The sequence below is a fragment of the Balaenoptera ricei genome, chromosome 13 (assembly GCF_028023285.1).
Source record: "Balaenoptera ricei isolate mBalRic1 chromosome 13, mBalRic1.hap2, whole genome shotgun sequence".
Taxonomy (NCBI): Eukaryota; Metazoa; Chordata; class Mammalia; order Artiodactyla; family Balaenopteridae; genus Balaenoptera; species Balaenoptera ricei.
Window position 1 is genome coordinate 10,790,104 of NC_082651.1, and position 54,226 is coordinate 10,844,329.

At 46.1% G+C, this 54,226-nt stretch overlaps 1 protein-coding gene, 1 long non-coding RNA gene and 1 other non-coding gene across 3 annotated transcripts; 2 read left to right on the forward strand and 1 right to left on the reverse strand.

The window, feature by feature from the left end:
- Nucleotides 1-3,005: 3,005 nt before the first annotated feature.
- LOC132376687 (uncharacterized) lies at nt 3,006-10,904 on the reverse strand. The gene is made up of 2 exons (XR_009506407.1): nt 10,284-10,904; nt 3,006-3,743 (listed from the first exon to the last, which is right to left on the reverse strand). It is a non-coding gene; the product is annotated as an uncharacterized LOC132376687 (long non-coding RNA).
- STARD7 (StAR related lipid transfer domain containing 7) lies at nt 10,392-32,207 on the forward strand. The gene is made up of 8 exons (XM_059942480.1): nt 10,392-11,163; nt 21,353-21,561; nt 21,879-21,928; nt 23,171-23,281; nt 23,362-23,444; nt 23,874-23,973; nt 29,401-29,485; nt 30,287-32,207. The coding sequence occupies exons 1-8, from the start codon at nt 10,838-10,840 to the stop codon at nt 30,469-30,471; spliced, it is 1,149 nt and encodes a 382-aa protein (XP_059798463.1). The 5' UTR covers nt 10,392-10,837; the 3' UTR covers nt 30,472-32,207.
- Nucleotides 32,208-35,684: 3,477 nt separating this feature from the next.
- On the forward strand, nt 35,685-35,756 carry TRNAE-UUC (transfer RNA glutamic acid (anticodon UUC)). The gene has a single exon. It is a non-coding gene; the product is annotated as a tRNA-Glu (tRNA).
- Nucleotides 35,757-54,226: the final 18,470 nt, after the last annotated feature.

The window sequence follows — 54,226 nt, forward strand, 5'->3', positions numbered from 1 at the left end:
AAGAGGTGGTTGTGTCTTGGGGGAGAGCAGTTTTCTCAAGATCACTAGCGAATCTTTTCAGCTGACATCTCGCCCACAGCTGTCCACGCTCTCAGCCACTAAATTAATGGGTCACAAAGCTCTGTCCCCACAAAGGACCTTCCGATCCAGCTGTCAGGAAGGCAGAAACCTGACAAAGGGCACTTGATGCCCCTTGAGACTGTAGGCTCAGCCTTGAGACAGGAAGGCTTCATGGAGATGGAGACACGTAATACGGGCTTTGAAGAATGGCTTTCCTGAGAGAACGATGTTGTCAGTGGAAAGGGACGGGCTTTAGGCAACACCGAGCTGGTGTTCTGAGCAGTGATGACACCCACTGGAGGGGGGTGATTAGGTGGATGGACCCAGCCTATGTGGGTCTGGAATGTCAAAGTTATTGTCAGAACACAATTGCAAGGTACGGAACTCTTAACACAGAACCATCTTAATTAAATGGAATTTACTGGTTCCCATAACTGAAAAGATGACTTGGCTAGATCTTGGGACTCAAACAATGACGTGAAGGCGCGATTTCTCTCCGTCTCTCTGCTCTGCTCTTTGACTCAGGCAGTCTCTCTCCAAAGGTGGTGAAGATGGCCCCCGGCAGCCCCAGGCTGACACTAACCTCTTGTTTAAGGACCAGGATGAGTTTCTTTTGCCCAGCTGAGATCATGTCCCTTTCCCTAAACTGTGGCCAAGGACTTGGAGCTTCATCCTATCGCCGGGGATGTGGATGGTTACACATGGGGTCTTGGATTCAGAGATGGCGCCACCAGTGTTGGTTGGGATATGTGAGCAGGAGGGCGAGGCCTACACCAGTCAGAGATCCTTGCTGGCATGAGCCTACGAGATGGAGATGGGATGCCTGTAATCTCCCCCTCAGCCCTTCTCACTGTGGCAATAGGACATGTGGGCACCAACCAGCTCTGCTCTCTTGCAGAAGTTCCATGTGTCCTATCTTTCTTGGAACAGGACTGCGCCTTGAAATCAGGCTTGCCCACTTTCAAACAGGCAAACTGGGCCTTGATTACCCTGGCCCTGTCCTCAGGAATTGTGTCTCTTCCTTCTCTCTTACACTTGCCCCTTTCTTCCAGCTCCATTCCCGGGCCCACCCAGCTTCTGACTTTCCCGTCTTTGTTCTTTTCTACTTTGAGCTCAGTGCTTCTCTTGAGTAGTGCTTGGCACCCCTGAAGACACTGCCTCAGGCATCCTGGCTGTTTGGGGGAACCACCCAGCTAAACCCAGTCCCACCCCGATGTCTCCATCTGGAAGGCAGCCCAGTGGGATGGGGAGGGAGCAGGCCTCAGCGCACGAGCAGAAAGCAGCGGGGCTGATGCCACGTGCCAGCATTAGGGTACGTTTTTGCATTAATTCCTCAGAACTCCTGAAATTTCTTCTGATCTTGGAGTGATGCCTTCTTCACCACATGTTCAGTAGCTAACATACGTCTCTATGGTGGGTTTCCTTCCCCCAACCTTGGACCTACGTACTTCAGAAAGATGTTGAGAATTTGGAGAGAGTCCAGGTAAGCATTCTACGTGGATGAAAGATTGGGAGAAAAGTAAACAGCTCTAGAGAAAAGGATGGAATAGCAATCTGAAACGTGTGAGGAGATAGTTACCAACAAGATGTGTGACCTTTAAAAGGCACTGCTCTCTGGGACTCAGTTTCCTCATCTGTAAATGAGGGGCTGACCTGGATGACTTTAAAGTTCCTGCCATCCCTAATCTCCAACTACCTGAGAGGGGGATCCCACCCTCCAGATCCACTCTGAGGGATCAAGAAGGAATGACTTTGAATTTATTTTAAGCATTTAAAAAATATATCTATTTATTTATTTGGCTGCATCGGGTCTTAGTTGCGCCACGCAGGATCTTTCATTGCGGCACACAGGCTCAGTAGTTGAGGTGCATGGGCTCTCTTGTGGCGCGCGGGCTTAGTTGCCCTGCGGCATGTGGGATCTTAATTCCCCCGACCAGGGAGCGAACCCGCATGCCCTGTGTTGGAAGGCGGATTCTTAACCACTGGACCACCAGGGAAGTCCCTATTTTAAGCATTTAAAAAACAACTTTGTTTTGAAAAAAATTTGTACTTGCTAAAAAGTTGCAAGAATGGGACAATGAATTCCCATATACCTTTCAGCTAGATTTACCAACTGTTAACATTTTGTCACATTTATTTTTATTAAGATATAATTCACCTACCATGAAATGCACCCTTGTGAAGTATAATTCAGTGGTTTTTAATATATTCACAAGGTTGGGCAGCCATCACCACTAATTCCAGAACATCTTTCTCACCCCCCAGAGAAACCTGTGCCCCTCAGCAGTCACTCCCCATTCCTGCCCCTGCCCCAGCCCCTTACAGCCACTAATCTACCTTCTGTCTCAATTGATTTGCCTATTCTGGGCATTTCCTTTAAATGGACTATGTGGCATTTTGTATCTGGCTTCTATCACTTAGCAAAATGTTTTCAAGGCTCATCCATCTTGTAATATGTATCAGTCCTCCATTGATTTTTATGGCTAAAATTCCACAATAGGTATATACCACATTTTGTTTATCCATTCATCAGGTGATGGACACTTACATTGTTTCTGCTTTTTGGCTATTGTGAATAATTCTGCCATGAACATTTCTTTTTTTTTTTTTGGCTGCACCACATGGCATGCGGGATCTTAGTTCCCGAGCAGGAATCGAACCCGTGCCCCAGCAGTGGAAGCGCGGAGTCTTAACCACTGGACTGTCAGTGATGTCCCAGCCATGAACATTTCTGTCTTTGTGTGAACATATGTTTTCAGTCCTCCTGGGTATATGTCTAAGAGAGGAATTGCTGGGTCATGGTGACTCTAATTTTATGTTCCTATCAGCAATGTATGAGGTTTCCAATTTCTCCATATTCTCGCCAACACTTGTGTTCCTTCTTTATGTTGAAACCTCTTTTCTGATCTTACCTAAGTTGAAAAATGACTAAAAACACAAATTGGTCATGCAAGAAAGGAATTTACTGGCTTAGGACCAGATAAGTCATGTAATGCAGCGAATTCAGGAGCTCCACAGGTGCCCCCTGACCACTTCAGTCTTTCAGCTCCACTTCTGGAAGTTGGCTCCGTTTCCCAGCCAGGCTTTTCCCTAATGGTGATACTTAGCTTCAGGCTTTCCTCAGAGCACCAATTTCAACTGAAAACAGAGCAAGCTCTCTTTCCCTGCAGTTTACAAATGTCCCAGGGTTCACTCTGATTTGACCAACTTGGGACTGACCTTGTTCCTGAATGAGTCCCTGCAGTTAGAGGGACCGGATGCCCTGACTGGCTTGGTCTAGGGTCATTGTCAACCGCCCCCCCCCCCCCCGCCCCGCCATGCTGGGAATAGAATCACTTGGATGAGAGGAGGGAGTGGGTATGGGAGGTGTGGTTCCATGAAAAGGAAATCAAAGTACTTTCACTAAAAGAAGGGAAAACGGAGGCTGAGCAGCTGAGACAGTGTTTCCCAGAAATGGAGAGGATGCCGGGCTTGTGAAGCCCCACATGCTAAGCTTTCCCCTCCCCCGCAGGGTCGGGGTTCCCCTCGCTGGTGTCCCTGACAGAGCCTTGTCTAACACCCCCATTAGCACACTCATGACATGGCCTCGTCATTGTTTGTTTCCAGGTCTGTCTCCTCAAGTTACTCTCTTCTTTCTTCTCTGTCTCAGCTGATCTCCAGTGTCTTCTCTTTGATCTTCTCAGCTGGGAAGGGAAGGAAATAAGATAGTTACCCAAATAATGGAAGGTCACTCTAGAGATACGCCAAAAAGTGCAATGGGAATTCAGAGAAGGGCAAGATAGAAGGGGTCAGGAAAGCTGTTCTAAGGTCTCTTTAAGGGTCTGAGAAATAAAGGAGTTGCCACAGAAGCCAGAACATCCCCTTGATTATTGGTAGAGAGGCTGGGTTGGTGGACATAGTTTTAGGTCTGTTCGCTAAGTGGGCTGCTAATACAAATCCCATAGTGACGCCGATTAACCCACCCAGTCGTGGCAACACGAGACCAGAGAAAGCCTCCCCTGACCCTTGACCCCTGTGGAAGTAGAGCCCACCTCGGCAAGAACAGTGGGATTCTGTACCCTGCAGGCAGCTCAGTCCCAAGAGGACTGAGGGGTGGAGGGGTGGCATTGGCCTATGCATGACCATTCCCCCCCCCACCGCCACCAGAATGGTCATCTTTTACTTTCCTTGAGACAAAGTAAATAATGAGGGGTAGAGAGAGGACAGGAGTATTACACCTAGTGGAATTCCTTGCACGTGGAAGGAAACGGGTAAGGTTTCCAAAGGTGGAAATGGCCTTATGGAAGGTGGCCTTATGGAAGGTGGCATTTACCTGGGTCCCAAGCAGAAGGGACTGGAGAGGCTTCAGGCCAACACTCTTAGGTGCAGTTTCTAGTTGCCCCTTTGTCTCATGGCCCTAATGACTGCCCTCCTGCTTGCCTCCTGGCTGGGCTGCTCTAGTGCAGCATCTCTAGACCCTGGTACTTGGGTCTTGACTTGCTTGTACATGGTTGTGCGTCTCTGTACCCGAAGATCCTACCCCAGTCCTACACTGCAATGAGTGGTCCATTGCCAGGTGCACAGCCCCTGCTGTTGGGCTTCTTCCCACTGTGAACTGGGCCAGGCTGTAGATGAGAGTAACCTGAGCTGAGTCAGAAAAGCACTGATTGCAGGGAAGGAAGGAAGCAATAGGAGTCATGTGCCACTTCACCCCGTGGGCTCCGGGCCCTCCACTGTCCAGTTGGGAAAACAGGTGCAATTCTTGCCTACATGAGGCAGGGAAGCCTTGCTCCAGAAGCGGGGGTGGTGGAGGCTGCCTGAACGTGATTCTCACCCGGGCTTTTGATCTAGTTCTGGGAAGAGTTGATCTGAGGTGTCTTAGGTCTTGCGGTAACATATACAGCCCCATCCTTGAGGACAAAAACAGATGCTTCCATGAATTGTTTTTAGGTTATGAACTAGGAGGAAATTGCCTGCTATGAAGAGATTTCACATACTGATGAGTAAGTGGATGAATATTGTAAACACTTGCCATTCTGAATAATAGATGGATAGAGCTTTGGGTTTACACACCCTTGTGAAGGGACGAGAAGGCAATTACTGCTATCTTTGGTCCTGACAGTTGGAGCCCAGGGGTTGCGTCAGACTCAAGCAAATTACTTTCCAAGTTTTTGGGAAAAAGGGACTAAGGCCTAGGCATCAAAGCTGACCCTAATTCACTTACAATGGGTCCATTTAACCCTCTGGGGAATGCCTGTCCTCAGGTGTAATGCCTGAGAAATGGTTTCTATACATGCCATTGCTAAGCCAATAAATAGGTGCTTCGTATCTCTCTGCCAGATCCCGAAACTGGGAGAGATGATATCCAGTTCAGGACCTGGAACCTGCAGGCCCTAAGGAAGGGCAGAACAGAGGGGAAGGGCAGAACAGAGGGCAAGGGCATGTGCTAAGGGGCACCAGAGAAGGACAGCTGGAGGTGGGAGTGTGCAGTGCCCCTAGCACTTTCCAGGCAGAGAGCGGGCCCATGACCTAACTCCCAGTACCAGCTCTGTGGGCAGGCATACTCTATTGAGCTCGATGACGGAGCCTGATTCAGGCTGGGTTCCCTGGGCAGCAGACTTGGCCATGGAGCTGAGCATGTGGCACTGGGGGTGCTCTCAGGTTCCACACCTATGGAGGAAGGGAAGGAAGCAGGCTTGGTCAGATGGAGAAGGTGAGGTGCCAAGTAGTCTTGACAAAGGCCTCAGCTGACCCCACAGAGAGTTCTGAAGCTGGGACGGCCTTTTGACTTGTCCTGAGTCGGGGTGAGGGGACCAGGCCTTTATACCCCAGCTTCAGCCAGTCATCGCTTGCATGCTGTCCCCAGAGAAGAGGCTGTGACGTTGGGTGAGGAAGCTCAATTCCTGAAGAGGGCTGATAACTGAGGGCTGTCAGCCAGCAACACTCCCAGAAGCGAGGGGCAGAAGCCCTTCTGTCATGAAGGTCCACCTGGGTTGCATATCCTGGTGTCTGCTACTCCTTATGCCACTCAGATCCACTTCTTTGTATAAGTTCTGGGAGCAGCTCTACTTTTTCTGGGGGGGGGGGGACTGATGGTTAACGGGACGAACCATAGCCTCCACCACTGCAGCTGGTCTCGCGGCCCCAACTGATACTCATCACCTCCCTCCTCTCCTATCACCCGCAGGAAGCACCTCTGCAGAGCCCCTGGTCACCACGCCCCTTTTAGGTCATGGCTGCTGCACTCGTCTGTTTACCGTCAAAGTGAGCAAGGGTGTAACAAAGAGACAGCCAGCCGGATCATCTGCTTGCCAGACACCTTCCCTTTTGCTCCCATTGTGAAACTGCAGCCTGGCTCTTCCTGAGGATCAGGGCCACTTGTTGCTGCCAGGATGGTGACTCCTGCTTGCCTGCTGGTCCCTTGGCTCACAGTGCCTGGTGGCAACTGTGAATGAGTTCAGTGGGACTTGCGCTGCATCTCCGGATGGAAATATTTCCTCTTTGAGAACGAGGACCTCAAAAACCCTCAAAGCTCAGAGTTGTGGTGACATAAATACCCCAGTGGGATCACTGGGATTAATGGTAAATGGAGCCACTCCTACTTCCACCCCTTGGTTCCTGGACCTATTTATTCTTCCTTTTGGGACATAGCACCATATTGATTTTTTTTTTTTTTAAGATTTTTTTGATGTGGACCATTTTTAAAATCTTCATTGAATTTGTTACAATATTGCTTCTATTCTCTGTTTTGGTTTCTTTCTTTTTTGTTTTTGGCCATGAGGCATGTGGGATCTCAGCTCCCCGACCAGGGGTCAAACCCGCACCCACTGCATTGGAAGGTGAAGTCTTAACCCCTGGACTGTCAGGGAAGTCTCTTGATTGTTGATAGAGTATAAACTGTGTTCTGGAAGATGATGCCCATCCTTGGTTGGTAGCATCTCTGTGCTGGCACCTCAGCTGTGCCTTCATAGGCTACTCCTTCTCTCTGTTCAGGCTGGCATCTTTTGGATGGTACAGAATGTGGTAGGGCCAGTGGATTCCATGGTCATGTGCCACTGTCACACCTCCTTTGCTGTGCAATGGGTCCTTTGGTCCGATTCGATGTTATGTGGGACCCTGTGTCAATGTGTCAGACACTCAGTAAACACTCAAGATAGTGGTGCTGGCTGAGGCCCAGCAGGCAAAAAAGGCAAACCATATCCGGAACACAGCAACTCCAGTCAAAGTAAATTGCTGCCATTTCCAGGATGGAAGGTATCCGATGTAGTCAACTTGTCATCGAGTGGCTGGCTGTTGTCTATGAGGAATACTGCCATTTTGGGGGCTCAGCATTGGTTTCATTGCTGGCAGACCGGACATTCAGCAGTGGCAGTAGCTACATCACCCTCTGTGAATGGGAGCCCATGCTCTCGGGTCCATATGTTCTCATCCCTGCCACCGTGGCTACTCCATTCATGGCTAGTACTGAGGTGGCTCATAGCATCTGGCTGATATCAATGGGTGAGTCATTCTTCCTACTTGGTTGTTTAGTACCTCTTTCATGGTAGGTGCTCTCTGGTGGGCACCTGCACACTTCTTGCCCAAACACATAATCCATCCACATACCTCTATCCCAGACCTCCGTGTCCTTGATCTTCTTTCTCCTCCCAGGCTCCTGAGCAACCAGCCAAGCCATCTGCTAGTGCCCTGAGTCCATATATATTCCAACCTTGCCTACATTTCTGTTCACACAAAGTGTGAGAGGATTTATTCACTGGGAGAATTTCCCTTGCCACGGTCTTTCAAGATCACCCTAGGGTGGGGCGCTAGTGCAGCCGCAGTTCATTTTCAGCTTGCACCCACACACCACTTTGACCTATGAGCAAATCGAGCTTTGCTTTTTTTCCTCCTTTGTCCGCTGGTCATAAAGGGACTCCATCTCCTATGCAGCCATAGGTGTGAGCTGAGGGAGAGGCATCAGTGCATAAATGCTAGGTGACATGGATGTGTGGCTTACTGTGCCCCTGGCCCTGCTCATCCCAATTCTGGATGTACCACTTCTTACTATAGATTATTGTTGGGCCTACTCATCTTTATGTTTTGGTAGGTCTAATAGGCAGAACCCAACTTATATAAGATAAGCTCATGATGAAGAATTTTGGATCAACTCAAAAATATACAAAGAGAATAAAGTTTTTCAACATTGTTCTGGGGTTACACAAGCAAAACAAAGTTTGTTGATAATGGATTGGAAGAGAAGTTAGGCTAGAATGTACTGCTAGGGTGTGAACAACAAAGTGGTAGAGAGAATGGTGTAGAAGAAAGGGATTTTGAAAATTCTAAAGCGGAATTTATAGGTAGGTACAGAAATGGAGACAGCAAGCATGTTTGTCATCTTTTGAAAAACAAAATCATAGCTGTAAAAGGAAGGAGAAGGGGGTGGTAACTGGAAAGAGGAAGAGTTAAGGTCTCTTTTTTTCCCAAAGCTTTTTTGAGGATGAACTTGATTGTGTTTAGGTACTGAGGGGAAAGAAGCAATAGAGATGCAGAAAAATGGTGGGATTAGAGGGGCTCAGCTGGAGTACCTGAAAATTCATTTTGGTAAGCAGAACAAAACAAAACAAAAACAGAAAACAAAACAAAAAAGGAACAAAGGAAGCAGGACTGTAGGAAAATTCAAACTTTCCCCTGTGTTGGGCTGCACTCCGCAGGCCTACAAGGCCTTTGCTTGCCCAGCTTCAAGACCGAACAAAGAGCCTGGAGTCAGCAACAGAGACATCAGTGGTTTAATGGATGGGGGGACCTTACACGTCTGAAGCAAGGTCCTGGAGCGACACCCCACCATGTGCGGCACATATGGGCAGGACATGGTGGCAGTCTTTGCTCCCAAGGGGTAGGGGAGATTTCCAGTTATAGGGGAAATGATGTCAGGTTGTCTCATTAGTTACCAGGGAAACCAGCAGAGGGGCACGCCCCTCACCATCCTTTTGAAAAGCTATCATTAGCTGGGGCCTGGGGCAAGTAAGTAGGAAGGTCAATCAAGTCAGTAGGGTGTAGGTGAAGCAAGCACTGGTTGGGCAGGGGATGTACAGAAAGCAAGAGAACAGCCATCTTGAGTGGCCTGACCATACACCCTCACACCCCGTTCCGGCCATCCTACCATCATTGAGAAAAGCATCAAATACTATTTTCTGTTATATACATTTCTCCTTATTTCAAGGGAAAATAAACATCAATACCAATCCCAGAGTAAAATCAGACAGTCTGGAGAGATCTAAATATCAGTTCCCAGTACAGCATTTTTTTTCGGAAACATCTTTTATTAAGAACATATAAAATTGCTCAAACAGGTACATTAAGAGTAAAGTTTCTAAATGCACTGCCTTGGAATAAGCACAGGCTCTCACATGAAGACTTCCTTTTACAGTATTTTGTTCGTCTGTCAATAAGGCTCTTAATGTAAGTTTAAAAAAATTAAGGAAACAATTTCGTGTAAGGTCTTCCTAGTGGACCTCCAGGCATTCCATTTTAATGAGGTTGGGCACAGAATAGTAAGTTAATGCCCTTCAAGATCATTTGGCCAGGTTGTTCATGGGTGGTGCAAAGTAGGTTTTAGGAAACCTGTTTACCTTCTCAAGCTGCCACCTTTGGGTCAAAGAGAGAAGGACAGCTACTACACGACCAAGGGCATCTGCCCCAAGCAACTCCATTCTGCTGTCCCTTTAACCAAAGGGCTACCGCATTTCCAGACTGCGACGGGTCACCTGCCCACGTAGCTCCCTGGAAAGTGTCCTGGGCTCTAAGGATGCCACACCGGCCCACTCTCGCGTCGAGGCTTCACAGGGACAGGACGAGTGCTCAGGCTCCGAGCCTCGGAGGTGGTCTCGGCGCGCCGGGCGCTTGCGGGAGAGCCAGGTGGAGGCCGAGGAAGGTTTTGAGGGCAGCGGCCGCCAGGCCTCGGCAGGGTCTCCACTCACCAAAGGCGTCTACACCGTCCCGCCCCCGACTCCCCAAACTGGACACTCCCAGCGTCCCGCAGATGCAGTGCCGAGACCCCATCCCACCCTAGTCTCAAATCAGTGAACCAGACGACGGTCGCAGGCCTCTCAGAACAACTGAGCGAGCACCGCGCAGAGGTCTAACAGGCACCTGGCCGTGCCCCCTCACAGGGCGGGGTCGGGGGGCCGGAAGATGGCGGCGTCGGCTAGGTCCACCGTCCAATCTCCCAGGCGCCCTTGACTAGCTCTGGCCGCCGCGCCACCTACCTTGCTAGCTAGAGGTCCCGGCGCGCCGCGCGAAGGGGCGGTGACGGGCACTTGGCACCGCCAATCAGCACCGGGAGTCCGGGCCGCGCCCAATCAGGGCCGGGCGGCAGAGACCGGAGTAGGTTGCAAGCTGGCAGCGCATGTGGTGGACGCGGAACGCTGGGGACTTCGCCGCCAGCCTCGCCGCTTCCCGCGCGCTCTGTAGCAAGGCCCCTGGCGCCGGCCTGAGGACGCCGAGGAGGCAGGGGGCCGACGGGGCTGTCCGGCCGGAACCGCGGAGCACCTCCTGCAGCGGTCGCGGGCCCGCCCCCCGCGGCCGGTGCCATGTCCGACTCTCTTCCCTAAAGGAGACTTCCTCAGCGGTTGCTGCCGAGAGATGAAGGACCTGTTAGAGCGTCAGACGACTTCGGGGCCGGCCAACTAGGGGGGCTCGGCAGGAGGTCGCCTGCGCCCTCCCGGGCTCGTTCCTTTCGCCCCTTGAGCGAGGCCTCGCTCGCCTCCGGGCACGCGGCGGGCGCAGAGAGCACCTGGGCCCGGCGGGGCGTGCGGGCAGCATGTTCCCCCGGAGGCCGCCGGTTGGCCTGGCCGCCTGGCTGCTGGTGGGCGCGGCGGCGACCGGGCGCGCGGGGGCGCGGGGCGGGGGCCTCCTCGCCCTGCTGGCCAATCAGTGCCGCTTCGTGACGGGCCTGCGCGTGCGGCGGGCGCAGCAGATCGCGCAGCTCTACGGCCGCCTCTACTCGGAGAGCTCGCGCCGCATCCTCCTTGGTCGCCTCTGGCGCCGGCTGCGCGGACGCCCGGGCCATGCCTCTGCCTTGATGGCGGCCCTCGCCGGCGTGTTCGCGTGGGACGAGGAGAGGATCCAGGAGGAGGAGTTGCAGAGGTGGGCTCGGCGGCGAGGTCGCGCCTGTTCCCTGGGGTGGGGGCGGTGGGGTGGGGAGGTGGGAACGTTGAACCCTGGGGCCTGCCTTGGCCGTCAGTGTCTCCCGTTGACCCGGTGGTACTGGAAGTGACGATGCAAGTAGCTTGATCCTATCGTAGCAAAGCACGTTTCTTCATTGCATCTGTGTGTTAACTTGATTTGTCGAGTTAGAAATAAATGCGAGTGTAGGTTAGTGGAGGAGGGAGGCTTTGGGGCGCATGCCGCTAAAGAAATAGCACTGTGGAAAATGGGTATTGAAGTAGGCCATTGTTCACGTAATCTTTAACATATCCAGAAAGGTGCAAGTTCCAGACAGCTTTTAAACTTGATGTGAGGGTATACTTGTGCAATTTACAAAATCACTTCATTCCAAATGGGATTTCGTGAGAAATGCCAGGAGAGCTCTTGTCATTGTGACTCATGGCAGAATTAGGAGGCTGGAAGCGATTTTGCCCTCCTGGGACAAACCAGTAGCCCAGACATTTTAACCTGGAAGAATTAGGTCAGTTGTTTGGTACTTCCACTAGAACTCTGGGAGTACTGTTTTATTAGGTTCTGAAATCACGCTGTCATCATCAAAAACCTCTGTGTGAAAAAAGTGCTGTACCATTGATTGAATTTGTTAACCTGTGGTTCTAAACTGAGCCCTTACGGTTTTCATGTAATATCATGGGGAAACCTTGATTTGGGTCTTGCTTTACATTGTCGCTGTATTTTCTTTTTAGCAGATATTCTTAAACTGTGTTCTCTCTCCACACACATACTCTGCCCCCTAAACTCTGAAACTGATTGCAAGAACCTAGGATAGTCCCCTACACCAGATAAATTCCACACAAGTCTATTTGTTGTAGCTATTTCTTCTGTTATTCCACATTTTTGGTTAGGTTAAAAATGGAAGTATTTCAGTAAAGTTAGCACTGTGACCTGTATGGAAGTGTAGCACCCAGATGGCAGGCAGCTATTAGTGTAACATTGTGCGTTGTGGTTAAATGCAAGTGTATCTTAAGAGCTGGTAGTACTTTTTCTAACAGGAAAGATGACTGTTCTACAAATGCAATTTAAAATCATAACCATGAACAACCTTATTCACAAAAAAGTTAAGATATCAAAGCATGATAGGTGGTTTGCCTAGTTTCTGTTAGTGTTCTTTTGCTACTTTGTCCATTTGTTCTAATGGTGTCCTCAGGTGTGAGAAGTAAAAGAATGTATGGGAAGGAAACTTTTAAATTGAGAAATTACCAATTAACTGTTTGACTTTTCATTCTGTTTTTGACGATGAAATACCCATGTTCCACGATGGTGAAGTTTGAGGGGAAAATTCCCAGTTGGATCTGTTTGGGGAAGAGGAGAAAGACCAGGAAAGGGCCCCTGGGTGCCAAAGAGAGGGAAGATGTTTTGGGGGTGGGAGTTGAATAGCGTTGGGGCCTAGGTGACAGATGTCGTTCTTTGTCTTTCTCCATGTATTTTTATCGACCATATGCCCTAGAGCCTCTGTTTAGCAGGTCTCCCATTTGCAGGAGCTAGAGGGGGAAAAAACAATAGGAGATAGATGTGGTAAACACTTGAGTCCGTAGTCATTACCCACTGTGGCAGAAGGAAATTGGACAGTTGAAGCACTTGGTTCTAATCCAACTCCTAAAGAAGTAATCTGCGATAACCCATTTGGGAATTTCAGGAGCTTAGAGGAAGGCCAGTAAGGACACTTAAGGTGCCCTTTTTGACCCTCTCCAGAGTTGTTCCAGTAAAGGCCCTCATTTAACACCGCATGTCCAGTTCATGCTTGAATTCAGTCATATACTTAAAATTTGATCAAGTCCATTCTGAGGATTTTTTTAAATGTTATACTGATAGGGAGGCAAATAATATGCTGTCAACTGTATCTTGCTTGTACAGTGATTTCATAGGTCTGTTGTCATAGCTTGTCATGTTTATATTTTATTTTTAAGTAATTAATTTATTTTGGGGGTGGTGCGCACCGTCCGCGGCTTGCTGGATCTCAGTTTCCTGACCAGGGATCGAACCCGCGCCCTCGGCAGTGAAAGCATGGAGTCATAACCACTGGACGGCCAGGGAATTCCCAGTATTTTACTGAATAAGATATTCTGGGTTTAGGTTAACTTTTTTTGGCTTGGTGTTTAAGTATTCTGTTTGCTTTAAAGGGCGCTGAGGTTGTCGTAGCTAGTTTAGAGGATCTTAGATTTTGTTTGTTCTAGTGAGATGATTTTGGGTAGCTTCCATAATGGAGCACAGTTGAGTGTGCCTCGGGACATGTGCATTTCTTTCATTGTTAACGGAAGAAGAGCATGATTGTCCCATGGCCCCTAAATCACAGCCTTTGGCTCTTCTGTGCTGTTTCTGTACCAACTTGTCCTGGTACAGACTAATTCAGATATTGCTGTCTTGGTCAAACAGTGATGGGGTGTGAGGATGTCTCTTTGAATGTGTGCCTTAAAGTGGTGTGTGTTTTTTCTTATGTTAGTAGAGTTTCTGTTCAGAAGGACAAAGAAAAACCCTTGCTTTCTATTCTCTTATGCTTAAGAACATCTTAACAAGTAGGAATTCATTAATCGAGAATCAGCAAGAAAATTAGAGAAAAGAAGTAACTTGTACAAAGTGACTGACTCACTGATAGGCCAGGTGTAGAAATCAGGTCTTTTAATGCTTAATCTAGTGTTATTACCTGATAGGCTTTAATTAAATGATCAGGCAAAATAACTTTTAATCATTATTTTTGGTGCTAGCTGGCATTCTGTGAGCTCAGGTCAAATCTTATGGGAAAATACAGTAGTAAGTTTTTTAAAATAAATAAATAAATAATTAATTAATTATGTTTTGGGCTGCGTTGGGTCTTTGTTGCTGCACGTGGGCTTTCTAGTTGTGGCGAGCAGGGGGCTACTCTTCCTTGTGTGCGCAGCCTTCTCATTGTGGTGGCTTCTCTTGTTGTGGAGCATGGGCTCTAGGCACGTGGGCTTCAGTAGTTGTGGCACGTGGGCTCAGTAGTTGTGGCTCATGGGCTCTAGAGCGCAGGCTCGGTAGTTGTGGCACACGGGCTTAGTTGCTCCACGGCATGTGGGATCTTCCCGGACCAGGACTTGAACCCGTGTCCCCTGCATTGGCAGGCAGATTCTTAACCACTGTGCCACCAGGGAAGTCCCAGTAGTAAGTTTTTATTGCTTTGGAACATTAAGAAAAATTACAGGAACAAAAAGGAGAAGGAAGTTAAGAAATATGAAAGCCTAGGGGAAAATGCTCCATTAATCTCCCTCCTCTTTTTTAAAAAAGTTACAGTTCATTGCTCTAGAAATTTGAGTAAATAAGTGACAGTAAAGTTTCATAAAGAAAATTAGCCATTTTCCCATTTTGGTCTTTAACTTTTCAGTGTGCTGTTAATTAGATAAATGATCAACAAAAAGTCCTTTTGGCTTAAAGGAATTAAAAAAAAATTTTTTTTTGCCACTGTCACTTAAGGATGTTTTTGTTATACCTTCTTAGATAATCAGAACTACGCTCAGAATTGCAATGACCTAATTGATGTCTTTTAGGTATGTCCCATGACAGTTGTACTTCAAGGTCTCTAACTTTGACAATAATTGGGAATTTGAGAGGGGATCATTGAAACAAGACAGCGTCTTACTGAAATTACCAATTACAGGAATGGCTTCATTTGAGTCATTTTAGGAGCCTTATATCAAGCTCTCCACTTAGGTCAGGACCCCCTATAGATGAGCCAAATATGATTATACTTATATTTCTGTTTTCATGGTTTTATGCCCTCAATTTCCATGGCTCTCAGTCCAGCCTTTCTCAAATGTTGAAATGATTTTAGTTTTGAAGAAAGGAAAGCATTGACTTTCTTTCTTTGATCCTCTTACTAATCTGCTGGTTCTGTTACTATCTTGGGAATAATCTTTTTTGTCCTTCTTTCCTCCCTTCTTATTACTTAAGTCTCTTAGATACCAAGGTTTAGACACCCATCCCTTCCAAATAAGGTTTGGCACAACAGGCTAACGAGATAACACGGTGAGAGGTTTCTCCTTCCTCTACATCTATGATAGTGATTGTGCACCTGTGTGCTAATGATGTCTGTCATGTCAACAGTTAGAAGTTGAGACCCTTCTGAGATTCCCGAACCTGGGACATAACGATCATTGACATTTCCATGATACAGTCTTACTCTAGCATTCATGTTGTGCTATTCAAAGAATGAATGTCATACCTTCACAAGACATTGCTGTCCTCCCTAGGGACTTAGTCTCATGTTTAATCAAGGCCACCTAGTGACCTTTAATCCTATAGGAGAGGCTGATTAAGCAGTGGGTCAGAAGCTCTGTACCACCTTGAGTCTTAGAAGGCCGTTAAAAATATTGCCTGTAGTCATATAGTTTAATTTTCTTAGAACCATATTACTATATAATTTTATGAGCCTCTGATGTGTTTTTCATAAGACATTCCTATCCCTCTTCATTATGTGGTAAGGGCATTCAAAAGTCCAGCTTAATTTTTATTGAAGGGTGCTTTACTAGTCCTCAAAAGTGCCATGATTGGTTCCACGTGATGCCTGCATTGTTGTTCTCGGAGCAGAGCTGTGACGTGACTTTACTTTCTCCTCTGCAAGATCTTATTGCCTACTCTAAATTTCCTTCCCTATTTCTGTATGGTTTTTGCAATGGTAGCAGTCAATCCTGTTCTGCAATGTTAATTCAAATTGAAACTTCAAAAAAAAATGGTTAAAACATTTTTCATCAGAACATCAGTATAAATTGTACTGGGTAGGGTTATTGGTTGCAAACAAAGAAACTGATATTGGTTAACTTAAGCCAAAAAGGTGTTAGGTCATTCAGAGTGTTGACAAGAAGGCCCCAGTACAGGTTGGCCAAGAGAACAGCCGAGGCCTGCTACTGGTAACAGGAATGCTCTTCTTTGGGCAGTGTTGCTGGTATTGTTTCCTGTAGATCTGTTGCACTGCTGGATTCTCAACTGCCTCAAGATCACTGAGAAAATCTAAAAGGTCCTGTGCCTTGTATTATTTCCTCAAGATTCAAAGCCTCTACCAGAAGTCTCTGATTAACCTCACTTAAATTAGGAGCCATGTGCTAACTGCTAGGGGCTGAGATGGGGGCTGCATCTCACCTATTTGGGAATTCTCTTCAAATAGGAAAAGATTTCAGGCAGTGGAAACAGCAAATGTCCCTGTATATAAATATTTTCATTTAATTCTGAAGTTTAAAATTCAGAGAATTGGAATTTTAGAGCTAATAGAAACCGTCAAGAAATAATGTCCTCACTTTACAGGTGGAACAAGGGAGGCTTTGCAGTTAAAATGACTTGTGTAAGATCACACCGCTAGTTGGCAGAGCCAGGACTGGAACACAGATCTCTACACTCACCATTGCTTTAGATTGCTCTAAACTTTTAATCTTGGGTTGCTAGTATAACTTTGAATTTTTGGCTTTTAAAGCAATGTGTTAATCTTTTAATACAAATTTGAATTATTAAGGCCTACTTCCATATTTACTCAGTTTATACTGTGAACATTTGTTGAGCATGTAATGTTTACCAGGTACTTGCTAGGAGCTGGACATAAAAATATGAAAAAGACTGATTCTGGGCCTTTAGGGAATTCATAGTTTAGTAAGGGCGACAGATATAAAGATAGATTAATTATAATATTGTGTGATATGTTTCTATAGAGGAATAAAAGTAAATGTATATGGTTAACTGCCTGGGAGTTAACCTTGACCCTTGTGGGGTTTTTGAAGGTTAAAAAGGCATGAAAGGGCCTTTCAGACAGAATGTATCAGTAGGTGGTGTCTTCAGTCTTTTTTTTTTTTTTTTTAAAGGCAACATTGTTCAATTTGTGGCACTTCTTTCTCTTGAGGCTGTTTTTTTTTTAATTTTTATTTTTATTTATTTATGGCTGTTTTGGGTCTTCGTTTCTGTGCGAGGGCTTTCTCTAGTTGTGGCAAGCAGGGGCCACTCTTCATCGCGATGCGCGGGCCTCTCACTATCGCGGCCTCTCTTGTTGCGGAGCACAGGCTCCAGACGCGCAGGCTCAGTAATTGTGGCTCACGGGCCCAGCTGCTCCACGGCCTGTGGGATCTTCCCAGACCAGGGCTCGAACCCGTGTCCCCTGCATTGGCAGGCAGATTCTCAACCACTGCGCCACCAGGGAAGCCCGGTGTCTTCAGTCTTGAATTGCAGAAGTGACATAGTCAGCCAGCAATCTTGCTTTCCTAACTGCTATTTAAAGGTTAAGGGGAGGGACTTCCCTGGTGGCGCAGTGGTTAAGAATCCGCCTGCCAGTGCAGGGGACATGGGTTCGAGTCCTGGTCCGGGAGGATCCCACATGCTGCAAAGCAACTAAGCCCATGCACTACAACTACTGAGCCTGCGCTCTAGAGCCCGCAAGCCACAACTACTGAAGGCTGCTCTCCACAACTACCGAAGCCTGCGCACCTAGAGCCTGTGCTCTGCAACAAGAGAAGCCACTGCAATGAGAAGCCTGCACACCATGACGAAGAGTACCCCCACTCGCCACAACTAGAGAAAGCTCACGCACAGCAATGAAGACCCAATGCAGCCAAAAAAAAAAAAAAAAAAAGGTTATGGGGAAAACAAACCGTGTTTTTTTGGATTTTTGCTTTTTTAAAACATTTTTATTGGAGTATAGTTGATTTACAATGTTGTGTTAGTTTCTGCTGTATAGCAAAGTGAAATCAGTTATACATATACATATATCCACTCATTTTTTAGATTCTTTTCCCATATAAGTCATTACAGAGTATTGAGTAGAGTTCCCTGTGTTATACAGTAGGTTCTTATTAGTTATCTATTTTATATATAGTAGTGTGTATATGTCATTCCCAGTCTCCCAATTTATCCCTCCCTACCACCTTTCCCCCTTGGCAACCATAAGTTTGTTTTTTACATCTGTGACTCTATTTCTGTTTTGTAAATAAGTTCACTTGTACCATTTTTCTAGATTCCACATATAAGAGATATCATATTTATCTGTGTCTGACTTACTTCACTCAGTATGACAGTCTCTAGGTCCATCCATGTTGCTGCAGATGGCATTATTTCATCCTTTTTTATGGCTGAGTAATACTCCATTGTATATATGTACCACATCTTTTTTTTTTAATTTTTGAATTTTATTTTATTTATTTTTTATACAGCAGATTCTTATTAGTTATCTATTTTATACATATTAGTGTATATACGTCAATCCCAATCTCCCAATTCATCCTACCAGGTTAAGGGGAAAACAAACCATGTTTAAAAAAATTTTTTTTAAATGTTTCAGATATATAAAAAGGTTTAAAGAAAAACATGAATGTTACAGATACAGTTATATTTAAGAACTAAAATATTGTAAATACAATTAAAGCCTCCTCTGGACCCTTTTCCAATGGAAATATCCTCTGTCCCCGAGATTATCCCAATTTATTATATTTCATTACCAAATGTGTCTTTATACATATGTATACATCCCTATATGATATATAATGATACATAGTTTGACATATGGTATTGTTTTGAATGTTTCAAAGCTTTATGCCGTTCTGAACAAAATACTAACAAACTGAATTCAGCAACATATAAAAAGGATTATATACCGTAGGTCCTTGTTGTTTACCTGTTTTATATACAGTAGTGTGTTATTATTTTTCAGATTCTTTCCCATTACAGGTTATTACAAGATATTGAGTATAGTTCCTGGTGCTATACAGTAGGTCCTTGTTGTTTACCTAGGGATCAGCTGGTCAGTTTCCACAAAATAGCCTATGATTTTGATAGAAATTATGTTGAATTTATAGATCACTTTGGGTAGTTTTGCCATCTCAACAATATCAAGACCTTCAACCCATGAACACAGTATATCTTTCCATTTATGTCTTTTAAAATTCCTTTCAATGATCTTTTGGTAGTTTTTAGTGTGTCTTTCACTTCTTTTGTTAAATTTATTCCTTATTATTTTATTCTTTTTGATGCTATGGTAAATAGAATTGTTTTCTCAATTTTATTTTCAGATTGTTCATTGCTACTGTATAGAAATACAATTTTTGTAAATTGATCTTATATCCTGCAAGCTTGCTGAACTCTTTTATTAGCTCCAGTAAGTTCCTGTGGATTCATTAGGATACTTATATGGAAATGAAAGACCCAGAATAGTCAAAACAATCTTGAAAAAGAAGGACAGAGTTGAAGGACTCACCCTTCCCAATTTTAGAACTCACTACAAAGCTACAGTAATTAAGATGATAATGGTACTGGCATAAGGATAGATATATAAATTGTAGGAATAAAATTTAGAGTTTAGAAATAAACTCTTAGCTTTATGGTCAGTTTGATTTTCAACAAAAGTGGCAACACAATTCAATGGGGAAAGAATAGTCTTCAGCAAATGGTGCTGGGACAACTGGAGGTGCATATGCAAAATAGTGAATTTACACCCTTACCTCAAACCATACACAAAAGTTAAAATGGACCAAAGACCTAAATGTAACCTAAAACTCTTAAAAGAAGGCATAGGCATAAGTTCTTATGATACTGGATTAGGCACTGGTTTCTTAGATATAACACCAAAAAATTGAACAATCAAAGAAAAAATAGATTAACTTCATCAAAATTGAAAACTTACGGGGACTTCGCTGGTGGTCCAGTGGTTAAGACTCTGTGCTTCCAGTGCAGGGGATGCAGGTCCGATCCCTGGTCGGGGAACTAAGATCCCACATGCTGCGTGGCGCGGCCAGAATAAAAAATTGAATACTTCTGTGCATCAAAGGTTACTATCAAGAAAGTGGAAGGACGACCCACAGAGTCAGAGAAAATATTTATAAATTGTGTATTTGATAAGAGACTAGTATTCAGAATATATAAAGAACTCTTAAAATTTGACAGCAAAAAGGCAACCCAATTTAAAACAAAGATTTCAGTAGATCTTTCTCCAAAGAAGATACACAAATGGCCCATAAGCACATAAAAATATGCTCAATGTCAATAGTCATTATTAGGGGAATACAAATGGAAGAACACAATGAGATACCACTTCACACCCACTAGGATTGCTGGAATCAAAAAGATGGGACGATTACAAGTGTTGGCAAGGATGTGAAGCAGTTGGAACCCTCACACATTGTTGGTGTGAATATAGAAATGGAACAGCTGCTTCGGAAAATAATTTGGCACTTCCTTAAAAAGTTAAACAGAGTTTCCATGACTCAGCAAGTCCACTCCTAGGAATCTACCCAAGAAAACTGAAAGCTTATGTCTATACAAAAGTTGTATGCAAATATTAATAGCAGTGTTATTCATAATAGCCATAAAGTAGAAACCACCTAAATGTCCATCACCTGATGAATGGACAGACAAAATGTGATATATCCATACAATGGAATATTACTCAGTCATAAAAGGAACAAAGTACAGCGTGAATGAACCTTGTAAATATGCTAAGTGAAAAAAGCCAGATCCAAGAGACCATATTTTGTAAGATTCCATTTATGTGAAATTTCCAGATAGGCAAGCTCATAGAGACAGAAAGTAGATTGGTAGTTGTCAGGGGCTATGAGGAGTTAACTGCTGATGAGTATAGGTTTCTTTTGGAGTTGATGACAATGCTCTGGAATTAGTGGTGATGGTTGTACAACCTTGGGACTATACGAAAAAGCACTGATTTGTATACAGTAAAAGGATGGCTCTTATGTGAACTATCTCTTTAAAAGAAGGAGGAAAAATATATAAGTACTCTTATAATGTGATAGGAAGACAACCCAATAAAAAACGGACAAAAGGTATCAAATGACATTTCATAGTCATAAATTATAATAGTTAACATTTGAGGGCTAATTATATGCCTGGTGTTAAGCGCTTTACAGGTAAATTTATTTAATTTTTATAATCAACCTTGGATGTAGTACTATTATTATCCCCATTTTACAGATTAAGAAATAGGGATTGGTTAAGTTGTTTAATATTCTAGTTGATGAATACTGGACTGGGATTCAAACTCAGGAACTCGTATTTTTATTCCCTACACTTTATACTGTTTTAAAGCCACACCGTTCTGTACAAGTCTTTGTGTGGCCATTGCATTTCACAGGGCAGACTCCAACCGTTGCACCATGCCTGTTGTTTTTCTCTCCAGATCCATCGATGAGATGAAACGGTTGGAGGAAATGTCAAGTATGTTTCGGGGCTCTGGAGTTGACCACCACCCTCCAGAACCAAAATCCCAAACAGAAAGAGATGAAGATTCAGGAGGCAGAGAGCAACCGTGGGAAATGGTGATGGATAAGAAACACTTCAAGCTGTGGCGGCGCCCCATTACAGGCACCCCCCTTTACCAGTACAGAGGTGAGCCCAGCTTGGCTGCTGGCAAGGGTGTTCGTGCCGGCAGGTGCACAGCACTGTGTTCCTGTGCTCTCTAAACTCTTCCGTTCTGGTGGTTTCTTGGGAAAATTGCCCTGTTTGTTGGTTTTCCTCTCCCAGATGACAAGAGTCTCCATGTCTTTGCTACACTTTGCTATAGGTTGCCTTTGTCTTTGCCGCCCCAATATGACTTCTAGTTTCTGAATCTGCCTTTAAGATGTGTCAGTCAGTACTCTACAACTGAAATGCAGTTAAGTGACCGGAGTGTGGCAAACATCCCTTATTCTTTCCTGTCATTCTAGTTTTTGGAACCTACACAGATGTGACACCTCGGCAGTTCTTCAATGTTCAGGTGAGTACATTTTTCTTCCCAGATTTGGAGCCACTAAGCCTAGAAGTCCACTTGCCATCGTCCACATGAGTAATTTCTCTGACTCAGAAGACATTGGCTTCAATCCATCTATCTATTTCTGTACCCCTCATTTCACGTCAAATGACCTCTGGGTAAACCTTTGATTTATAATTTGTCCAGTGGGGATGAGGCCAGTTCTACCCTTTACAGGGCTGTTGGGAAGATCAAATAGAGGAATGGATTTGAGTGCTTGAATATATTTTATACGGCTTTATAGTTTTTTTTTTTTCTTAAACAATTTAAGGGTAAGTTTACATACCCTTTATTCCAAAGTGCTTCAGTGTATATTTCCTAAAACTAGACATATTCTCCTAGCTAGCCATGGTACCATTAGCAAAGTCAGTGTAAATTTAACTGATGCAGCACTTACAGAATCTTTGTATTCCAGTTTTACCTACTGGCCCAACGATGTCCTCTATGGCATTTTCTCCTTCAGTACAGATGCAGTCAGGATTTAGCAATCTGGAACTTATCTACAGTGAAGGTGTTTATTTGATAAAGATGAAGCTAATGTGTTTAAAGACTCTGTTCCTCCTTGTGGGGAAGTGTATGAAAGGGAAGGTGGGATCACCCAGAGTTCTACAAAAAAAATTTTTTTTCCTTCCTGGAGTTTTCAAGTTTTATTGGACTTTGAGTTTGATGGTTATAACACACACTGCTAATACGCAAGTGCATGCTTTCCCCTAAGCACTGAATTTTGTCAATCTGTATTGAGTTTTTGTTGGTCTGGATATGTATGATATATGTCTTACTTTGAAATTCCATAGTTACTAGTGATGCTACAAATTTTTAAAAATATGCAACTTGTATTTCTGTGAGGTGTCTGCTCATACTTTTGGACTTGCTATTTAAAACTTTTTAGAATTGTTTCACCCATAAACATTTATATCACTGTCTACTGTATTTTCCCCAGACATGTCTATTACAATATTTTTTTCTTACACTTGTCTTTTTCTTGTTAAGATTCATTTTCAAGGTAATGGGATTGGCCTACAGGAAGGGATTTTAAAAGACTCGTCTGTAGTAAACATAGCCGTGTCTTTGACACTTTGGCACTGCCTTTTAGGTCGGATCACTGTTTCAGAAGAAGATTCTTGGGTCAGAGGCCCAAGCATCTGGAGAAGTCTTCTGCAGCTTTGTTTTGGATCTCTTGGGTCTTTATGGTCTGTTCTGTTTCCACAGCTGGATACAGAGTATAGAAAAAAGTGGGACGCCCTGGTGATCAAGCTGGAAGTGATCGAGAGGGATGTGGTTAGTGGTTCTGAGGTTCTTCACTGGGTAACCCATTTTCCTGTGAGTATTTTCACCTCTGCTTTTACTTTTATCATGTCCATGTGAGGCAGAGCACTAATCCTGCCCCTCCTTTTCTTTAGTATCCAATGTACTCACGGGATTATGTGTATGTTCGGCGGTATAGTGTGGATGAGGAAAACAACGTGATGGTGTTGGTGTCACGGTATGTGTGGTGGCTCCTGCTGGGTTCCTTTAGCGTGTCCTTCATTCATACATGTGTGGTGGGAGTTTGCCTTATGAGTCAAGCCCGGGCCCTGTGCATCCCAGCTAGAATGTGAGTGGACTGGGACTGGTGACTATCTCAGAGGATTGAAGGGATACAAGCTTTTCATTAAACTAATCCTTTAGTTCCTTAATGTTGATAATTAAAAAAAGAAATGCTCTTTTCCTCAACACAAAGCCTAGTGAGCCAGGAATCACCAACTTAACTCACTGTTTTTAGTACCTAGTTTATACTCACTCATCTTTGTGACTTTTCTGATGTATTTTAAAAATTAGAGGCTGCCTTTTAGATTTTCCTCTTAACTTCAGCTCCCATGCTGTTCTGTATGTAGACATTACTCAGAGTTGCCCTCACTTCTCTCCCTCCCAGGGCCGTGGAGCACCCTAGTGTGCCGGAGTCTCCGGAATTTGTAAGGGTCAGATCCTATGAATCCCAAATGGTTATCCGTCCCCACAGGTCATTTGATGAGGTGAGTTCTACATCATCCGAGAGGTGATGTGTTAGCGGCTTATGAATTTTCTCAAGGAATGCCTTTGATCTGAACTGGGGAGGGCGCAGTGGTTCTCACACTTGACTTGCATCAGACTCCGCGGGAGCTTGTTAAAACAGTGCTGGGCTGCGGCCTGAGAATTTGCATGTTTTGAGAAGTTCCCAGGTGAGGCTGCTGCCGCTGGCCTGGGAACCCCACTTCGGGACCCCCGCTGTAGAGTGGTGTACCTGGGGGACCTCCCAAGACAATGTAGTGATGACCCATGGCTCCCATTACCTGAGGGACAGTTAGCAGAAGACCATGGCCCCTGACTCATCGGCCGGTCATCAGCAGCGTTCCTGAGGAGCCAGAGCTAGCACCGATTCCATCAAAATTTCCCCACAGTGGGCAGAACACTTGACCGCCTTTCTGGGCTCCTCTTTACTTGTCTGTAAAATGAGAGAGACTAATGCTCTCTGCCTTCTTTAAAAAATTTTTTATTTTATTTATTTATTTATTTAGGCTGCGTTGGGTCTTTGTTGCTGCACGTGGGCTTTCTCTAGTTACTGCGAGCGGGGGCTACTCTTTGGTGTGTGGGCTTCTCATTGCGGTGGCTTCTCTTGTTGCGGAGCACAGGCTCTAGGCGCACGGGCTTCAGTAGTTGTGGCTCGTGGGCTCTAGAGCGCAGGCTCAGTAGTTGTGGCTCACGGGCTTAGTTACTCCGCGGCATGTGGGATCTTCCTGGACCAGGGCTCGAACCCGTGTCCCCTGCACTGGCAGGCGGATTCTTAACCACTGCGCCACCAGGGAAGCCCTAGAGCAGTATTTTTCAAACCACGCATTGCTACCCACTAGTGGAAGACAAAATTAATTTAGTGCTTAAAGAGAAAAGGAATAAATAGAATAGAAACTGAGTGTAAGCATATTTCATGAAACTTTTGTTTGATTACGTAAGTATGTACAAGTGTGTGTGTGAGAGACAGAGTGAGAGAGAACTTGGTTACAGTGTAAAAAGGAGTATTTACAGTGTATTGTAAATACAGTTAAAAAATGTTTTAAAAGTCCTTGCTTTAGAAGCTAGACAAGAAGGCTGCTGTCAATAGCTAGCTGCTTTTAGGAAGGGGAGCCTGGCTGGTGACGGTGGGAATTAGAATTGTGCCTCACTCTTTTCCTTTATGTTGCTTTTGAAATTTAAACCTTGTCTGTGTATTTCCTATTTGAAAAAAAAGTGACTTGAGTCCGAGCATTACTGCCTTTAGAAACCCTGACCATGAAACAGCTAAGGCAGAGTTTGGCACCTAGCAGAGTGTGTTGCACCCAAAAAATAACTTCTTTCAGCTGGGGTGGGGGAACAGTATGAATTATCTGTGTAAGTCTTTTAGCATATTGTGGCAAGCTCTTAAGAGAAAGGTGAGACTTGAGTTGGTTCTTATAAAAAGGCAGACTGTGGATAGAGGAAAACAGGAAGGACCCTGGAGGTAGAAGACACGATTCAACCAAAGACAAAGATAGGAATGAACTGTGGATGTTGAGAGACTGACTCACTGCTTGGAAAGGAGGGCAGAGTTTAGGGAGGAGTGGTAATTATCTTGACCATGTGCAGAGGGTACTTGAAAACCAGGCAGCTGAGTTTGGGTTTGCCAGATGGAAAGTAGATCCTTGGGCCGAGGTATGGTGTTTTGTTAGGTGTTTTGTTTGTTTGTTTTTTGTGGCCCCGCCTCACGGCTTGCAGGATCTCAGTTCCCTGACCAGGGATTGAACCCGGGCCATGACAGTGAAAGCCCGGAATCCTAACTCCTAGGCAACAGGGAACTCCCTAGTTTTTATGGAAAATTTGAGATGTAGACAAAAGATAAAGAAGTAGAGAGTATAATGAATGAACCCTTTGTATTCATCTCCAGCTCTGACAATGGCCAAACTTGTTTTATCAGTACTCTTTCTGTTCCCTTTCCCACTCCCTGATTATTTTGAAGCAGATTCTAGTTTTGCTATAGAAGAACCAAAGAAGAATTCTTCTATAGAAATTTCAGTATTTATCTCAAAAAGAAAAGGGCTTTTTGAAAACGTAATATCGTATTCCCTAATATCAAATATCTGTAGTGTTCAAATTTTCCTGATCATCCATGTATTTTTTTGTAGTTGGTTTATTTGAATCAGGATTTAGATAAGATCCAGACATTGAAATGGGTTCATACTGTCTGTAGCTTTCTATCTATCTCTTGAGTTCTTCCTCTTTTTTTTTTTTTTTTTTTTAATTTATTTTTGCTGCGCTGGGTCTTAGTTGCGGCACGCGGGACCTTTGTTGCAGCATGCGAGGTCTTTAGTTACGGCATGCATGCGGGATCTAGTTTCCTGATCAGGGATCGATGCCGGGCCCCCTGCATTGGAAGGTGAAGTCTTAACCACTGGACCACCAGGGAAGTCCTTCCCTCCTTTTTTTTCCCTTGCACTTGTATTTATTGAAGAAGCAGGTTCTTTGTCCTGGATCTTGCTGGTTATATTCCTATAGTGTCCATAGTGTCATTTAACATGTTTCTCTGTCCCCTGTGTTTCCTGTATATGGGTACTTTGATCTAGAGGCTTGAACAGATTCAGGTTGTTTGCGGCAAGACCACTTTATTAGAAGGAAATAATGTCTGACTGTCCCTTTCTTTGTGAATTTGGAAGTGATTAATGATTATTGCTCAGATCCACTATATTTCATTAGAGCTTAACAAAATATTGTGTAAATCCTCCATTCTTTCTTCATTTATTTCCATTTATTAGGTGACATACTTTAAGGGAAAATTTCCTCATTAACTATTTGGTTTCCCATAGTTCACAGAGGAAAGGGAAGAGAAATGCTTGATTTGTTTCCTTCATTTACTAGTTTTTAAAATAATGAATTGGTTCTTTCAGCTAGCAGTCCTTCAAAGATAAAGTTTTTTTTTTTTTTTTTTTTAAGAAATGCCATTAGAAACTCAAATTTAAACATACTTGGTTGGTTTTAGTCTGTTCCCAGTTATTCTTATTGGTGTTCAAATTGTCCCATTTTTGGTCATTAGGAGCCTCTTCTTACTGACTGGAGTCCTTTTGACTTGACCTCAGGACTCGCCTGGTTTCTGGTGTTATAAGATGTTCCAGGTTCACCTTGTATAGTTTTAGGTGTAAACCTGGAAATGAGCATTTCTTCTGGGAGCCCTGGTTCCCTTTAAGGAAATGTCATTTAAATACCACAGTTTGGCTTCTAGGAGTTCTCGTGGCTCTGGGCCTACTCATTGTTTTTAGGCCTTTTCAGAAGGTAGCACTAAGTAATAAATTTTGTTTGTTTGTTTTAAAGATACATCCTAAATGCACACTAGTACTTTTAACTCAAAATTTAGGACTGTAGGGTGTATGTCTTTTTGTCTTTAGGATATGTATGCACTGTGCAAAATGTTGAGGCTTTTTTTTTTTTTTAAAAAGATTTATTTTATTTATTTTTGGCTACATCGCGCCTTAGTTGCGGCACATGCGATCTTCGTTGCGGCATGCGGGATCTTTTGTTATGGTGTGTGGGTTTTTCTCTTCTCTAGTTGTGGCACGGCGGGGTCCAGAGCACATGGGCTCTGTACTTTGCAGCACGCAGGCTCTCTAGTTTGAGGCGTGCTAGCTCCCTAGTTGTGGCGCACAGGCTTAGTTGCCCTGTGGCATGTGGGATCTTAGTTCCCTGACCAGGGATCAAACCCACGTCCCCTCCATTGTAAGGCGGATTCTTTAGCACTGGACCACCAGGGAAGTCCCCAGAATGTTGAGTTTTAAGGTCACTTGAAATAGGTCCTCTCTTCGTGGTTTTTCCTATCAACTCAGTTCACAGTTAGGTTCCTTGTTGTCTACTTTTGATTTTTAGGTAACTAAAAATATAAAATATAATTTTGTTTTTTTAAGTAAATTAAAAATATATAAATATAATTAAATATAATTATTTAAATATTTATATATAATTTTAAAATATAATTTTGTTTTATTAAATAATAGATTTATATATAATTTTATATAATTATAAATTATAATTAAAATTATATAATACATAATTATATGTATTTATATAATATATAATATATAATTTATATATATAAATATATAATTATTTTATATATTATATAAATTTATGTAATTTATATATCATATAAATTTATATATAATTATAATTTTTATATAATTATAAATTATAATTAAAATTATATAATATATAATTTTTAAATATAATTTTGTTTTATTAAATAATTTAAAAAATTGTGTTTTCAAAGTCAAATATGTAAAATAAGAAATAGAGTGATTTGCTTATATCCCTGTTGCATCTACCCAGTTCCTTCCTTCTTCCTGTAGGTAACCACTGTTTTCAGTTCTGGCTTCTTTTTTTTCCATATAAGCGGTAGTGGATGATCTCTTACCCCTTTGGGTGGAGCATAATTGGTTCAGACCTCTCCTGGGATCGGGACACCTGTAAATCTCTTAAATCCCTGTCCTTCACTGTACCCATGAGAGGTTGAGCCAGAGAGAATGGGTGCATGGACCCTGTGGTCAGAATTCTGGGTTCATCTTGGCTCTCGTTGAGTATGTGGGTGACCTTGGGCAAAGTCCCTGAACCTCTTTGTGCTCAGTTTCCTCATCTGTAAAATGGGGGATATTGGTGCCTACATTATAGGATCGTTGTGAGGGGTTGAAGCAGTTCCTGACAAGTGGTTAAGTGCTGTTTACATGTTTGTTGTTAGCAGTAATGGTAGTAGAGATCATATCATTTTGGTAAAGATTAAGATACTTAAACATTGGGGGTATGTGTTGGGGTCCTCAGGACCACCCCCCCATTCGAAGATCGAGTAAAAGGACGCACAGGACTCAGCTTGTAGTTTTACTCATGGCTGAGATTTATTACAGTGATGGAAAGATGCACAGCTAGATCAAAAGGGGAAGACACAGGCGGAGTCTGGAGGAACCCACTGCAGTCTCCCCATGCTCTCCCTCCCGTGAGGGCCCACGGAGCACATCCTCTCCCAGCTGCAACATGCGTGCGATGTTTCTGCCCAGGGAAGCCCAGTAGAGACTCAGCGCCCAAGATCTGTACTGGGGGCTGGTCACATGAACGCCCTCTGCCTAGCGTGTCCTAAAATCCCAGACCCCCAGGAGGAAAGCAGGTGCTCAGTATGAAGTGCATTGTTTGCACAGAGGAGACACAGGGAGCCACACTTAGCGCTTAACTGTTGACTGGAGCCAAGTTCCCAGACACCAGCCGGGGCCAACCTCATGAGATGGTGACCTCTCAGGTCTTCAGTGTTCACTCTTTTCTGCTCACGGTGAAAAACTGCCACCCTCCGCCTCAGAGTCAGATCTTGGTTATTCTGTGGTACTGGATATGGAGGCTGTGGGGATAGTTCCGGTACCTTCATCTTTGCTGTTTTTCTTTTCCAGAATGGCTTTGACTACTTGCTGACGTACAGTGACAATCCCCAGACAGTGTTTCCTCGTTACTGCGTTAGTTGGATGGTTTCCAGTGGTGAGTGGGCGCTTGTGTACAGGGCCTGGACCTGGGCTGAACATTTTGTTTTTCTCTGGCTTCTTGGTGGCTTCAAGGAGATTAGTACTTGTCTCACTGGAGCCCTTCCGAGTTCATTGTTGAATACTACCTTGAAGGTAGTAAAGCCTCCAGCTGCAGTTTGGTGGAGTAAGAATTCTGGAGACCCAAAAAGGAACTTATGCCCAGAGGCAAGCTGAAGAACATTCTATGTATATTAATGCATTTAAAATTTTTCTTCTTAGATAGTGTTGAAAGCCATAAATCTGGCATAGAAAATGTGGTTATAGGACAGTCACCCGGAGAAAGGGGCCATCACCCTTCTTACTTAACGGAGGCTACCCATCTCTGCTGTGATTGCATCTTTCCCTTCCAGTCTCTCGCCTTAAAAGCAGCCTCACGTGATTTTCTTTCTTCTGGTTCTCTGTAGGCGGCTTCTTACACCTCAGGGGGAGAATGGAGAGGAGATTAGGTGTTTCCGTTTGACATTTCTCTAAACAAAATTGGCAGATATTTATGCTGTGCCACTGATAAATGATATTTTGATCACATAAGAGAGCCTTTGGGGATTTATGTGGCCTGATCAGCACCCCTTTTCAAAGGATCTCAGAGGTCATGGGTTGTTTTCACTCCCTAAAAGTTTTTGTTGTCTGTCAGTCCGTCTGTGATCTCTATAGGCAGTCATTGGCTCCTTACCAGGAAAGAAATAGGCCCTTCTAATTTTGAGCCTACTGTTGGTTTGTATGTCAGCCTACCTACCCAGATTTCCCTCTCTCCCAACAGGCATGCCAGATTTCCTGGAGAAGCTGCACATGGCCACTCTGAAAGCCAAGAACATGGAGATCAAAGTAAAGGACTATATCTCGTCTAAGCCTCTGGAAGTGGGTAGTGAAGCCAAGGCCACCACCCCATCTTCTGAGCGGAAGAGCGAGGGTAGCTGTGGCCCTGCCCGGATTGAGTACGCCTGAAGGACTTTCAGATAAGCAGGAACAGGCTGCTTCTAGCCCTGTCTCTGTGTCTTATCACTCACTCTGTTGCAGAACAAACAGGACGTGTATTTGAAGGCGTCTGCTGTAACCACCAGTGCAAGATAATTCAATACTGGTGTCCGGTCTTGTTCAGAGCCCTACTGCTCTTTATTAAAACAGAAGAAGGAGGCATCCGAGGGGGCATCGTCATGTTCTCAGGCCAAGCATTTGGAAATTTGGTGTTTCGCTGAGCTAATCTGGAACAAGCCTCTCACCTCAGGCCAGAGGGGACAACATCTTTTGCTTCCTCTGCGTGGTTTCCTCTGCCCACATTCCATTCTCAGCCTCGGTTCTGCAGCACTCTGGGTTTCCTTCGGTTCTGAAGGTCCAGCTGGACCACCGGGACGGTTGCGTCTTCAGTGAGGGATCGTGGGGAGTGCCTTTGGTCACGGTCCTGGTGTTGAGTGGGTGTGAACTGTTGCTTGGCAGTGTAAGTGCCTTGTCCTCACCTTCTCCTGTCCTTAGGGACATAAAGTTTGTACCAAGAAATATCACTCTTGGCCTCCCATTCACACCCCATTGACTCCCTCTACCCAGAGCAGTTTCCTTTGAGTTGACCAGTTCTTCTGTATTCGTGTGCTGTATTCATCTGGGTCGTTGCCTCCTCCCGCAGGCCGTTTACCAAGAACACTGGGAGACGGTGGCTCTCTGTATCATCAGTGTTTTTGATGGGGTCAGTGGAGATGCTCGACACATTACACTTTAGCTCTGTTTTTTTTTTTTTTTAACCTTTGTTAAACAGTGGGAATTGGGGAGTTGAATAGGATTTTTCCATAGTCTGACTGTATAGAAAACACCATTTTGATTGAGGTGCTGTTTTTCACACTTCAGGTTTGACTGGATGCTGAGCACTTGCCCATCCTGGAAGGCTAAAGGCAGACGAGTGGGGATTGGGCGCCTCCCTTGCAGCTCTCAGAGCTGTAGACGAGCTGTGTGAACAGATAGATGGAACCTTGTCCCAAGTGCTAATGTAAAGGGGGATGTGGTTTATGTGACCCTCTTGTCCCTCTGAAAAGCTTTTCCTCCTCTTCCAAGCTAAAATAAGAGCAGACTACGTTGTTCAGATAAAGTCACAACCAGATGGGGTCCATTTGGCCTGGCTGAGTTGGCTTATGGTCGTGCTGCATTCTGACTGGAGAAGCGGGAACAGCTTTCAAATCCTCCTCCCTCCCCTTGTTTCTTAGAATTTGAATGACCAGATTGCTCCCTACCCCAACTCTCTACCCTTTTGTGTTGTTGAAAGGGGAGCTAAACCTGAGACGAACTTCAAGCCCCTCGACCTTTCTGTTGCCTAAGTACTGTGCCAAGGAAATGCCTGCCCCAGTGTTTCAAGTCTTGCGTTCTCTGCGTCGTTGGCAGAGCAGGGAGATGCATCAGGCAGTCCCAGCTTCTTTTCGTTGATCGTGTCTCTCTCCTCATCCCCAGGACCTGACAGGCCAGGAGGAGGCCCTCGGTTATGTTGGAAGTTAGCGCCTGTGATTGTTGGGACGTGGGTGGTGTGGGCGAGTGGCGTGAGTGCACATGTGATAAGGGGCTGGGCGTTGCCCATATGCTTTGTGGCAATTTGACTCTGCACTTGGGGTTGGTCTATACAGTTACTTATGTCATTGTAATGATTTCACTCCTGTGACATTTTTATCAAATGTGTGAATAAATACATAAAGATTGGTATGAAAGAGTGTGTCTTTGGACAGATGTTGGTAGGGAAATCTTGCATACTGGGCTTATTATTTCTTCCTGATCATAAAGTTGAAGTGTGTTTCTGCTCATAGAGTTGGCACTTGGAAGCGGCAGGGCTTGGTCTTTCTTGACGGTAACTGACACACCGCTCACTACCTTGTCTAGACTGTAAGCCCTTTCCAGGTGACCAGTTTGGCAACTGAAAACAAACCACCTGTTTGCACTTCTTTGTCTTGATCTACTAGTAACCCACACCCTTTGCTTTAAAAGAAGGATTGACTTGGAGGAAACAGTTAGAGCTTTGCTGGGAGGGAGTGAGGAGAGGAGGGGACTTGGGCTGGGGCTGGAGTCCTGGGGCTGGAGAGGGAGGGTGGTGAGCGCAAAACCGAGGGCATGGTTAGGTCACACAGGCAGTTCTGCTGGAATGCAGATTTGTGCCAAGGTGATTGATACGTTAGAGACACTGAGCATAGCATGAATTTTGAGTTTATGTGTAATTTTTGCCTGTGGGAGACACGAGGTGAACACGGATGCACACCCAAACTACGACAGCTCTTTCCTCCACATTGCTCTCAGATGATCTCTGGAAAGACACCTGTGCTGGAACACTACTTGTCAGAGGTCGTATGCTGCAGGTGCACGTGTGTGTGTATAGTCTCACATTTGTTTCTTTGTTTTGTTTTGGTTTTTTAAATATTTATTTATTTATTTGGCTGTGCCGGGTCTTAGTCGCAGCATGCGTGAGGGATCTAGCTCCCCGACCAGGGATTGAACCCGGGCCCCCTGCATAGAGAGCACGGAGTCTTAACCACTGGACCACCAGGGAAGTCCCTGTGTAGCCTCACATTTGGAGAGTTGGTCGCTGCACTGGCCTTCAGCCTGCTGTGGACACCCCTGCTCAACACCCCTGCCATTCTCCAGGCTCTGTGTGAACACTTCACGGAGAAGCAGCTGAGTTCTTGACTGAGCAGCATTTCTGTTGTCGGATAGCTCCGGCTTTCAGAACGTTCTTTACATTGAGACCAGATGGGCCTCATACTGTCTACCGATGGGTCAAGCCCTGTCCTTGGAGCAACACTGGAAAACTCTCCCATGGGACAGCGCTTCATGTTCTTGAAGACGGTGCTCATGTGACAGCTTTTCCCAGGCTTTATGTCACCAGCAGCTTCAAAAATCCTCCAACTTTTTATTTTGAACAATTTCATACATATAGAAAAGTTGAAAGAGTAATTAAAAAAACCTTATATACCATTTCCGTACCTTTGCTGGTTGTTAACAAAGGCTTTATCTTCCTCTCCGTATACACTTTGCTATGACTGGACTGTATCCTAAAATTCATATGCTGGGACCCTAACTCCAACATGATGGTGGAGATGTGGCCTTTGGAACGTGATAGGTTTAGATGAGGTCATGAGGGTGGGTCCCCATGATGGGATTAGTGCCCTTATACAAGAGCTGCCAGAGGCTTGTTCTCCCTCTCCACCTGTGAGGACACAGGTTGGAAAGCCAGAGAGAGCTCTCACCAGGAAATGGAATCGACTAGCATCTCGATCTTGGATGTTCAGCCTCCGGAACTGTGAGAAGTAAATTTCTGTTGTTTAAGCCACTCAGTCTGGTATTTTGTTATGGCCTGATTAGACTAATACACTTTTTCATGACCATTTGAAACTAAGTTGCAAACATATTTCACCCCTAAATACTGGAGCATGTTTTTTTTTTTTTTCCCCCACGCCATGCAGCATGCAGAATCTTAGTTCCCTGACCAGGGATCAAACTGATGCCTCCTGCAGTGAAAGCACGAAGTCCTAACCCCTGGCCTGCCAGGGAAGTCCCCGAGCATGCTTTTTTATAATAGGGATATTCTGTGTAACCACAATGCCATTAGCACACAGATAAACAATGTCATAATATCTCATAATTCAGTCCATATTAAAATTTCCCCAGTTGCCCCCTATATGACTCTAGCAAACTCCCCTCAGTAGTTGTGGCATGCAGGCTCAGTAGTTGTGGCTCACGGGCTCTAGAGCTCAGGCTCAGTAGTTGTGACTCACGGGCTTAGTTGCTCCGCAGCATGTGGGATCTTCCCGGACTGGGCTTGAACCCCTGTCCCCTGCATTGGCAGGTGGATTCTTAACCACAGAGCCACCAGGGAAGTCTAGGAAATTCTTTTCAAAATGAAAATATCCTTCATAAAATTTGAGAACTCTTAATTTCTAACAAATAAGCTTGAAAAATGTCTAAAAAATTAAACTATAACCTTTGGATGGAAGTGATTTTGATGTAAAATGTGCCTGTTCTTACAAACCCCAGTAGTACTTGATAGAACATTATTCCAAAGCGACTCCCAGGCCACACACTGTCACAGTTGCTTTAATAACCTCATTCTGGTTGATTCTGGTCCACAAATGCATTTAAAATTCTTTTCATACAGATAACATAAATGACCTAACTTTATTGTCTATTTCTTTTTTAATAAATTTATTTTTTATTTATTTTTGGCTGGGTTGGGTCTTTGTTGCTGCGCAGGCTTTCTCTAGTTGGGGCGAGCGGGGGCTATTCGTCGCGGTGTGCGGGCTTCTCATTGCGGTGGCTTCTCTTGTTGCGGAGCACAGGCTCTAGGCACACGGGCTTCAGTAGTTGTGGCTTGCGGGCTTAGTTGCTCCGTGGCATGTGGGATCTTCCTCAACCAGGGATCGAACCCTTGTCCCCTGCATTGGCAGGCAGATTCTTAACCACTGCGCCACCAGGGAAGTCCCTTATCATCTATTTTTAAAGAGCCTCACCATACCTAAAAAGGTAGGGTGGATGTTTGAACGTAGCAATGTTTGGGTGTTTTTGTGGTTAATGCATTTTACCATATCTTAAAACTCTGCTGTTTACCATGTCTTAAAACTCTCTGCTCTAACATGAGTTAGGATTATGTTCATCCTTGAGGGACAGAAACCCACAATATGGCCTAAACAAGACTAACGTTGATGTTCTTTTCTGAATGTAGCCGGTCCAGGGCTGGCACAGTGGCTCCTTGGTCCTCCCAGACCCAGGCTTCTGCAGTCATGTCCTGCCCTCATCACACAGGGGTGGATTCAGTTACATCAGAATCTCTGGGGTGAGACCCAAGCATTGTGTTATAATTCCAGATATATTATAGTTTGTCAATGCTCTTCCTAAAAGGTGGAGCCCAGGACTACACTTGACTCTGTTCCCTGGCAGGTGAGCGTCGTGAGGACGGGGCCTGTGTCTGCTTACTGCCCGGTGGGGCCTGCTTCCCCTCCAGCCATCACGTCTGTGCTCTGCCAGTGGGAAGGAGCAAGGGGAAAAGAATGTCTCTCCCCCTTGAGGACCCTTCCCAGAGTGGCACATCATTGCTGCTTAAAACCGCAGGGACCAGAACTTAGGCCAAAGACCACACCCAGCTGCTGAGAGGCTATACTTTGAACAGCCATGTGCCCAGTAAAAATTCAGAGGTCGGGAATTCCCTGGTGGTCCAGTGGTTAGGACTCGGCACTTTCACTGCCAGGGCCCAGGTTCGATCCCTGGTCGGGGAACTAAAATCCTGCAAGCTGTGCAGCGCAGCCAAAAAAAAAAAAAAAAATTCAGAGGTCATTTTGCTGAGGAAGAAGGAGAGAACGGAAATGGGGGCAGCTGGCAGGCTTTGCCAATTTACAGCTAAGAGACACCTACAACTTTAAGTGCATCACTTCAAAGACTCTGGACTCAGTTAAAAAGGCAAAAATGCCAGGAGATATTCTAGTTTGCTAGGGCTGCCATAACAAAGTACCACAAACTGAGTGGCTTGAGCAACAGAAATGTGTCGTCTTCCCAGTTCTGGAGGCCGGAAGTCTGAGATCAAGGTGTCAGCGGGGTTGGCCTCCCCCAGCTTCTGGTGGTTGGCAGCCATCCTTGGCTTCCCTTGGGTTCTAGATGCATCCCCTCACCTCTGCCTTCACGCTCACGTGGCATTCTCCCTCTGTGCATGGGTCTATGTCCAGATTTCCCCTTTTTGTAAGGACACTGGTCATATTGGTGACAAGCCCATTCTATTCCAGTATAACCTCATCTTAATAACCTAATGACATCTCAATGACACTATTTCCAAATAAGGCCACATTCCGTGGTGTTGGGGGTTAGGACTTCAACATAGGAGTTTTGAGGGGAAACAATTCAACCCGTAACAAGGGGAGAGCGCAGAGAACTCAATTTCAGAACGACTTTTCAAAAGCAATAACCCGGGGCTTCCCTGGTGGCGCAGTGGTTGAGAGTCTGCCTGCCAGTGCGGGGGACGCGGGTTCGAGCCCTGGTCTGGGAAGATCCCACATGCCGCGGAGCAACTGGGCCCGTGAGCCACAGCTGCTGAGCCTGCGCGTCTGGAGCCTGTGCTCCGCAACAGGGGGGGCCGCGATGGTGAGAGGCCCGCGCATCGCGATGAAGAGTGGCCCCCGCTTGCCGCAACTAGAGAAAGCCCTCGCACAGAAACTAAGACCCAACACAGCCATAAATAAAAAATAAAAAAAAAAAAAAAAAAAAAAGCAATAACCCCTTACGGAGTCCAGAACGACTTCCCTGCCTGGCCTGGCTCACCTGTCCTGAACTTCACTGTGGCAGCAGCAGGGGGCAGGGCTGCACCACCCGCCGGGAGCCGTTTCTCAGGCCGCCTGTGACTGCTGGAAGACTTCAGAGCTCATCGAAACCAACGGTTGACTGTGGTCTCCTTGGGCACCACCATCCCTCCCTCAAAGCCTGCACTGGCATCAAGACCTATGAATAAACGAGAGAGGAAGTGGGTCAGACGACCACAGCCTGTGTGGGTGTGTGGAGTTGGCTGGTGGGAAGAGGAGGCCAAGGGCAAGTGGAGGTTCGCAGGCCCCAGCCTGGGCCGGGGTGTGCGCCTGGGAGAGACAGGTGTGGATAAGGAGAGAGCTCCACTTTGCTGCCCTCCAGGCTTCTGCTCCGAGGGGCCAATACCAGTCCCAAGCTAGGAGGAGGGTCGTCTCCTCCAGACCCAGCCAGGACTGGCAGGCCAAGTGGAGGACCCTGCTGTTTGATGTTCCATCCTCCAGCTCTCATTCCTGCATTTCCCGTTATAATTCTTGTCCGATTGCTGTATTTCTGTGCCTAGAAAGAAGGCAGGATGTGGTGTTATTCAGCAAGGAACTACTGAACGCCCACTATGTGCCTGTGACTTTGAAAAGAACTGTGAAGCAGCTGGGCAGACGGCATGGAGTGGACAGAATTAAACAGGTCAGCACCGAGAACCAATGATGAGCCCGTTCTGTGTGGCCCATTCTGTGTGGCCCGTTCTGTGTGGCCTGTGTGGCCCATTCTGTGTGGCCTGTTCTGTGTGGCCCGTTCTGTGTGGCCCATTCTGTGTGGCCTGTTCTGTGTGGCCCGTTCTGTGTGGCCAGTTCTGTGTGGCCCGTTCTGTGTGGCCCATTCTGTGTGGCAGGGGCAGGGCAGCTGGTGTGGGTGGGACTCCATTCACAAGACCAACAGACAGTCTAGGACATATATAAACCAGTGTCGTGCTGATGCATCACTGAGAATTTTTTTTTCAATAAACTGGAATTTTATTCCTGGATTATTATTAATTTTTACATAATATGACTTTTCTTCGAAAGCTTTTTTGGTTTCTTTTTGGTCTTTTGTTTTGCTTTTTAATTGAAGTATACTTGATTTACAATTTTTTTTTTCGTTTTGGCTGCGCCACACAGCATGCAGGATCTTAGTTCCCGACCAGGGATCGAACCCACAGCCCCTGCAGTGGGAGCACGGAGTCTTAACCACTGGCCCACCTGGGAAGTCCCAAATTTGTTTTCTAACTGGAGTATAGTTGAGTGAGTCAGTGATACATATACTTATATCCACTCTTTTTTAATGGCCTATATATATCCATATAGGTCATTACAGAGTACTGAGTAGAGTTCCCTGTGCTATACAGTAGGTTCTTATTAGTCATCTATTTTATATACAGCAGTGTGTATATGTCCATCCCAATCTCCCAACGTATCCCTCCTGCCCACCCCACCTCCACTGAGAACATTCTTGACACTCTTTTGGATTTTGCCTTCATACTCTTTTATTTTCCAAAGTAATACCTATGTGACTAAAAAGGTAATATTTTATACATAAAAATATAAAGAAAAATTATCTAGAATCCTTACAAGTTAGAGATTGTGTCTTCTTCCCACTTACTTGCATTTGTACATAATTTTGTGCAGTTTTATCTAAGCATTCATGCACACAGTTTAAAAAGTCAAATAATTCTCTTTTTTTGCTTTTAAAATGTTTATTATATAAGTTTCAGGTGTACAGCATTGCAGTTCAACATCTGTATACACTACAGAATGATCCCTCACCATACAGTTGACCCCTTTACCCATGTCTCCACCTCCCAACCCCCCACCTCTGATAATCAGTAATCTGTTCTCTGTTATCTATGAGTTTGTTATTGTTTTACTTTGTTTTCGTTTTTGTTTTTTTAGATTCCACATATGAGTGATATCATACGGTATTTGTCTTTCTCCATCTGACTTATTTCACCTAGCATAGTACCTTCAAAGTCAATTCGTGTTGCAAATGGCAGGATTTCATTTTTTTTATGGCTGAATAATATTAATAATGGCTGAATAATAATAATCCATTGTATAAATATACCACATCTTCTTTATCCATTTATCCATCAATGAACACGTAGGTTGTTTGCATATCTAAAAAGCCAAATAGTTCTTACGAAGTTTGTTGCAAAAACCTCTCTCCTACCATTTCCCCTGCCCAGGCACAGCCAGGCTCATCTCTCACAGGGCATGGTACTGGTATTTTCCTCCTGGTCTCTAAATAATGGGCTTATATTACCACACCCCAACTTTTTTTTTTTTTTAACATCTTTATTGGAGTATAATTGCTTTACAATGGTGTGTTAGTTTCTGCTTTATAACAAAGTGAATCAGTTATACATATACATATGTCCCCATATCTCTTTCCTCTTGCGTCTCCCTCCCTCCCACCCTCCCTATCCCACCCCTCTAGGTGGTCACAAAGCACTGAGCTTATCTCCCTGTGCTATGCGGCTGCTTCCCACTAGCTATCTGTTTTACGTTTGGTAGTGTATATATGTCCATGCCACTCTCTCACTTTGTCCCAGCTTACCCTTCCCCCTCCCCGTATCCTCAAGTCCATTCTCTAGTAGGTCTGCATCTTTATTCCCATCTTGCCCCTAGGTTCTTCATGACCATTTTTTTTTAGATTCCATATATATGTGTTAGCATACGGTATTTGTTTTTCTCTTTCTGACTTACTTCACTCTGTATGACAGTCTCTAGGTCCATCCACCTCACTACAAATAACTCAGTTTCGTTCCTTTTTATGGCAGCGTAATATTCCATTATATATATGTGCCACATCTTTTTTATCCATTCATCTGTTGATGGATACTTAGGTTGCTTCCATGTCCTGGCTATTGTAAATAGAGCTGCAGTGAACATTGTGGTACATGGCTCTTTTTGAATTATGGTTTTCTCAGGGTATATGCCCAGTAGTGGGATTGCTGGGTCATATGGTAGTTCTATTTTTAGTTTAAGGAACCTCCATACTGTTCTCCATAGTGGCTGTATCAATTTACATTCCCACCAACAGTGCAAGAGTGTTCCCTTTTCTCCACACCCTCTCCAGCATTTATTGTTTGTAGATTTTTTGATGATGGCCATTCTGACTAGTGTGAGATGATATCTCATTGTAGTTTTGATTTGCATTTCTCTAATGATTAATGATGTTGAGCATTCTTTCATGTGTCTGTTGGCAATCTGTATATTTTCTTTGGAGAAATGTCTATTTAGGTCTTCTGCCCATTTTTGGATTGGGTTGTTTGCTTTTTTAATGTTGAGCTGCATGAGCTGCTTGTAAATTTTGGAGATGAATCCTTTGTCAGTTGCTTCATTTGCAAATATTTTCTTCCATTCTGAGGGTTGTCTTTTCGTCTTGTTTATGGTTTCCTTTGCTGTGCAAAAGCTTTTAAGTTTCATTAGGTCCCATTTGTTTATTTTTGTTTTTATTTCCATTTCTCTAGGAGGTGGGTCTAAAAGGATCTTGCTGTGATTTATGTCATAGAGTGTTCTGCCTATGTTTTCCTCTAAGAGTTTGATGGTGTCTCTGACTTTTTATTTTAGGCATTACACTTGGTCCTCCATATTCCCAGGGTGCCACAGCCATGGATTCAACCAACGGTGGATTGAAAATATTTTTTAAAAAATATTTGTTTATTTGGTTGCACCAGGTCTTAGTTGCAGCATGTGGGCTCCTTAGTTGCAGCAGACAGTCTCCTTAGTTGCGACACACAGGCTCCTTAGTTGTGGCACGTGAACTCTTAGTTGCAACATGCATGTGGGATCTAGTTCCCTGACCAGGGATCGAACCTGGGCCCCCTGCATTGGGAATGCAGAGTCTTATCCACTGCGCCACCGGGGAAGTTTCTGAAAATATATATTTTTTAAATTCCAGGGACTTCCCTGGCAGTCCAGTGGTTAAGACTCCGCACTTCCATTGCAGTGGACCTGGGTTCGATCCCTGGTCAGGGAACTAAAATCCAGCATGTCACACAGCACGGCCAAAAAAAAAAAAAAAATTTCCAGAAAGTTCCAAAAAAGGCAGCAACTATTTACATACCATTTACATTGTATTAGGTAATATAAGTAATCAAGAGATGATTTAAAGTATACGGAGAGTGTGTGCGTAGATTATATGCAAATACTGTGCCGTTTTATATAAGGGATTTGAGCATCCCAGGAGTTTGGTATCTGAAGGGGGTTCCTAGAACCAAGCTCCTAGGGACACAGAGGGACAAATGTATATGAATATTCCTCTCTTCCTTCCCTTTCCTCCACCCTTTCCATCTCCTCATCTTCCCAGAGTAGTTACACCGAATTTTAGTTACAGCGTTATTTAGCATTTATGTTGGTATGAGCATGAAAATGTCATTCGCAGACAAGACAAAACACTGTGACTACTGTCTTGCGCACCCTTTTCTTTTCCTAGAGTGAGTCCTTGGTGTTTTGTTTGCTTGTTTGCTGAGTTATCACAAATCCAACTGCACCCTCTGTGCCAGTTGTGATCTCCTGCTATTCAGCCCATCAGGTGATAACACTTTCTCCTCCCTGAGGGGATCTGGGCAGATGTGCTGCACTTGGTGCCCACCTGGCGCCAAGATCCACCTTCTCCTCCTGCCTGGGATTCCTTTCGGGTCCATCCGTGTTCTCTGTATCCCATTCTTCCTCTGTCTTGGTTTATTTCCTCCTCGATTGTCAAAGGAGAAAGGTCCTCACATGTTGGGTGGTTCAGCTGAGTACTGCAGTGCCAGATGGAAATAGTTTTCCTTGAGAATTCTGGCGAAGTCTGAAGGTGGTTTGATCCCTCATCACTTCTCCGTGAGGTGTAGCCGCTCCACCCCACCCCATCCTCCATCCTCCAAGCTTGTGAGGTCTCCTGGTATTGTCTGAGTTGTTTTTATCTACCGTGCTATCATTGGGCCCTCGTTTGTAAATTCGTCTTTCAGTTCTGGAGAATTTTCTTGAATTATTTGATTTTCTCTCTTCTCTCTTTTGGCCCTTCTGTTATTCAGATGTTCAATCACCTGAAATTGTCCTCTCATTTTATCTTTTTTCTCTGTTTTTCAATCGTTTGTCTTCTTTCTCTACTTTCTGGAAGTTTCCCTGATCTTTATCTTCCAGCCCTGAAATTGAGTTTTTAATTTCTGCTTTCTTATATTTACAACCCAATAGATCTGTTTTTTTGAATGTTTCCTTTTTTGTGGTAATTGTCCTCGTTTCATGGGTGAGGTATCTTCCCCTTCTAAGGATGTTAGATTTTTGTTAATATTTCTTCTTCCTGCATTATTTGTTTTGTCCAAGTGGCTTTTCCCCAACAGATCCCTCTTCTGCATGGTAGAGGCTTTCTTTGGATGGCTAAAAGCCATTGGTTATCGGTCCATATTAAGAAACTTGGATTGGAGGCTGTGGGCATGTGAGTGTCGGTGGCTGGCTATGAACGTCACTGTAGGATGGGGCCGGCTGCATTTCACACAGACCTTCAACTGTCCTTATTGTAGCCGCTCTCTTCACCTCACGTGGTGCCCCACTTATCCTGAGCCTTTTGGGGATTCTGCTGTGTAAACTGGATTGGCTCTTGTCCCCACTACTGGCTAGGAATTCAATTTTTTATTTCCTCTACTCCATTTACCACTTTGTGCATCTGCCTTCCAGTTTCCAAAACATTTTTCCTGTTGCTCTTCTTTTTTCTTTTTGAATGTGTGGGTTTGCCTTAAATTTTGCTTCTTTACTTTTGTTGTAGTGGGATTTCAGGAGATAGCAAAAGTAAACATGTATTTTCAATCTGACATCTTTACCTGGGTCTGTTTTTGTTGGTTTCTTTATGTAGTACCCCGCGCCCACCCCCATGCCCCCCGCGTCTTTACTGAAATGTAATCAAAGTACAGTTAACTGCATGTGTTTAAAATGAACAATCTAATCAATTTGACATGTGTAGATACCTGTGACATCATCATCACAATTAAGATAATGAATATTTCATCATCCACAAAAATCTCATTGTGCCCCTTGTAATTCTCCCCCAGCCCCATCCCCAGGCAACCACTGACCTGCTGTCTCCATAAAATAGTCTACGTTTTCTAGGATTTTTCATAAATGGAATCGTGCAGTATGTGCTACTTTTTCCTTCATTCACCATAGTGATTCTGAGATTTGTCCTTCTTGCATTTATCAATGGTTCATTTCTTTATATTGCTAAGAATTAGTCCATTGAATGGATGTATCACAGTTTGTCTATTCATTCACCTGTTGAGGGACATTTGGATTGCTCCCAGTTTTTTGGCTATTATAAATAGAGCTGCTGTAAACATTTATGTACAAGTCTTTGTGTGAATATGTTTCTGAGGTTTTTTTTTTTTTGTAAATACCTGGGAGAGAAATGGCTTAGTCGTATGGTAGCTGCATGTTTAAATATTCTTAGGTAACCACCAAACTGTTGCCAAAGTGGTTGTAATATTTTATATCCCCACCAGCAATGTATGAGTGTTCCAGTTTCTCCAACTCCTTACCAAAACTTCTTATGGCCAGTCTTCTCATTATACTTTTAATTTGCGATTCCCTAATGACTAATGATATTTATTTATTTATTTATTTATTTATTTATGGCCACGGCATGCGGGACGCAGGATCTTAGTTCCATGACCAGGGATCGAACCCGGTCCCTCTGCATTGGGAGTGTGGGGTCTTAACCACTGGACCACCAGGGAAGTCCCTTCTAATGACTAATAATATTTAGTATCTTTATGTGCTTATTGGCATTCAAGAATCTTCTTCTATGAAGTGTAATTTGAAATCATTTGCTCCTTTTTTATTGGGTTGTTTGTCTTATTACACTGTAAGAGTTTTTTTTTTTAATGATTTTTTAAAAATGTATTTTATTTTATTTTTGGCTGCGCTGGGTCTTTGTTGCTACACGGGCTTTCTCTAGTTGCGGCGAGCAGGGGCTGCTCTTCGTTGCAGTGCACGGGCTTCTTCTTTAACCACTGTGCCACCAGGGAAGCCTGGTAACTCTATGTTTAACTTTTTGAGAAACTGCCAAATTGTTTTCCAAAGCAGCTGCACCATTTTACATCCCCACTAGCAAATTATGGGGGTTCCAATTTCTGCACGTTCTGAACAACACTTGTTATTGTTTTTTAATTCTAGCCATCACAGTGGGTGTGATGTGGTATCTCACTGTGGTTTTGATTTGCATCACCCCAATGACTAATGATGTTGAACACCTTTTCATATGCTTATTGGCCATTTGTATATCTCCTTTGGAGGAATATCTATTCAAAACCTCTGTTCATTTTAAATTGGGTTATTTGCCATTTAATTGTTGAGTTGTATATTTATATATTTTAGATGTAAGTCCTTTCTCTGATATATTTGTTGGGAATATTTTCTCCTTGTCTGTGGCTGGGCTTTTTTGTGTGTGTGTGTGGCATCTTTTAAAGAGCACAAGTTTATAATTTTGATGAAATCTAGCTTATCAATTTTTTCTTTTATGTTTTGTGCTTTTGTGTTTTAAGAAACCTTTGCCTAACTCAAGGATGCAAAGCTTTTCCCCTATGTTTTCTTTTTTTAAAAATTTTATTTATTTATTTTTTGGCTGTGTTGGGTCTTCGTTGCTGCATGCGGGCTTTCTCTAGTTGTGGCGAGCGGGGGCTGTTCTTTGTTGCTGTGCGCAGGCTTCTCATTGTGGTGGCTTCTCTTGTGGAGCATGGGCTCTAGGCTCGTGGGCTTCAGTAGTTGTGGCACGTGGGCTTGGTAGTTGTGGCTCATGGGCTCTAGAGCACAGGCTCAGTAGTTGTGGCGCATGGGCTTAGTTGCTCTGCAGCGTGTGGGATCTTCCTGGACCAGGGCTCGAACCCGTGTCCCCTGCATTAGCAGGCAGATTCTTAAACACTGTGCCACCAGGGAAGCCCCTCCCCTATGTTTTCTTCTAGATGGTTTATGGTTTTAGGTTTTTACATTTAGGATTGTGATCTGCTCAAGTTAATTTTTATGTATGGTGTGAGGTACGAGTCATGTTTGACATTGAGTATATTTCCAGTTATTTTTCGTTCTATATTATTACATATCAATCCATACTGCATGTTATTTCATATGAGGCAGAATGGGAGTGTCATTCCCCTTCTTCCCCTGCTTTTTTTCTCCTCCTCACCCTATCCCACCCTATCCTACGCCTGTTATAGGGATGGTTTTCTAGTTTTGGTTTTTCTTTTGTGCTTTTCTTTTTTTAAGAGTAAAGGTACATAGAGATTTTGCTAATTCGGAATATATTTTTGACTCAATCCTGCCACATTGTTTTCCCTACATCCTTCTCAACATTTGGTATTATCTGACTTTGACTTTTAATTTTTATTTATTTTTTGCCAAGCTGAATGGTGTAAAAGGATGTCTCATAGTTTTATTTATTTATTTATCTATTTATTTGGCTGCGTCAGGTCTTAGTTGCAGCACGCGGGATCTTCATTGCAGCACGTGGGCTCCTCGCTGCGGTGCACAGGCTTCTCTGGTTGTGGCGCGTGCGGGCTCAGTAGTTGCCGCCCATAGTTTTATTTTTGACTTCTCTAATTGCTACGGAGTTTAAGTATTTCTTCACAGACTTGTTAACTGTTCAGATTTCCCTTATATGAGTTGCTGATTATGGCTATATCCATTTCTCTATTAGTATTTTTCTGTAATTTGCCTATTTTTCTCCTTGATTTGCAAAAATTCCTCGTAAATGCTAAATTAGAATTCCTTAATAGTTTATTTATGATATTAAATATAATATATATACAATAACCCTTGCCAGTTTTAGACATTGCAAACATTTTCTCCCAACCTATCCCCCATCTGTTAACTCTAAGGTGTTGTTTATTGAACAGAGATCTGTTTTGTTTTTTTTTTTTCTTTTTTGGCTGTGCCACGCAGCTTGCAGGATCTTAGTTCCCTGACCAGGGATGGAACCCGGGCCCCCTGCAGTGGAAGCGCCGAGTCCTAACCACTGGACCGCCAGGGAAGTCCCGAGAGCTTTCATTTTTATGTGGTTGAATCCATCATTTTTTCAACTACAGTCTGTACTTTTAAAACCTTTACTCCCTCAAAGTGTAAAAGATGTGTCTTACATACTCATCTCTTAGCTTTAGACTTTTACCTTTTACATGTAGATATTTACTCTGTTAGGTGAGTGCTGTGAAGTAGGGATCCAACCTTAAATTTTCCAGCCTGGTTTCCCAACGCTAGGTGCTTAACGTCGCTAGCACGGCAGTGAGGCAGCCGAGGACCAGGAGAGGGGCACGGGGGTCAGGGCACCCCTGAGTCTGACCCGCGGGTGGTTTTCTCCAGCAGCACTTAGCTGCCAGGGCCGAGAGCTGGATGGAGAGGACATTAGGGCTTTCCAGGTGTCAGAGCTGGAAGGGCTGGGAGGGAAGGGCATTCAGGGCTTGGCGAGGGCTGGAGTGGACCTGGTAGGCATGAAGTGCTGAGGGCAGGAGCGAGGGTCTTTGGCTCCTGCTGGGCAGTAACTCAGCGCCTGAATGTGATAGGGGGACTTTCCTCCACCCTCTCACCTTTCTTGGAGTCGGCACAGACCAGTGTAGACTGATGGCGGAGGAGGCTCTTAGGACGAGGGCAGTCAGAGTCAGGCCCAGCGGCAGCTGCACTTCCACGTGGGGAAGCTTGGGTTGTCCTGAAGGCGCAGCCCTCGGGCCAGGCATGTGAGACCCCCTTCACCCCAGGATGGTGGTGGGCGGCAGGAAGCAGAGGGATTGGATAGACCCAGCCATGACGTGGAAGTTGAGGGGGCAGGGGACCAGGGCCACCGAGAGTGGGTTTGTCCCAGTGGAAGCAGACGCGGAGCTCGCCCGCTGAGGCAGACTGCCGGGCTGGTCAGGAGATGCCAACCTCTTAACACGGTGACAGAGGTGCTGGGCCCCTCACAGACCTCCCCCACGCAGCGACCCTGCCTGGAGAACGTCTTCTCCATCAGAAAGAGGCAGAGGAAGAGAGCAAGACTGGAAAATGCCACCTCAGCCCAGAGGTGACATTTCCTTGTCTGCACTGAGTCACGGAGTCACGTGGATCTCCCGACTGTGGAGGTTCGGGGGGCCGGGGCGGGGGGGTGAAGGGCAGGCTCTGGGCACCTGGCAGTGGAGGGCTTGTCCACGCAGGATGTTCAATGCTGGTCCCCAGTCAGGACTGGCCTCCCCTGGGCCTGCCCCGGAGCGGGAGACATTGATGAGGGGAGACTGCAGGGGCCCCTGGAGGGCTGCCTTCCACTGAGGGGCTGGTGGGACCGGCTGGGGAGGAGGAAGGGGGAGGGGAGGGGAGGGGGATCAGGTCCCTCCGTGCTGCCTGAGGAGGGGCCCGTGCACACCGCCCAGAGCTCCCCCCTCGGGGCCTTGTTTTCAGTAATGGATTCCCCTTCCTGCCCCTTCTCACTGAGAGCCTTGCCAAGGGCTCGCACAGAGGGTGGAAGGGACCGCAAGAATGAACCAAGGTGGGCTATGGGCAGTGTTTTACTGTCTTCTCCCTTTTTTTTTTTTTTTGGTCTTCTCCCTTCTTTTCTGTTTGTTCTATGTTTGTTTTTTTTTTTTTTTCTTTAAAAAAATTTTTCTTTTTCTTTTTTTTGTTTTTGGCTACACCACACGGCTTGTGGGATCTTAGTTCCCCAACCAGGGCTTGAACCCGGGCCCTTGGCAGTGAGCGTGCGGAGTCCTAATCACTGGACACCCAGGGAATTCCCTGTTCTATGTTTTCTATAGTGTGAACAGATGTCTGGGACAGCTAGGAAAATAACAAATATTGTGTGACAAGTGCGTGCAGGGTGGGCGTGACGGATGAGGCCCCTGTCCCGGGGGAGACACGACTTGGGGTCTCTTCGCCCTGACTTGGGTTCTCAAGGGCCTCCCAGGCCCCTGCTGTGGGTGCCCTTGTTACTGGCTTTTACTGGGGAGGCCACCCCCTTGGATTCCCACTTGGAAGCTGAGGAAAGTGGGGCTTGGGTTGTTTAAGGGCCTGGCCCCAGGTCACACGCTCCTTCCCCTCCGTCTGGGCGCTGGCCTCAGTTGAGCCTGCCCTGCAAGACCACATTTGACATGGTAAGACTGTCCCTTCAGGACAGCAGACTCAGGTGTAAAATCCTTCAAACCCCCAGGGGGTGAAAAGAAGAGGCCGGTGCCCCTAGAGCGGCCCAGGAAAGGCGATGTGAAAACCCAGGAGGCGGGGCTGGGGGCCCAGGGCTTGGGGCCCGGGGTGTCAGTGGGGTGGAAACAGGATGTGAGCAGAGAGGGGGCCGTGAGAACAAGGTGGCTCCCAGCGAAGGCGGCCACCTGGTATAGCGTGTTCTGATCACGGAAAAAGACCCTGGGCTGTGTGGCAGTCGTCACATCCTGCTCCCAGCCAGGCCTCCCCCCACCCACCTGGCTCCCTGACAGGCAGAGTCTGACTGCTCGGCGGGGGGACCGGGTGAGAGAAGGACAGGATTGTGGCCTTTTGGAAGGATGGGGATTCAATCTTATAACAAGGGCCCCCAGCTCCCCCAGGGAGGCCTGGTACTCGAGGGTGAAAGCAAAAATGAAGGAGGAACAGGGAGAACAGTTCACTCATCCACCCAGCCCACGCTGATGGAGGACCTGCCCGGGCCAAGCCCGAGCCAGAAGCAGGGAAAGTGAAACTGCCGGGGCCCACTGCCTGACTTCAGGGAGGCCCAAGTATTGGGAGGGCAGAGGTGAGCAAGGGCTCTGGGAGGCCCTGGGAGAGGCCCTGGTTTCAGCCGGAGGATCTGGGAAGGCTTCCTGAAGGAAGTGAGACCTAAGGGGAGTCTTGAAGCCCGGGTAAAGGCATCCCACGCAGGGTCAGCCAGCCCAGGGTGCTGAGCGGACACCTGGACTAAAGTGTGTGGTTCAGTGTCACTAGGGGCTTCTTCTGGCCCACCTGGCCAGAGCCCATCCGCTTGGCCTGCTCAGGGCCTGCAATCTCCCGTCTGGCCCGGCCACTCACCAACATTATCACCAGCATTCTCTTTCCTAGTCAGCGCAACCCCCCTTCCCACATTCCCCCAGAAGTCTCTCCCCGGCCCTGCCGTGGTGGCGTCACCCCTGAGGCTCTTGCCAAGTCAACATCAACCTCCTGGTGGTTCAACGCATTTCCTTGGTTTGCAACCAGATTTTTCTCTCCTAGAGTGTTCCATACATATTTATGTTTATATAGAATACAGAACTTTCTCTTTTTTATAGAAATGACATCATACCGCACGACCTTCATTTGCAACTCACTTTTTCCCCGCGTTGTTTGGAGCTTGTTTTGCATCAGTGTGGTCTTTTCAAAAGTTCTTAGGGGAACTATACAAACTGTGTATCCCATTTCTCCCGGTATGGACAATGCTGCACTGGGAATCTTTGTATAATTCTCTCTTTCCAGAGTGATACCCAGAATAGGGGTTGTGGGGTCAAAGGGCATGTGCTTCCCACGTTTGGATAGGTCCTGCTCAGTCGCCCTCTAAAGAAAGATACCAACTTACACTCCCACCAAAAAGATACAAGGTTACTCATCTACCCAACCCTCTCAGCACTGAATGTTTGCCAACCTGATGGGCGAATAAACCCCTGGCATCCCTTCAGTGGGGAGAGCGTGAGTTTCACATGCTTCCTGGACATCTGTGTTTCTTTTTTTTTTTTTTTTTAATTTATTTATTTAATTAATTTATTTTTGGCTGTGTTGGATCTTCAACGCACGCAGGCTTTTCTCTAGTTGCTGCACGCAGGCTTTTCTCTAGTTGTGGCGAGCAGGGGCTACTCTTTGTTGTGGTGCATGGGCTTCTCATTGCGGTGGCTTCTCTTGTTGCAGAGCATGGGCTCAGAGCGCAAGTTGTGGTGCACAGGCTTAGTTGCTCTGCGGTACGTGGGATCTTCCCAGACCAGGACTCGAACCCATGTCCCCTGCATTGGCAGGCAGATTCTTAACCACTGTGCCACCAGGGAAGCCCCATTTGCGTTTCTTGGTCCGTGAATTCTATGTAGCTGTTCTTTGTCCTTTTTCTATTGTGTGCTTTGACTTTTTCTTACTCATTTGTGGAGGGCCTCACATCTTTGTTTGCCTTCCCCACACTCCCTTTCCTCCTTCCCTGTTTTATTTTTTTCCATGACTGCCATCCAACATATTATATGTTTATTTCTTCGTTGCCTGTCCCTCCCTGCCCTGTTAGAATGTCAGAACCAGGAGGGCAGGGGTTTTATCGTTTGTTCATGCTAACGTTTCCAGCACCAGGACAGCGCTGGGCACATAGTAGGCACCCCCTAATTAATCTATGAATGGATGAATGGATGGATGAATGAATAATAACCTTTTATCCGTTATTTGTTTTTCACATATTTTCTCCATGTCTGCTACTTGCTCTTTACCTTCATTTACGGTGAGTTTGAGTGTACAGAAAATTTTAATTGATGAGGTCAAATCTTTCAGTATTTTCACATGTGGCTTTTGTGTTCTGCATTTTGCTTCAGGCTTTTTTACCCCAAAGTTATAAGCATATTCTGGTGTATATTTTCCCTAAGACTTTTATATTTTGGTATTATTTTGAATGATTTATTCCACGTGGAATGTATTTTTGTGAATGGTATGAGATATGGATCAAAAATTTTTTTTACTTGGACAGCCAGTTCTACTCTTGTTGTATATTGAAGAGTCCGATCTTCGCTCTGTTGTTTTGAAATGCTGCCTTTATCATTACTGGGTGTTTGGATTTCTAATAGAGTCCACTGGTCCATTTGTATATGACTATACCAGAAGCACTCTTTTAAAACCACTAGACTTTTGTAGTTTATTTTTCTATCAAGTGAGACAGGTGTCCCCTCTCTGTTCTTCTTCTTCTTTTTTTTTTTTTTTTTTTAATATTTATTTATTTATTTGGCTGCTCTGGGTCTTAGTTGTGGCCCGCAGGATTTTGGGGCTCTTAGGGCTCTTAGCTGCGGCATGTGGGATCTGGTTCCCTGACCAGGGATCAAACCCGGGCCCCCTGCACCGGAAGTGCAGAGTCTTAACCATTGGACTGCCAGGGAATTCCCTACATCTCTTTCTTGTTCCATTGAAAGGGCAGGACCCCTAGAACATGGCACAGCGGCTGTCCTGGGGGGCTCGCTTTTCCTGTTCCTCCTTCATGGAGATGATCCCAGAGTGTCACTATTCAGTGTGATGTTTGCTGGAGTTAAGAAGACTTGTATTTTTTCTGTTTCTATTGCTCTAAGAATTTTCTGTTATCTTGGATGAGTGTTAAAAGGTGTCAGGTTTTTGACCAGCCTTCTTGGTGTGGTGGAGACTGGGGTGTTGGCTAGGCCCACGGCTGCCCAGGATAACCCAAAGCCTTCCTGGCAATTAGGTGTGGCCAGGTGACCACGCTCTGGCCATAGTGGTAGAAGCAGAAGTGACTGCAACTTCCCTGAAGTGAAGGGAGCCAGAGCAGAGGGAAGGGTGACCTCGGAGGGCAGCCCACTTTCCCACACTCATGAGCCTGTTGTTCCGTACTTATTTACATTATTACACAGGACTGCCCTTCATAATTTCCAGAATGCTTTCCTGGATGGCGGCTCATTCAATTCCCACAATAGCCAGATGAGGGCCCTCCCCCAGGAGGCGGCTGAGGCTGGGGTGACGTGACTCACCAGCCTGCCCACAGGGGGATGCCCAGTAGGGCTCGCGCTGGGAAGGGGAAGACGCCAGTGCCATTGCTGGTGTGCGAGCAGTTTTCTGTTTCATTTGTTAACTGGGCCTGCAGGACCTCTTCCCCACTGGGATCTGTCACTCCCGCTAGACCCAGTCTGGGGGAGCAGCCCTGGCCCCCTGCAGGCTGGCCTTGCCTCAGGGCTTTCAGGCAGCTGGACGCTGCCTTGCCCCGTGCCCCCCAGACCCATGCGGCCACCCCACGTCTCTGGGTGCTCCAGTGCCCATTCCCTCCACGGCTGCTCTTCCAGCCCCTGGAGCTCTGGATGGGGAGGTGGGATTTCACTGAGATTGAGCCTGGCGGCTCCTCTGAGACCTGCCCCTTCCCCCGCAGGAGCCCTGGCTATCAGCTGTCCACAGCCCATGGCCCAGCTTGGCTCTGGTATGGGGCACCGCTGTGGTCAGGAATGGGGCCCTTTGTGGGAGGCCCATGGGGCTCTGGGCTTGGCCCCGGGGCAGGAGAGTTCTGCAAAGGGGTGGACGGGAAGGGGTGCTGCTCTGGGCAGCCTGAACAAGATGGTCCTCCCCACCGGCCCCCTGCTGTGGACTTGGCCTTGCAGGACTCACTTCCCCTCTCTGGGCCTCTGTTTCCTCATCTGGTGAAAATCCCTGGGGTGAGGGCTGGGCAAGGGAAAGCAGAGAAAAGCAGGCAGGACTTTGCCCTTTGTGAGGTCCCGCCAGCGCAGCAGGGCGGGTGTCTTCCCCTTCACAGTGAGCGCTGCTGGGCGGCAGCCCCTCTGTGCGGGCGGGCGGTGGGCAGGCGGTGGGCAGGCGTGGTGAGTCATGTCGCCCCAGCCTCCCTGACCCCGGCCCTATGCCCAGTGGCACCGGGAGGCAGAGAGGGCAGTGCGCCGGCGACAGCTGCGTGTGTGTGTGGGGGCCTCCAGTGGGCAGCAGGCCCTGGGGGCTTAGCGGTTCTCCTGAGAGGGAGTCAGCTCTCCCCTAGGGTGACCGAGGGGGCTTCCTGGAGGCGGAGGTGAGGTGGGCTCCTCTCTGAGCCAAGGTGGAGGCGGTTCCCCAGCCCCTGGAGGATGGAATCTGGCCCCTCTCATTTGTAGTCACACGTGAGGTCCCGCTCCCTTCGGGTGGGTAAGGGGAGTGCCTGCTGTCCACAAGATCAGAGGCTGCCAGGGGCCACGGGGAAAGACAGCGCATCAGGCCTGCTCCCATCCCTGGGGAGTATCTCCTGCAGGCCGTGGGCGGGGGGCTCGGGGCCCAGGCACACCTTGGCTGTTTTTGGAGTGGCAGGGCCAACGCACAGAGCACAGGGACTCTGTGGGGAAAGAAAGGGCTGGCGTCCCACCCCGAGCACACTAGGGAAAACCTCCGAGCCTCAGTTTTTTCATCTGCAAAACAAGGGGAATGAGTAATTCCTGTCTCTTAAAGTGAGGTAAAACTGATAAGGATGTGATGGAATGTGGCTAGTTAGCACATGGTAGGTCACAAGAAGTGTGAGTTTGAAAACATTGCCAAGTGGTTTTTTTTTTTGGCCGTGCCACGCCGCTTGCAGGATCTTAGCTCCCCGACCAGGGATGGAACCCAGGCCCCCTGCAGTGGAAGTGCGGAGTCCTAACCGCTGGACCGCCAGGGGGAAGGTCCCTGCCAAGTGGTTCTTGCTTTCAGCCAGAATGAGGCAACACCCAGATGCCTGGGGCTGCTGGAACAGAGTCAAGGAAGCCCCTGGGGTCTCGAGTGGGGCTGCAGAAGGCAGGCACCAGCCGTATCCAGCGCCGGTCTGGCCTCCAGGACCTGGGGAATGTGGGAGAGCTTCTGGGTGGCTCCCAGGGGGCCCATCAGCAAAGTGGACGTTCTGGTCTGGAGTCTGAGGCCTGGGCAGCGGGGCCTGATGGGTGGAGAAGGGGCAGGGAAGTGTACTTCTGGGGCCTGGGGAACTACCAGAAAACCTTGTTCTACCTGGTGAGCATCCTGTGCCGGCTCCTGTCTAGGTCATGTTTGCCATCCCCCTGCCTCAAGGAGGGGATTCGGTGCCCAGAGGGAAAAGGGTCTGGGGCAACTACCCTATGGGGGGGGGTGGGGAAAGTTCTGCATTCTGACCGTTGCCCCTCATGGTGCTGGTTTCCTCTCACCCCTTCTGCCTTAATAGACAAGTGCCTCAGGCTGAGGGTAGGCCTGGCTGGGGCTGAGCTTGGGGTGGACCCTGGTGCCCAGGGAGTGATGGCTGAGATCCTGCGCTGGCCGAGGCTGCCCACCCGCCTCTGCCCACAAGGTGTGTGTCCCAGGCTGGAGAGGCACCTGTGCTGGGTCTGGAATGGGTGCAGGGCCGCAGGGCAGGACGGAGGGTGCTCCCAGAGACCCTGGTGCGAGGAGAAGTCAGCAGGGGCTGGGTTAGGGCCCAGGGAAGTTTCCCCGGAGAAGGTGGTGTCAGCGATCCGGGGACAGGGAACAGCAAGGGCAGAGTTTGGAAGTGGGGATGCAGAGTGGGAGGGGGTCATGGTGAGCCCTCAAGGCCACGCCCAGGAGTGGGGTCTGGCCCGTCACCGCACGTGGTCTCTGAGCAGGGAGAGGTGGGCTCCACACTCAGCCAGGCGCTGCCATCAGGGGCCCCAGGCCTTCCGTCCACACGAGGAGGCCCCAGTCCTGGGGGGAGGGGCTTGCCCAGGGTCAGCCGCTGAGATTGGGGCCAGGCTGCCAGCACCAGGGGCTCTGCCTCAACTCACTGCCCCATCCACCTCCCTCTGCCGCCTCTGCCAGAAGCGGTATATTTAGTAAAAAGA

Excerpts from the sequence above, each read along its gene's own strand:
- STARD7 (XM_059942480.1), top strand. The coding sequence starts at position 10,838 with ATGTTCCCCCGGAGGCCGCCGGTTGGCCTGGCCGCCTGGCTGCTGGTG. Across the intron at positions 11,164-21,352 it reads CAGGAGGAGGAGTTGCAGAG|ATCCATCGATGAGATGAAAC; the intron begins GTGGGCTCGGCG and ends TTTTCTCTCCAG. Across the intron at positions 21,929-23,170 it reads GGCAGTTCTTCAATGTTCAG|CTGGATACAGAGTATAGAAA; the intron begins GTGAGTACATTT and ends CTGTTTCCACAG.